Source organism: Juglans regia, chromosome 14 (assembly GCF_001411555.2).
Source record: "Juglans regia cultivar Chandler chromosome 14, Walnut 2.0, whole genome shotgun sequence".
NCBI classification, from domain to species: domain Eukaryota; kingdom Viridiplantae; phylum Streptophyta; class Magnoliopsida; order Fagales; family Juglandaceae; genus Juglans; species Juglans regia.
This window is the reverse complement of record NC_049914.1, coordinates 11,275,200-11,340,054: the sequence shown is the minus strand read 5'-3', so window position 1 is coordinate 11,340,054 and position 64,855 is coordinate 11,275,200. Positions and strand designations below refer to the sequence as shown.

Here is a 64,855-nt window from a genome sequence, read left to right as displayed (position 1 = left end):
TATTGATGAAAAATTTTACTCAATCATCCCTACTCAATACACCAGATATGATTTTTTATTTTTTTCATTAACAAGTATGTGGTATAGAAATAAGGAGTAAAAGAATTCAATTGATTTTTTTTTTAAGATGTTTAGTACGGCTGTAACCAGTCCAGTCCAGTTCGATTTTATACATTTTTTATAATCGAATCGGTATATACCGATTTTGAAAATTTAAGAATTAATACCAGATTGATTTACTATCGAATCAATTTTTCTAGTTTCAATTTGGTCAGGTCTGGCTTTTTTGGTTTTACGGATTATCTATGTTAGTAATAATATTATGATGTTTATATATACTAAACTATTAGTCTATTTATATTATAGTATAAATAAATTATTTTAGAATAATTAACACATAATAATATAGTATTGAATTTAACTATAGTTTATATAAGTTCAAGACTTTTAATAGGAGTATATATGATCTTTTTTTAAGAAAAATTGTCATCATTTATTCATCAAAGAAACTTACATCTATGACCGAATATATGCAAGAATATCCTCATATCATTCGGAACTCCACAAATACACTATTTCCTTTTGTGGCTGGTCTGGTCTTCACTACTGCTTATACTCTCTATAGACAAATGTTTAAGAGATAGCACTCTGCCTAAACAGAGACTCAACCTCACTCTTCATAAAAAAAGATGGCTCAACTTCTATAGATAAACGTACAAGAGATGTACTCTTTTTATTTTTATTTTTATTAAACGATAAGAAAACCAATAAGAAAAACAGTAAGATAGATGTGAAAATGGATGGAGACCCAATCCGGTAAACTTCAGAATTTGTAACGGCGCGTGAAGGCAACAAACTTGTCTCTTTTCAGCCACAAAAGTCAAATCTGAAAGATCTACTAGTGGCGATTTCGGTAATCCAATGCGTGTGACGAGAAAAGCTGTCTGAATGGATGGCATGTGAGGACCACACATAATTGTGAGCGGCGTGTGAGGACCATGCATGATGATTTTTGCAAAACTGCCACTATCTTACGAACGATTTGCAGTTTGGAAGTCTTCTTGTACTTGTGAGGACCATGCGCATTTTTCGAGAGTTGTCAAAAAATTATAGATCTATTTTTTTTAGTCTTGAATTAAACAAAATAAACTAAAAAGATATAACTATATTGATAAACAAAATGGGTAGATGGAGAAGGGAGGGAATGAGAGGGAGGAGGAATAAGTCTAGGTCTCCTCCTCCGCAAAAATCATATCTAGTGGTTTTTTACGAGAGAGCTTTGCTTTTTATTTGAGTATATATGATCAAATATATAAAAATGTATTTATCCTTGATATATATATGTTATATGTTTATGTTTAAAATTAAAATTTTATGTTATATTAATTAGCAAAGCTCTTTAACATATAATATATATGATATAATATAAAAAGAATTATATATATATATACCAGTCCAGTTTAATTTAAATCAGTTTTCAATATATGAAAACTAGTACCGCATCGGTTTAGGATCGATTTCGATTCATAAGAACCGGTACAACATCGGACTGCTTACTAATGGTTTAATCGGTTTTCCAATTTTTTTTTACACCCCTAATATTTAGATTGAAATTAAGATTTTTTAAAGAAAAATCTTATGTATAAACCAGTGTGGATAACACACTCAATAAAATGTTTACATAACATAATTTGATTTGAGAGATAAATTTTAAAATTTGAATCTTACAAATAAAATTTTAACATTTAAGTGATGTGGATAATGTGCTCTAATCACCAAGTTGATAATAAAATAACTATTTTTTAAAAGAGTAATGCTAGATACAGTTTTAGGACATGTAAGTTCCGTGCATTCCCTTTAGAAAAAGATGAGATTTATTATTAAAAAAATAATTTTTTTCATATATATCTCAGATTTATTATTATTTTTTTAAAATTATGCAAAGAGTATTGCTAGAGAAAAGTCACTATAGCAGTACACACTTTGCACTCACTGCGTGGTTGCTTCTAGTTAATTGTTCCCAGCACTCACTTGGAGAGATGAGATGTGTGATTTACATGATGCCACATCATGTGTACAAAATAAATACTCCCAATAATAACTTCTATCTATATTTATTCTTATTCAAAACTTGCACATTCACGGCTAATATCATTTCTACTTTTAAAAACAAAATCGGAAACCATAACCTAGTTTTGTCCCGAACCTTACCGAGATCAGAGGTAAATACGTTTTGTTAGATTCCAACATTCTTATTTTTGGGACGGGTCGAAGATTACTACTGGTTGCATGAGGAAGGGTCGATTTAGCAAACAGGGTTTCGAATCTAAAGGCGAAAGGAACAAGGGCCACCACAAGCACAACTAAAGAGAACACTCGGACTCGGTGTGAAAAGAGCGAAGCTTTTCGGCATTCAGGTAATCAATCACTTCCAGATGTTCCAAAATGTCTTCTTAAACTCCACTCTCCAGTAATAAGTGAATGTGGGTCGCACACGCACAAGGTTGCACTCCAAGAGTTCGACAAAATGCTTACGCAAACGTACTTAAAAATATACATTGTTTTACGTATTTGACGAAACTCTCTCTGTGTCATATTTGTTGGCATTCGGGTAACGATATGGTTAACGTGGTTTTGGTTTTCGATGTCTGTGGTGATGTCTAGGACGTAGGTAGAATGATTGGTTGATTAGAAATGTCCTTTTCGTAGACATGTAAAACTTTTTAAACGCTATTGCATTGTATTTTTTCTTGAGCTGTTTGCTCTTATAATATTCTATAACCAATTAAAGAAAAGTCGAGAAGGTATTTCCTTATTTTGTATAAGTCCTCTTTCTTTGTTGGCTGAAGGTATGATTTATTCCTTATTCATGGTCATAGAGGGCGTTGTTCTCTTGGCATGCAACTAGTTATATGGTGCAACTTCTGGCTAGAAAATTGTGCTACTGCTGCTGCTAAACTAAATGTTCTATGCAATTTCATTTGGCTCACTAATGTAATCTGATTCATATTTGTAGAGGTTTTAAATAACCTCGTCACATGAATGTGGATTGAGGTGGTCAGGACTGACTAAATAGTATACGACTCTGGAAATATGTGGTTTTAGATAGAGCTGAATAATTAAGAAGCATTCGTCTTATAGGGTTGAGCATGTCTAGAAAATATATGATGCAATTCTTGGGGAATATTTTTTTAAAAAAATGAAGGGTGATTGGAGACGGATTCTTTTCAAACTAGGTGCCCAAAGCTTTTTGGATGTAGATATGGCTATGTCAGATAATGGGGTGCGTGCAGTTTAACTTGGAACCAAAACAGAAACAAATTATATATATCGGTTTGGACGTTTTACATGAACTAATATAACATCAATCAATTTTGTTGTTACAAGTCAGTAATTTTTCATAATTTTATTTGTAGGTTTCTTCTCAACTTTTATGTCATTCAAGTAGCATATTCATGCCAAAACTGTGTAATTGATCATCATACTTCTTACTCTGTCATAGGTTCAGACACTCATAAAGACGTTCGCTTTTCATACTGTTATGGAGGGGCAATCTCCTACTAGTCAAGGAATTTAATGTTTACAATTTCTGTTTGGCCTCGCTTTGTGAAAATACTAAGCTGCGGTGTGCTTATCTGAATCTGAGCTACAATTTTAGAACACCTCTTTGAGACTATTACAACTATGTTAATCAGGAGTTTACTTTTTGGGAACGTCCCTCCTTTGAGATGCTTTTCATCATCAGCACTTAATATTCTGAAAACTGGAGATATCTTAAGGGAGACAAGAGTTTTTACAGATGAAGATGTCCTTGAATATTCAAAGGTGAGTCACGACTCAAATCCTTTGCATTTTAATTCAGAGCTTGCTCGTAATGCTGGATTTGAAGATAGACTTGTTCATGGGATGCTTGTTGCTGCCCTCTTTCCACGGATCATTTCTTCTCATTTTGTAAGTTACAATTTCTGGGTTTTTTTACCCTCTCTTCTTAATTTTTCTAATTCATATTATTGCAACAAAATTTAGTTGATGGAAGAAGAGCAACTACATAAGTAACTAGGAGTTTGTTATATATACAACAAGGAAAAAAAGGGAACATACCACCTACAATATCTTTTCCCTGTGAGCATGTAATGCTAGGACCTATCCAAGCCATATTAGTGCTTGTGAATTCACTTGATCTCACGTGCAATATTTTGTTGCGGCAAATGTATTTAGGTATTAACATTGTAGGGTATATGATTTTGAGCTGCAGTCAATGGCTGTGTTGCAAACAACCAGGACGAGTGGATAAATATTGGGTTAAATGATTTTGGTGTTTTATGGTATGTATTGAAACTTTTCCTCCAGGGGGAATCTTATTTTGGATTTTCAATAAATAAAAATTCACCCAGAATTGAGTTGTAGGAGAACTATGTTTCATCCCGTTTGTTCTGAAAAGCACAGTTGCAAGACCTGTCCTTTCCAAGATGGTCTAATTTTTTGAAATGTTATGCTTGATTTGTAGCCTGGAGCTGTATATGTTTCCCAAAGCTTGAATTTCAGGTTGCCGATCTATATTGGAGACAAGGTCAGTGGCGAGGTACAAGTGATTAATCTAAAAGAAAACAAGAAAAAATACCTGTAAGCTACGTCATCAATGTAGTTCTCCCACTCCATTGAACTAGAAAAAGATTTTCACCTTTGAATTACTTGGATGCTTGATTATACAGAGTAAAACTCAAGACAAAGTGCTTCAGGAATGATGAACTTCTGGTTCTGGATGGAGAGGCTATGGCTATCTTGCCATCTCTGGCTGTGGAACGAGTCCGTTCCCTGGACTGATGGAAGCAGTTAAAAAGGTGTCAGATTCTTCTGTAGTCTAATTAACTGCTTAGCATCATAAGCTTCAATGATTTGATCAATTTTTCACTTTCTGAGAATTCTTGAGAAGCTTAACAGAGTTGTCTAGATGGACATAATACTTTCAAGGAGTTTTTGTTGAAATCTGAACCAGTGTGTAATGTTTACTTCTTTGTCTATTTGTGTGTGTGTTTTTTTTTTTTTTTAATGCAAATTTAGAATCAGTACGAAAGTTCAGAGGATTGATAAACTAGTGCAACATTCTTGTCTAAGAACTGAGAGAAAAACGTCTCACACTCAAACTGGAAGAAAAATCCATTATCTATATAATATTTTAAACTTCTTTTGCTTCTACCGAACCATACCGCAGGATCCAAACCAGTTTTATTCTTATAAAATCATAATCTATAAATTTGGTAATTTAAGTTTAAAATAATTTGAAAAGTCATGTCAATAAATTTATGGAATTTGAAAGTTTAAAGGGTTTAAACACTTCTACTTCCTCAGTATACAACTCAAGAATCCAGGCAATGGACCCAAATTAAATAATTAAGTTATCATAATTAGCAGCATGGTGTGTCCTTATTAGTTTCCAAATGTTTGATGTTCTCATGCATGATTGATATGAATATCAAGCTTACCCGCTCAGCTATGCTGTGTGGCTCTGTGGCCTGACCTCGTCTAGCCCGCACCCTTGGGATCATTGCTGGTGGATGTGGCGCTGCAGCAACCACAGTAGTAGGCATTCGTTGGCCGTGGACAACCTGCAAACGTATCTCAAATGCATCACAACAGACAACGCTTGGAAGAGAAACAGGATCTTAAAAAACCAAGGTCAAACCAATTTTGGGCTGTCCCATGGCTGAACTGGAAAACACTCATTCTGATCATTTTCTCTGCCTCTGGATGCTAGATCTTTCTCTTTTTAAAATCAAATTGTGATTTCTTCAAAAAAAAAGTATCCAACTTTCTGTTCTTTCATCTATATGTAGTTTATTGAGATGAATAATTAAAAAAGAGCACGTTCAGATAATTCCATAATGGCCCACTGACCCTCGTTGATAGGGAGAAGCTTATGGGGCTCGTTGGATCTTCTAAAGGAGGGACTTGTGTGGAGAATTGTGAATGGACAAAGTATAAGAATATGGTGAGATAAGTGGATTCTTAGATCTTTATCTTTCTCCAGTTAAAAATTTAAGTACAACAGCCAAAGTAGAGGAATGGATTGATGCTGAGTGGTGTTTGGAAAGAAGAGCTAGTTAAAGGTATTCTGAAAGAAGAAGAAGCTGAGCTGTTTTGTAGTCTTCCTATCAGCCAAACTGGCCTACAAGATAAGCAAATCTGGGCTCCAACAAAGAATGAGATCTTTAATGTAAAAAAGTGCTTACCACCTAAATATGAGCAGGAAACGAAGAATTCAAGCAGACTCTTCATAGGGGATATCTGACGGGTAGAAGGTGTTATGGAATCTTAAGGTTCTTGGTGTGGTGAAGATGTTTCTTTGGAAAATTCTTAATGACAGTTTACCCACAAGAAAGAACCTAGCTCGCAGGAAGATTGTAGAAAATTCTTGCTGTCCCATCTGTGAGAGGGCAGAGGAATCTATTTGTCTTGCTATTTGGAGTTGTGTTGGTGCTACAGATGTTGGGGCTGAGGAGTCGAGCCCTTTGCCGAAATGGCCTAGCAGTGAGTGGAAATTAACGAGGAATGGGATAATCTTGTATTGAAATTATCTAAGGAGGAATTGGAGCTGGTGGTTACAGTCATGAGAAGAATATGGCTGAGGAGAAATGCCCTAGTGTGCTTTTCAAACAGGCAAAAGATAGTCTAATTGAATTCCAACAAGCACAAGAAACTTCTGAAAGGGATCAAGGAAGCAGTTTAGTAGAAAGAAGGGGGCTCAGATGGAAGAAACCTGCAGATAACTTTGTGAAAGCAAATTGGGATGCTGCCCTCAATGTGAAAGAAGGAAAGATGGGGGTATTGGAGTGGTCATTACAGATGATTTGGGTGAAGCGTAGGTCTCTTTATGTAGCTCAAAAGGAAGGGTTACTAACCCTGCTATTGCAGAGCTACATGCGTTATGGAGAGCATTGAAGTTATGTGTTGAGCTAAATTTTACTAAGGTTTTGTTTGAAGGAGATGCATTGACAGTCATTAAAGCTGTAAATAGTATTGAAACAAACAGTGAGTGACATGGACAAATGATAGAAGATATAAAACTGGTCCTTCATAATAGACGTGATTGGGCAATACACTTACAGGGAATGCAACAAAGTAGCTTATAAACTTGCTAGATTTTCACTCAATGTAAAGATTTTCATTCAATGTAAATGAGGAACAGGTTTGGATAGAAAGTGGCCTTACGGGGATACTTAGTTTTGTAATATAGGATAAACTTTGCGTATTTTGATGAAGTGGATTACAAAAGTATGGTTTATTTTTTTTTTAAAAAAAAAACAAAGATAATTCCATAATGAAAAATTTTACTCATCATTCTCACATCATATACCACATATAGTCTTTTAATTTTAATTTTTTTTTCTTAACAAATGTGTTATGTAATACTGATTAGTAGAAGAACTTAATTAATTTAAAAAGAACAAAACTTAAAAAGATAAATTTAAAATTTAAAAATAGATAAAAAAGTACAAAAAAAATATTATATATAATATGTGTGAATGATGAGTACTCCCCCCTCCCCCCTTAAAAAGAAAAAGAAAGTTAAAAAAAAGGCTCATTGTCAAACGTTACAATCACTTCCAAACTTGATTCCTAAGTACATATTTACCCGCCATCAGTTGTTACAGGATGGCGGGTAAATGGAGAATCTCCTTTTACCTAAAAGAGAACGCATTGCAAATTTGCTAAAATGGGACGGCTATGCACTAAAGTGCTTTACTTGGTTTGCTGGTGTCTCCTTAAAGGAAATAATTAAATTACGTGCTAGGTTTGGATATTCAACCCATCTCATCTTATCTCATTATTATAATTTTTATATAAAATACAATAAACAATTCAACTTTTTCAAATTCTAAAACAATAATAATATTAAAAAAATATTCTAACAATATTTTATTCAACTTTCAACTTTCATCTAAAACTATCTCATCTCATCTCACTATCCAAGCCCAACCTTAAATCAGCCATTTTAATCGTGACACTTGTTAAAAAATAGTCCACTTTTACCTAACAATCTTTCACTTTAAATAGAGAGATAAAATACATGCGGGAGGTTTGGATTCATAATTTATCCTAACTTATTTTAATTATCTAATCTATATAATTTTTTCAAACTTTTATACAAAATACAATATATAATTTAACTTTTTCAGATCCTAAAATAAAAATAATATTTTAAAAATATTTTATTCAACTTTTAACTTTTATCTTATCTCATCTCAACTCACTATCAAAACTACCCCAGAATGAATTGTAAAATAGTTTTGAAAGAGTTGTAATATATTATCATGCACAGACAGCTGTGTTTAGCTCTAACAAAAATGATTTTATTGTTCATACTTCATACACCCCAAAGTCATTTTTAGTCTATCCCGTGTTTTGTGCATGGATTGCCTGTGCATTTATCATCACTCTATCCCTTTTTTTTTTTTTTTTTTTTTAATGATAAAAATCTTCACTCTTTCCTAATCGCATAGCACCGAAGATAATGCAAATTTGGGACTAACAGAGTAATACACCTTTTCGGCATCTGATTCCACCAGAAACCCACAGAATCTACAAATCAGTAAGAACACAATTGCACGATGTGGTTAATTAAGCCGAATACATCACCACTTTTCAACACCTAAAAATAAATAAATTTCTCAAAAAACATGGTCTATCCTCATTATGAGGAAGCCATGTAAATTACTGTCAATTAAATATTCAACCATATGTTTCTTCCATTTTTAAATGTCCATACACAAAATCTTTGTAGAAATGTCTCAACTCTACCAAAACTTTCTCCCCTTCGACTTAAGCACCCACTTCATCTACTACACTAAAAAACTCACGACTTTCAAAATTTATTTACATACCAAAATGTTAGTTGGACCTGTTGCACCAAGTAATCAAATTAAGAGGAAAAAAAAGGACAAAGACTCAGTAAAATTCCAGTGTGCCAAATATGGTGATAGGTGGGCTGATTTCAATTTGAGTTGCCTTCCCCTCCGAAATCAATTCGGGTAATGCGTTGGCTTCCTTGGCTGCTACTCCCTCTCCAGTCCATATGGTAACATGAGGCCACTGATTTCTGGAAGTAACCGTTTCACCATTTACAGAACCAAGGCAAGCTTCAAATGCAGCCATTTTCTCCGAGAACAGCAGAGCAGTCAACCTGACTGGGACCTTTTGATGAAGGAAAATGCCATAACTAGCTACAGCTGTAACACCATGACTTCTCTTGTGTGCAAGAGTCACATGAGCCTTACTAAGGTTTTTCAGCATCTCCTTGTTCTTTAGGAAAGCCTCAACCCTGGGATCTTTCTGAGCCAACTGCTTGGACAAACACGAGAGTCAAAAAGTATACCTTCATCCCTAGTTATGAACATGATGAATGCTATTCATAAATGGAAAAGTTCAAAAAAATATCAGTGATTCTTGTCAAGCAAGGGATAAAAACCCAACGTAGGGTCAGCATCAACATGAGGGTGGCATTGCCAAAATATAAAAAAGAAAAGAAAAAAGGAACTCAAAATAATTCAAGGATATTAAAAGCTGAATCATAATCAGTTATTCAAGGGTTGGATAAGGTCCAATCAGGAACAATCAGTTACTCAAAAATGGTGGGTCCCATTTTTTTCAAAGGGCATGCACGGGACTTGCACACCCTAGGCATGTACAATTCATTTTCCTATTCTGAATCACCAAAAAGAATAGATGTGAGAGTGCATTAGATTCATTGCAGCAGCCAATTGGGACTACATCTACGGTTATAAGGATGCCTTGGGATATTTGAACTCATGGAAATCAAATACAAATCCTTTCCCAAGCCTAGCCCAGGCTCTACAAGGTAGATCTCCAACCTGACTCTTATAAGCTTTGCATTTGGAAGTCTTATCAATTGCTTTAGTTAGTGGATGCTAGAAAACCATGATCTCAGTCCCAGGCCTTAGGGCCAAACTCCGTACTTTTGCAAGTAATCATACAATATCAACAAATTGATACCCAAGTTGATACCCAAGCCAAGAGCGTAGTTGTAGGAGGCAGACAGGAAAGCCCCATCCTGAAACCTGTTAAGCCAGCTAGCAAGGCCATGAAAGTCTGTTTGAGGCCCTTAAGCAGGGTTTATGGAAGAAATTTAGTATTCAATAAACACATTAAAGAACAAGTGAGCTTATTTGGTTGTCTATTAACTCAAAATAACAGATGCGAAGGAAAACACATTAAAGAACAAGTGAGCTTATTTGGTTGTATGTTAACTCAAAATAACAGATGCGAAGGAAATTTTTGCATACATCATCAAGAACGCTTTGGAATTCTGTAAGAGGCAGATCAACGGCAGCATAAACAATGTTTCCAAACTTCCTCTTTTCAGTATCTGGCGTTGAATAATCACCCTTTGCAATCTTTTTCAGTTCCTCCAAAACTTGCTTGACAGCAAACTCAAATGGAACCTGTGGTCATAGAAATTGTAAAGAAAATCAATTAAGTACTTTAAGAAAATAATTGCTAAGAGCCTTCCAGCCTGATGAAATTTGCCTCCTCTCTAATTAAGAATATTTGGGTATCGAGCCCCCCAACAACCATGTCAATAGAAAAAGAATGAAAATAAGTTTTTGCTGAATTTGATCTCATAGAACACCTTTCACATTAAAAAAACTGAATATATTAATTACATTACAGGACAAAACAAAAAGAAACAAATTTGACCTGTACAGAGTTAAGATACTCAGCATTGCCAAATAAAACCCCTCGCAATTCTTTCTCCCATTTGGCCCACTCTTTTGCATAGGATCCCTTGGTAGAGTCCAATCTAACAGCAGTTGCAGTAAGGAAACAATAATAGTAAAAATAAGAAAATATCCCTTGGAAGTAAATGGAATTTAAAAAAAAAGAAAAAAAAAGGATCTGAAACAGGAGAAGAAACATAAAAGACCTAAACTTTCTATTTCATATGCATAGTGAAGTAGAAAGTAAACAAAAACAAATAAGAATGCAACCTTAGTGTTAAATCATGAGGCGAGTTCAATCACAACTATTGCTATAGTTTTGTGTTTATGCAAGGATATTACTAGAGAACAAGGCAATCTCATTTCTCTACAAGTCACGTCACCTATTTCTTCTCATTCTCTTTTCCCTTTTAGTTCTTGTGTGGGTTAAGAAAATCTTAATGGGAAGCACACATGGATGTACACAGGAAGCATGCATATGGAAGCCATGGGCCCTAAAGTGCCAGCCAGCATTAACACACTATCAGGAAAAAAGAAAATAACACAAAGGGAAAAGTGCTTCACATGAGTGAAGCAAAGACTGTTCTAAAGAAAACAGACTTCTAAAGAAAGGTTGGCAGCTCAACCTTTGGGCTCAGCCGTTTCTTTCCTGCCAATATTGTCAACATTAAACAGTTCATACTTCTCCATGCCAGTCATTTTTTAACTCTAAAATCCACTATCAGATAATTAATAGCTTTACAACAGATTTATACATAATGCACTCCAAACAAAGTAGAAGCCAAAGAGAAAAGCTTTCATGTAACCAAACAATGGAACAGATTTGATCCAACGATCCCTATCTTTCACCAGAATCCTGTTAATTGGTATCAGTTCTGGGCAGCCAAATAAATTGATGTGTGAATGAACCTACTTTACCCCTCCCAAGGTTAGAAAAGTTTATGTTCTTGGGCATCATCCAATTTAATCTAATTTGCACGAATCAAATACATTACTAGATTACTAGATAAAGATTCTGGACACTAGATAGAAGTACATAATTTGGTAACTACAGATAATTGGCTTTAAAATGCTGTCAGGATCTGGCTCAATTACTCTGCACAAGTTATTTTACATATTATATGTCAATGGACAGCTTTGCTGTCCATATTTGTTTCCTTGATTTACTCTTTAGAATAATTAGCTTAATATTTGACAGATTGTATAGGGATAGAATTAGCATATACGTAGTTCTTTCCATGTATAGAATTCTTTGTACAGTTTATATAATAGAGAGAAATCACAAGGCCAACAATTCAGCCATTCAAACAGCATTCTAACCTATTTTGACATGGTATCAAGAGCTGCTTGATTTTAAGAATGTTCTTCTTTATCTCTTGAGTGTGATTCTTGTAAACTTGGTAAAAGCAAAACTCTTCCATTTCCTTTGCATGCTAGTAGAGCTTCTCACTACTTTGATCTTATCCATAGTGATGTTTGGGGACCTTCCCCGGTTAGTTCACATGAAAAATTTAAATACTATGTGACTTTCATTGATGATCATAGCAGATTCACTTGGGTTTATTTTCTTTGCTCTAAATCTGAGATTTTTCGTACTTTCACTGAGTTTTTAGCGTATGTTGACAATCAATTTTCTGCGACTATTAAGACATTACGCATAGATTTTGGTGGTGAATATTTGTCTACTAAGTTTCAGGCATTCTTGGCTTCTAAAAGTATTATCCATCAACGTTGATGTCCCGCTACTCCCCAACAAAATGGAGTAGCCGAACGCAAAAATCGTCATCTTCTTGATGTGGTGCATACTCTCTTGTTTGAATACTCTGTTCCATCCATGTTCTAGGTCGAGGCTTTGAAAACTGCTACTCACTTGATTAATCATTTACCTTCCCAAGTCTTACACATGGAGTCTCCCTATTTTCACTTGTTTGCTAAGCAACCTAGTTACGATAATCTCCGTATCTTTGGTTGTGTATGTTTTGTTTATTTACCTCCTCATGAGCGACATAAATTATCTACTCAATCTGTTAGATGTGCATTCTTGGGATATAATGTGTGTCAATTATGAGACCTTTGCTCCTGTGGCTAAGATGACCACTGTTCGTATGATCCTAGCTCTTGCTGCTTCCAATGATTGGCCACTACATCAGATGGATGTCAAGAATGCTTTTCTTCATGAGGACCTTAAAGAGTGTATTTACATGAAGCCACACCCGGCATTGTTTCTCTCTCCAACCTCCAATGTGTGTAAACTTCGTCGCTCTCTTTATGGTCTAAAACAAGCTCCAAGGATTTGGTTTGATAAATTTCGAACCACTTTATTACAATTTTCCTTCAAATAAAGTAAATATGACACTTCATTTTTTCTTCGGAAATCAGACATGAGTATTGTTGTCCTTTTGGTTTATGTTGATGATATTGTGATCACTGATTCCGATTCTGCTTTACTTGTTCAGCTCAAGACTCATCTCTTAGAATCCTTTCATATGAAAGATCTTGGGTCTCTCACCTATTTTCTTGGTCTTGAGGTCCATCGTAGTCCCTCTGGTACTTCACTCAATCAACATAAGTATGCTAGTGATTTGGTAGCTATAGCTGGACTACAAGAAGCTACCTTTGTCGATACTCCCATGGAATTAAATGTCAATCTTCGCAAAGAGGAGGGTGACTTACTTACTGATCCCAGTTTATATTGGAAGTTAGTGGGTAGCCTTGTCTATCTCACCATTACTAGACCAGATATTTCTTTTGCTGTACAGCAAGTCAGCCAGTTTCTTTAGACTCCTCGTTATCTTCATTTGGCTGCTGTCCGTAGGATCATACGATATGTTCAGGGCACTTCTGCCCATGGCTTATTCTTTCCTACAGGCAATTCTCCTCGTCTTGTTGCTTATAGCGATGCTGATTGGGTTGGTTGTGCTAATACACGTTGCTCCATCATTGGTTGGTGCGTGCTCTTAGGTGATGCGTTGATCTCCTGGAAGAGTAAGAAGCAAGATAGAGTTTCTAAGTCATCTACAGAATCTGAGTACCGAGCGATGGCTCTTGCTTGTTCCGAAATTATTTGGCTTCAAGGTTTGCTTGCTGAGTTAGACTTCTCTGAGACCGATCATATACCTTTACACGCTGATAATACAAGTGATATTCAGATCATGGCCAATCTTGTCTATCACGAGCGCACAAAGCATATTGAAGTCGACTACACTCTATCTGTGAAGCCTTTGAAACTCATTTCCACTAAACTACAAATTGCTGATATCTTCACCAAGACTCTCACTCGTCATCGACATTGCTTCCTAAGTAACAAATTGATGCTTGTTGATCAACTCACATCAATTTGAGGGGGGCTGTCAATGGACAGCTTTGCTGTCCATTATTTGTTTCCATACTTGTTTCCACATTTGTTTCCTTGATTTACTCTTTAGAATAATCAGCTTAATATTTGACAGCTTGTATAGGGATAGAATTAGCATATACGTAGTTCTTTCCATGTATAGAATTCTTTGTACAGTTTATATAATAGAGAGAAATCACAAGGCCAACGATTCGGCCATTCAAACAGAATTCTAACCTATTTTGACATTATATATATTAGTAATCCATAAATAAAATATGCTGCTAATGTTAATCATGAACCTTCCATGTCGGGTAGTGTGCAGCTTGTACAGATCTACTCCCTCCTCCACAATAGACTTCACACTATCCGGTAGGGGAGTCCTGCATATGCAAACAGCAATGAAATAACAGCATCCATTTAAATTTATAAAAGACACAAGAGGACCATAATTTTATTGGCAAGTGGTCAGAAAATGAAGTTTGATTAAAATCAGCACTGAACTGTACGCTACTGCAACAAACTATTAATATAGTAAAAACTGTTCAATTTGAAAATCTTGGCTTTTTTTTTTTGGGGTAGGTCAAATGTTTAACCAAGTATCTTAGGATTAAACTTGCTAAGTACCTATCGGATTTCAGCAATGGCATCTTCACAAGTGAGCCAAATCGCTCAACTAGTTCTCCTTCAAACTCTTTGCGACTCTGTAAGATGTGAATAGGGACTTCAGAAAACGTTCCATGACACATTTTCCGAGAAAATAAAAAAGAGATAAGTGCGGGTTTTTTTTTTTTTGGGAATATAAGCATGCCTTGCCATCGTATAGGTTATAAAACATTAGCAGCACGTAGCCGGCATTTGGAGATGCCTTGTCAAGATTCCCCTACAGATTGAAAGAAATAAGAACAAAAAAATATTAGGAAGATTGTAAATTCAGGGGTCTGAGTACACAGCTTGAAGAATGAGAACTGAACATATACCGGATGATTTACTCGTTGAAGCACACGAGACATGAACACAGCTAACGCATCAAGAGAAAATGGATTTGAATCCGTTCCTGCATTACTTAAGAGAAAACATATTGGATATTCATATAAGAAAGACATTTATGACCATTCAGAAATCAATTATGCAAGTACGCAGGCCAAATCACTCTTTCTCAAAGACATAGGAAGCACAAAATAATATTTTTATGCATTCAGAACAAATCTGAGGATGCATGAAAAAAAAAAAATTAATGAGAAAACGAAGCAAGGCCTTTATTGTGTCTTAAAGAAAAGAGTTAAGATAGAGGTTCACATTCCGTGAATTTAATCAACCCTGTTGATGAACAGATAATATAGGTTTTAGAAGAATATATATGAACAGTGAACACGTTTATTGTCAAGAAGATTAAAATATTGTCTATTGTCAAGTCTATAAGCAAATAATATATACAAGTCTAATGCCAAGAAGCCAAAATAATATGTTGTAGAAGAATGGCAAGTAATATACAGCCAAAGGATGCACAATCAATGACTAGCAAATGAGAACACCAGGAATATTAACAGATTCGTGAGTAATAATAGATATAACCTTCCGAATCAGCTACAACTGGAACAGCAGAGGCATTGGTTCTGCGGCACATGTCTTCAATCTGCACAAGTAACCAGGATGTTAAAACTCTCAGAAGAGAACAGCAGAGTCTGTTCTTTCCAACTTTTCTTGGAGGAAAGAACACAGGGTAAATAGGGGAAAACAGGAAGTCGATTTGCAATTGCATGTAACTATGGCATACTTATTACAGATTAAATGAACTACAATAATAAGAAAACAAAAGGTAAGATAAAAGGAACAACAACCAAAATTAGGTTGAATCCTGTCTATATTATCTAAACTATTGCTTGAACAAAACTAATTTTGTTCCATGTCTGACCAAATATTTGCTAAGTTAGCGGGCTGCAAAATAACAGGACAGGCCTGCATATCCAAATGGTAGAAACATTTTTGCTTTCCCTATATGTTTAAAACAAGAGTGGTGGCTTGTGCACGCAGGAGGGTATGAATAGGGCTCAACAGATATACCACCGCTAGAACCTAGGGTTGGGGAAAGAGCCCAATACATAGTCTGCAAACATGGGCCAAAGGCCCATAAATTTACCATGGTCCCACCCTCTCCTTCCCAAGGGACCACTCCTTAACAGTGCGTCTGGCTCTTGAGCACAGATCTTCAGAGAGGCTACAAAGAAAAACTGCATGAATGCCAGGTGCACCGATGGCGGCGGGGAGGCCTCAGGCAGCGGCAAGATGGCATGCCAGCTACATAGAAGGAGATCTGGCACCAAAAGAGCAAGGAAAAAATGAAAGACAAGGGAAGGAGAGGAAATGGAATGGAGAAAGGGTACAGGATGGGGCTGACAACACGTGCACACAGTGCAGACAGTCTCACTTGGGGCAAGGAAGAGAGACCTAAAGCTCATGGGTTATTCATACCCTCTGTAAAACAATGAGTATGGTGTACCAATGAATTTAGTAGACTTTGTAAAACATAGATCTCTTTGGCAATCAAGATCTCACACAAGTCCAGTATGCAAATTCAATAACAACATTTGTCGGTCTTAAAGAATAATGAACCCATGATCTATTCACAGTTCACACCATTAATTGGTTTGGCAATGATATCACTGCTTTGAGGAAAAAAAAGTAATTGATCATTCAATGAATCTGTGCAATTTATTGAGTAGGTGCCTTCAGGAAGATCAAGCTAGAAAAAACAACAACAATATGTTCAATCAAGTAGAAGATTCTCCAAACAACTTAACAGAGTTTATTCCATTAGATTTGTCTTATAATTTATATGCCTTGAAACATAAGAATGAACTGGTAACCAACACACTTTAATCAACGCCTCTCTTATAGGTTAATCAACACTCTTTTGACCATCCAAACGGATCCATTTCATCGTTTAAATAATAATCAAAGCCTATGGAACCACCCTTTTTTGTCTCATGTACATTACTTGAGAGATTCCATTCAAAATACAAAGTAAGCTCAAACGAACTCTGTCCATAGATATTAAAAAAAAAAAACTCTGTCCATAGATGTAACTCAAAGCCTGGCTGGAACATTCCCAAAATTTTGCAACATCATGATATTCCTTTCTCATTAGAATGGATTGGGATTTCTCCACTGGCCAAAAAGCGTAATATTATACCATTTCAAGAACTAGTAAAACTATTGCCAAGAGAAGGATCAATATTTAACATTGGAGAAGATCAAGATCCGATGCATATGTTTTGTTTATTCATCAAAGCAACACAAAAAGGTTTCTTGGTGGATCATGATATAAAGGTCGGCAAACAGCGAATTTACCTGTCTCCATACTTCTTCATTTGGTGCATTCTTGTCTGCAAGCATTATAGAGTATGGTTTTCTCTTGCATTCATCAGCAACCTTCTGCCAATATCTTCCTGTTTTACATAATTATGTTAATGTATTATTTATGTTACAACCCAGCCCATCAAACTATGCAAGCATCTCGACAATAGTGAAACCCAAGACATGGACCACAGTTCCAGCGTGTGACCAAGAATAACATATAGCTATTGCCACTGATTCTCTGTTTAACTTCATACAGTTAATATGACCATTGTCAGATTGTCATGCCGAATGGTTCCAGAGAAAGTTTCTAGGTGCTGAATAAGGTCATCTTCCAGTCACAGTGATGTTTACCAACTGCAGGTACTCGGAAGTGTCAAATACTTTGAAGGAGTAGCTAAGCCCCTATTCCCTTTTAGTCAGACAATTAGCTATATGCCTAAACCCAGATCAGTTTTTATTATTATGTCATGCCTTATATTTCAGTGTCTTTAGTATGCATTAAAAAGGTCATATGACAAGCACGAGACTTTTAACGAAGTTGGATGGTCAATATTTGTTCATTCAATGAAAGACCTCTTTCTGTCTCTTTTTCAAATAAAGAACTACTGTCTTCTCGGGCAGTGGATTTGCCAACTCTACTGATCTTCTATGAAAGATGAAGAGTTATGATCTATGAATGATAGAGGCTAGTATAGATAGACTCTTTCGAGTTTTTTGACAAGTAATGTATTTATACTTGAGGCATGAAGGAATGCAAATCTAAAAATAAAGAGAATTAAACATAATAATTCTTAACTCTAACACCGTCCTCTCAAAATCTTTGAGAGCCAGAGCATTACATTCCCGCCAAATACACATCAAGCACAATGGGACCATCCTCCAAATATCTAAATTGCTATGACCACAAGGGGACTTTGCTAAGCAGCCACCAAGTCTATCAGCAACTGGGGCATGACCCACTCAATCCTAAAGAAACAAAATATCGGTATGCAAGATCTCTATCCACCTTTCAGTGAAGTTAGAGTGATCAATACTTTCTTCGCCCTGCCTACTCGTACACCAGTTCACTACTACAAGATGTTTTTCTTCCACAAATTATTCCATGTTAATACCTTTCCTAAAGCTGCTAATTAAACAAAGAATGCTACCCTTAATGGTGCCTTATTTCTGCAAACATTCTTCCAAGGGAAAGGAGGGACCTGCTGGGGAAAGAGCATGGTAAAAAGGCTTGACCTTGAAGGTTTGTCATTGGAAGGAATCCAACAGATCTTATCAGCTCCAGCTCCTCTCAATTTGAAAGAGTATAAAAAATTAAAGAACAATGAGATCACTTACCTCCCAATCATTTGATGCTCTAATAAATGTAATATTCCATTTGGGTCTTATTCTCATATATCTGATAAAAGTTTTATTATTGATGCCTCCTTACAAAAGGAGAAGCTAAACAGTTAAACAGTGCCAGTAAAGTTTTCTTCAGGGGCTGATTACTGTGTCACATCGTGCCAGAATCTGATCATAGAACCATTGCTTGCCTCAAATCTAACATGAGAAGATAAGTTCCCACATCCTCTCCTAATCTTTTCCAGCAAACTCACCCCAAAAGGCCAACTAACCCCATTTGAACACCTACCACCCCACATACTACCATATTTGACTTATAACACCAATTTCCACAAAGTCTCTCTCTCTCTCTCTCTCTCTCTCTATATATATATATATGTATATATAAATAGTGAACACAAAACCACTTACCCCACAAAAATTTGTTCAAGCATAGCAGGTTTATAGCCCCCAAACCACCTGACGAAATCGGACTGCAATTCCTAGACCATTTAACTTAGATAACTTAGAAGTTTCTCAAGACGATAGGGCACAGTGATAGGCAGGGGGAAAAAGACAGTAGTAAGTGGACAAGTTGGAAATAGTACTCCAAGTACTTCATAAGCAGAGAACACACCTTACATCTACAAATATGGGCCAATGCTTCGATATATTCTATTTTTTTATCGTTAAATAAGATTTTATTGATCGTATGAATAGGCAAAAGCCCAAGTATACGGGTCATATACAAGAGCAACGCCTAGGAGTGATGTTCTAGTGATACAAGAAATTCATGGATGTTCATGCCATTAAAATCTATTACAATCGACCATTGGAACAAGGTGTTAAAAAAGAAGGTTCTAAGTTCATCTAATGACCGTTCTCGATCTTCAAACCTTCGCTTGTTCCTCTCCCTCCAAAGACACCACCATAGGCAAATCGGAACCATATTCCAAATTGCAGCAATTTGATAAGTGCCTTGGAGACCTCTTCATGAAGCTAGAAGGTCGATCACCCTTTTGGCATCACCCAGATCGATCGATGGTTAAGTGGGTTGACCCCTTATTGACCAATTTATTAATTGTGTTAATGGGTCGACCCGTTTTAACCCAAACTCATTTATATCAAACCCAACCCCGCTAATTTTGTGTCGTGTTCGTGTTGGGCTCACGAGTCATGTCACATATTGCCACCCCTAATGAACACCACTTCACCCCGAAACACATCTCTTGAGCATATAGAGTAAGAAGCTCCAATTGACTCGATTTGAGTCTACTATCATAGGCCAATTGACCCGATAAAGTAATATCAAGCTCCGTCTAGTTTGCAAAGAAGCCCCGGCTCTTCCGACTTGAGTCTACTATCTAGTCATTTGTTGGTAATAAGCACCGCATGAGTATTTGCCCTCCCTTCACAAATACATTTTGAGGCCTTGATATTACTTTCTCCACCACCATACTTAACCTGTTCACCAGGACTTATGAGATGATTTTATACATCTCACTCACCAAGCTAATTGGGTTATAATCCTTAACCTCAACCACCTCTTGTTTTTTTGGAATAAGAGCAATGAAAGTTGCATTGAGACTTTTTTCGAACCTTCCATTTTCATGGAATTCTTGAAAGACTTTTCAACAGCTTCAACCAAGACTAACTCCAGTTTAGCCAAATTAATTTCAGATCCAACCGGGAATTGGATTAAAAGTAGAAAGGAAATTTATATGACATAATGTGGTTTATGTTCTAAATATATAACTTTTGAGATGAAGGCACTAGTTCTTCTGTATCCATTTATCCCTCTTAGCTTTCTCTTTCTCTTGAGCGGGCAGATTGCAAACCCTAGGCCTAATAGCTCTCACAGTTCACTCCTCACAGTCTCTCAGATCGTTGTTTCCAACTCTCATGCTACTACTCTACTTGGAAAACCAGTAAGTTGTCAGTTGTATCTTGTGTTGGCATTATCAAGTGTTTCATTGAAACTTGTAAAAGGCAGTTCTCAAGGAACACCATTGCTCCTTCCTTCTACAACATCTTATCAAAGACTCCAAGTAAAAAATAAGAAGAATCTTGACCGATAGAAGCAATAACATGTCGTTTGAAGCTTGGGACATCATATCCTGCTAAAACCAAGATCAGTGAGTCATTCACCAAAAAGTTTGTACACCTTGATTTCAAATCACGTCACAAACCTTGTGAATTCCGACAGTTCTTTCAATTACTCGAAGTAATGAATCATTCTCCAGAAATATATGCCTATGATAATGATAAACCAACTTGATTTTCCTTGAACAGTCAACAGAAAACAGCTGACTTTAAAGGATAATATTTGTAAAACTTGCTTTGGGTCAAAAAAGAAATATCCTAGTTTCAACTTATACTGGGTCAGAAGTCTAAAAAGGAAATTTTTGAACAGTCAGGCAGCATTATCGCACCAAATTATCGCAGAGATCTGATAAAGGGGTGGTGAGTTATCACAAATTATGGTTCAGAGGTATGTTTGAGAATATGGTGGCAATATGGCGCTCTTTTTTTGTAAATTACCTTAAGGAAAGCTACAAAATACTTCTAACTTGATCAACTGGTCAACAAACTTGATATTGATGAAGTGATAGGATGAAAACACAATTTACAAGTGGGAAAAATATAACCAGATTGCTGAACACGATTAGAGGCATTGCCAATTTGAAGACCCAATGAGATGGAGATTTTTTAAAATCTCCCACAGATACTTAACCCAAACTCAAAAGACATCAATTTGAAACATCTTCTGGAAAGTGTCATACCTTTGATAAGGTCACCCATGAGACTACTGATAGGCCGATCGTCTCCAAATCCTCCTGGTGCATTTAGTAACTCCTTGCAAAGTGCAGACTTGGCACAACCAGGTATTCCTGCAAATGGTAATGAAGATGTGGATCTCTGACAAATGCATAGAATCAATGTCCAAAGTTCCAAAAGCAAAAAATGAAAACCTAGGCGTGCAACACCATCAACAGTTCCAAGTCAGAAGCAATCATATATGGTAGAATGAAGATCCACCATAAAATATTCAGATGTATTGAAAGGAAGAACACACAAGAAATTGCTTCAAATAGGAGACACAAGTAAATACAATACAAACCTGTTTTTTTCAGCATAAAGGTGGACAAAATTGTTCTATGACTCAAATATATGTGCAATGACATTCAAATTTTGAGGAATGAAAACCCAAAGCAGAGTTATTAAAAGTACATATAAATACATTTTTTTTATCGGTAAAGAAATTTTTTTGATCATAAGAATAGCCAAAAGCCCAAGTATATGGGACATATACAAGAGCATCACCTTAGCATACTAGTTAAGTGATACAAGAAGATCATGGAAACTCATTTCATTGAAACCAATTACAATCGACCAATGAAGTATTGAAAAACAGTTTCCTAAGCTCTTCCATTGATCGTTCTCAATCTTCGACGCTTCTATCATTCCATTCCCTTCAAATGCACCAACATAAGCATATTGGGACTATCTTCCATATTGCTGCAATATGAGAGTTACCATGAAGGCCTCTCCAAGAGGCTAAGAGATCGATCACCCTTCCCGGCATCACCCAAATTAGTCCCACCCGAGTGCAGAAGTTGCTCCATAATGTCATGACAATCTCACAATGAAGTAATAAATTATCAACTGACTCTCCACTCTTTTTGCAGATACAACACCACTCCATAAAAATGAATCAACGTTTCCTTAAGTTTTCGAGTGTGAGTATCTTTCCCAATGAAGCTGTCCATACAAAGAAGAGTCCCTTTAATGGTGCCCTTGTCTTCCAAATGCTCTTCAATGGGAATGAGTTGGCTGTATGTGTGTTCATGGCTTGATAGAAAGAGTGGACAGTGACCTTCCCTTTCTTGGAGTGACACCAGAAAATCTTGTCACCGACTTCTCTCTTCATGTGAGTGGAATATATGAGATCCTAAAACTCCGATATTGCGTCGACCTCCCAATCATGTGCATTTCTGAAAAAAGTGACATTCCATTGAGGAGCACCATTTGATGTAACCAACAGGTCCACAATCGAGAATTCTTTCATTCTTGCTATGCCATAGACTTCTAGATAAGCTTCCTTGAGTGGCCTATCGCTGCACCATATGTCATGCCAAAATTTGATTTTGAGTCCATCACCCACCTCAAACCAGGTGTTTCTAAAGTAGGCATCCCATCCTCTTCTTATGTGCTTCCAAAGCTCCACCCCATATGACCTGCTTACCTCATTTGAGCACCAACCTCCCCATGATTCACCGTACTTCGAGTCTATGATGCTTCTCCACAAGGTCCCCTCATTCTTGATGGTATCTCCACAACCATGTGCCCAATAAAGCCTTGTTAAAAACCTATAAATTCCTGATACCTAGTCCTCCTTTTGATATGGGGGAGCTTACTCTGGCCCATTTTACCAAGTGAACCCCCCCCCCCCCCACCAAAAAAAATAAAATAAAATAAAACATCTCACTGAACTTTCTCCATGCATTAACCCACCTTGGTAGGAAGCAGGATAGTGATAAGAAGTAAGTCGGCAGATTGGATAGAGTACTTTTAATTAAGTAACCCTACCACCTTTGGATAGGTACATCCTCTTCCAGCTAGCCAATTTCCACTCCATTTTCTCTAAGAGAAAAGCTTCAAACCGGTTAAGGTGTGAATTAGGAATTTACACCATTCAATGGAAAGAGAACACGTAAGCTTTTTATTTTGTTTACCGTGAGTGCGATTGTAGACTAGTACCCTCTGTTCTGTCTCATTCTCCACAATTCTCTCTGCATTTCGGTTGTTTTATTCCTTTCTCTAGGGTTTCTCTCTCTCTCCAGCCCATCTTTCGTTCTCTCTCTAGTCGATGTAATCAGTTCATGAATCTGCATATATATCTCATCAAACCAAGGCTATCTAGTCCCTAAAAAAGCTTCTCAAGTGAGACAAAATTATTAATTCTGGACACGTTAAATCATCTCTGTAAAATCTTAAATTGATGGTGCTTTTCAATGAAGGCAAGCTCCATTGTTCAGAAATAATTAGTTGTTAGGCGACATGGGTCCCCGTGAATTTCAGTCTAAATGAACACTTAAAACTTATTTTTCTTAACCCTTTTTCAGTTCACATTTTTTTTATATATATGCACAAAGATGTCCTCCATGAGCATAGGTTGCAGCGTCTGGCAGCCATGGCTAGGCTCAATGCATGTACCTATGATTCAGTGAAGGCCACGAGGGAGATTGATTGAAGGTTGAGGTTCCTCACTTCGGCCTAAGGAGGGAGAGAGAGAGAGAGGGGGGAAGAAGAAGATACAGAGGGGAGGGGCGACACGGGAATAGGGGAGAAACCTACAACTCATTCCATTTTTTTCCTACAACCAATTATATTTTACATTGCTTAAAACTCATACGTGTCAAACTATGATTGGATGGTGTAAAACTCTATTTTTCACCTAATCCTGCTCCCAGGCACTCCCTTTCTCTAATACATCATCCCAAATTGATTTTGATTTGAAACCCAAGGGGGAGGCCAAGATATTTCATCAGCAAATGAGATATATTACATCCCAAGATGGAAGCCAAGCTCTCCATATTAGCAACATCTCCCACTAGAACTACTTTTGATTTGGTCAAGTTCACACCTTCAATCCCGAAGTAGCTTCAAAGCAAAGAAGAAGAGACCTCCAAGCTTGGATATGATCATTTTTGGCCCCACAAAATATTAGGGTGTTGTTGGCAAATAATAGGCGAGATATACTTGCCTCCCCAACAGAAAATCCACTAAGGAAACCGCTCTCCACAACTCCTAAGATCTTCTAGCTAATGGCTTCCATTACAAAAACAAATAGTAGCAGGGAAAGAGGATCACCTTGTCTTAAACCCCGTGAGCTTTTGAAGAATCTCATGGGGGTGTCATTCACCAAGATAGAGAAACAAGCTATTGAGATGCAATGAGTAATCAATGATCACCATTTCAAACCAAAGCCACAACGCCAGAGCATGTAGAGCAAAAAGCTCCAATTGACCTGGTCATAAACCTTTTCCATGTCTAGTTTTCACAAAAGTCCTGACTTAAGTCTACTATCCAAACATTTGTTTGCGATAAGTACCGAGTCAAGAATTTTCCTTCCTATAACAAAGGCATGTTGGGGCTTGGATATTAGCTTATCCATCACCAAGCTCAATTTGTTTGCCAACACGTTCGACATGATCTTTTTCATCTCACTCACCAAGCTAATAGGTTGATAATCTTTTACCTCTATTGCACTGGGTTTTTTGGGAATGAGAGCAATAAAAGTTGCATTGAGACTTTTTTCAAACCTTCCATTTTCATGGAATTCATGAAAGACGCCGATGATGTCATCTTTGATCACTTCCCAACAAGTTTGAAAAAAAGTCATAGAGAAGCCATCTGGACTTGGAGCCTTATCACCCACCATACTTTTAGTTTTTATTGCCTTCCAGATCTCCACCTCTTTGAAGGGCCGCTCAAGCCATGCAACTCGAGTGCATCAAAGGTAAGCCCTTCTAACGTCAATCTCCAAGAAAAATCTTCTGAAAGCAATTGCTCATAGTACTTTACGAAATGGTCCGTGATCGTTGGTTGATTTGAAGTAGCCACCCCATCCACCAACAGTGTCTCAATGGTATCGTTCCTCTATGAGAATTTGCCACCCAGTGGAAAATTTTGGTAGATTTCTCCCCCTCCTTCAACCATAAGGCTCTTGATTTTTGTCTCCAAAATATTTCCTCCAATAATGTAACCCTATCAAGTTCTAACATGAGAGGAAGGCCTTGTGGAAAGCTGTAGTGGACTCTAAAATCTAAATATAGTTGTGCTTGAGAAGAGTGATGTTCGGATAAGGTACTTTGACTACCTGGGGTGCAGTTATAGAAAACTATCATGAGGTTGGGGGTCTATTCTAGTCATATTAGACTTAAGGTGGGTGATAGCTCTAAGATTAGATTTTGGCATGACTCAATAGTGTGGAGATAGTATGGTTTTTAATTCTGTTCCATTCCAGCCGGAACTACCGGAATTTTCCATGGTGGAACAGTAACTGGTAGGGGTTGATAGTTTATTCCGTTTTGACCAAAAACTTTGCCATTTTAAATTGTTCCGGGTCGGTTTGGTCGGTTTTTAGTATTCTAGCCGAAATGCACATTTTGTTCTGAAATAAGAGATGGTAGCAGTTTTGAAATTTTTATAAAAAAAAATAGACAAACCAGTGTTTTTACCACCACCATCTTCTCCAGCCTGATACCCCTCTTCAGCTCTTCCTTTTCCAGTTCATATCAAATCCTAAAACTGCAAGCCAACTGCCTACACCTTCCAGCCACTCATAGCCCAGCAAGTAGCCACTCCTCCATAGCTTTCCACCCACCAAGCAGTCCAGCTCTCACATCTGCGTGTATAGACTTTACACCTAACAATTTCTACTATTTCTCAGCCATCCATGGCCACATGTTGCCAATCTACCCATCTGCCGCCCTCTACTGCATCTCAGCATCACCTCTCAGTATCTCATCAAATTTTAGAGCCAAGGTGAGGTCAGCCTGTCCCACTCAATTTATTTGGAGTTTGTAACTTTGTATGATTAATGTAATTTTTGTTATTAGATTCGATCACCTTTTTTTTTATCGGTAAATCATAAAAATAGATAAAGGGCCAAGTATACAGGGGGATTGATCATTGATTTCAGTTGTGATGGAATTTAGTCTTTAGGATGAATTTTTATTTTGGATTACATTTGGTGTTGATGGTTTCAGTTGTGATAAATTTTTGTTATTGGTATTGATAATTGATTTCAGTTGTGATGGATCTTAGACTGTAGGATGGATTTTGATGGTTTCAGTGCAGCCTTATATACTGGCTTTTTTACATCTTCAATTAGATTGAAACGTACTTGTGAGTTGACCTAATCACCAACATAAAGTCATTAAGGACTAGACCAATAGCATTGACATTGTAGGGGCTCTTGGATCTTTTGTATTATGTTTGATTTTCCATGATTTAAAAAAATTTCAAATAAATGGTAATTTTTTGTTTTTGTACTATATGCATATATAATTATATGTAAGGGTTATGTTGAAAAGGTACACTAGTATGTACTACTACTGAAATATTCTGTTCGAATACTTAAATCCGAACGGAATTCAAAACTTTGGTAGACAGGGCCCTCAAGGAGGCTTTCTCATAGATGCATAATATTGCTTGTGTGCAAGAGACTTCAATGCCTGATCTATTATATTTATCCAATGGCTCCTCTTAGTGAAATGTCATTTTTTTTCTAGAGTGGCACATCACTAGAAAAAATGGTGCCTTCACAAAGTATCTTCTTTTTTTTTATAGGTAATCAAAGATATTATATTCACAGAAATAGGCAATGCCCAAGTACACGGTAAGTATACATGAAGAAACGCCTAGCTAGGGGTTACAATAGAAAGAAGGAGATCATAGACGCTAAGTCTGTTACAAACTATGGCCCCCGCCCATGAGAACAATGATTTAAAAAGAAAACTTTTAGCTCATCCAATGTTCTCTCTTGATCTTCGAAACTTCTTGTGTTTCTCTCCCTCCAAATGCACTAACACAAACATATTGGTACCAACCTCCAAATAGCCGCTACCTGAGAATCGCCGTATAGTCATCTCCAGCTTGCGAGGAAATCCACCAATCTACAAGGCATAACCCAAGACAATCCAACTCTTGAGAAAAAACCATCCCACATGCCCTTGGCCACCTCACAGTGTAAAAGTAGATGATCAACTGACTACCCATACTTCTTACACATGCAACACCAATCTAGGACAATAACTCGTTGTTTCCTCAAATTATCTATAGTGAGTATCTTGTCCAACGATGCTGTCCAAACAAATAAAGTTGTTTTTGAAGGAGCTTTCGTCTACCATATGCTCTTCCACGGAAACATAGTCTTTCTGGAGTTCGTAAACTTTTGATAAAAAGAACTGACAGAGAAAATACCTTTCTTAGAATGATTCCAAAGAATCTTGTCTCCGGTGCTCCCTGAAATACTTGCAGAATATAATGAGGCAAAGAACTCCGTAAAAGACTCCAACTCCCAATCTTGGGCTGCCCTAATGAAGTCAATATTCCATTGCGGGGTGCCATTTGAAAAGACCAAAAGATCGGCGATCGATACCTCCTTTTCTCTAGCGAGCGCAAAGATAGCAGAGAAAGTATATCGTAGACAACAATTACCACACCATTTATCAAACCAAAAGCGGACACGCGAACCATCGCCCACAACATGTTCATGTCCTCGAAAGGACCCCCAAAGACTCCTAATATTTTTCTACAACCCCATCCTCCCAAAGCTTCCCCGAATTGTGAATCTATAACGGATTTCCATAAGGCCTCTCTTTCGGTTTGGTACCTCCACAACTACTTACCCAAAAGAGCTTGATTGAATTTCATCAAGTGGCGAATCCCCAACCCTCCCCCAGAAATTGGGGTACGAACTGTTGACCAATTAACCAGGTGGAATTTGAATTCTTCCCCCAATCCCCTCCATAAGAAGTCCCTTTGTAGCTTCTCAATGCGGTTAGCCACCTTCGTGGGAAGCAGAAACAGAGACAAAAAGTAGGTAGGTAAGTTTGAAAGAGTGTTTTTTATCAAAGTTAACCTACCACCTTTCGACAAGTATAGCCTCTTCCAAGCAGCCAATCTAAGCCCCACCCTTTCGACCACATCATTCCAAATCCTTTCCGATTTAAAGGAGGCACCCAATGGTAAGCCAAGATACTTCATAGGAAGTGAAGATATCTTGCATCCCAAGGTAGTAGCTAAAATCTCCACATCCAGGACAGCCCCCACTGGCACTAATTCTGACTTTGCTAGGTTGATACTCAAACCGGACACCCATTCCAATATCTTTGGTAACCTTCCTGCCCCTCTCTGTGATACGACAAAGGTTTCCTCCCTCCATAGACAAAACAAAGACCTTTGTCTCTATTAAAAGATGCTTAAGGAAACCCATTCCAAAATCTAAAACCAGAATAATAAGAGTAAGAACAAATGGGAACTGATTCCGGCGAGGAGTTACCGGAACAAACTACTCAACACAAAAGTGTACGGAGAAAAAACATCCTCTCACCAGCCCCACCTATCGAAAGCTTAGATGATGCCTTCACAAAGTATCAATGTCTTGTACTCTACCGATTATGTCATGAAGGCATAAACAAGACCCTTTGGACCCCTTCCAAGAAAAGGAAATTCACTAACTTTTTAAATCAAGTCCTCGTACCTCGGGACAATAACCCTTTTCCTTGGAGGAGTATTTGACGAGCTAAGGCATCCCTAAGTGCAGTTTTCTTCGCTTGGACAGCCTGCTTATGGTAGATCCTCACCATGTATATCCTAAGAAAATGCCACATCATTGTAATTGATTGTTACTGTATGTGCAAAAGGAGCGAAAAATCTGTAGACCACATTTTATCCAATTTGAGTTTACTAAAGCCTTGTGGAACGATTTCTTTGGTAGAACTGGGTTGGCATTGGTTATGCCCAGTAGAAAATTACATCTCTTTGCAAATTGGAGAGGGTTATATGACAACACGAAAATGCTAGTGTGGAAGATGATCCCAATCTGCCAAGTGTAGTGTATTTGGAGCGGAAGGAATAACAAAAAATTTTAGGACCACAAGCAAACAATGGAAGGATTCAAAATTTATTTCTTCAATACCCTATTTCTTTGGGCAGCCACTACAGATTTTATTGGGCTGAGTTTTTATAACTTTCTTGTACCTGTTTCTATTTCTAATTAGGTGTTTCTCTTCTATACGTCCCATGTACTTGGCTTATTCCTTCTGTGTTGCTCAATAAAATATTGGATTACTTATACGAAAATTAAGTAAGCCATTTAGCTTTTATTGTAATATTCCCAAAGCTCATTTTTTCTCATGACTCCCAACTTTGTTATCACAATATAAGACTCTCCTGGGAACAAAAAACACAGTCCAATGAATTGAAAAGATATAAATAACTCCTTCTAAATCAGGAAAAATAACTTTTAGATCATATCTCTCTTCTTGAATAAGTTAACAAAGCTATTTAATACTTCCTCAAAGACAGAAAGTAGAGAGAGAGAGAGAGACAGGCTTAGGCCAGTTGCAGATATTGTTACCTGGAAAGAATATGATCAACCCCTCTTTCTTGGGAACAGTATCCTTTACTGAAGGACTGGGGCTTGATGGTGTTACCTCCCGCTCCATCTGAAGATCACCCTCTTCATCCACACCTCCGTCAACAACAGCCAAGAAGTCTTCCGTCCTTACCAAGTTACCAGCAGAACCTATCAGAGCCTGATTCTGTGGATTGCGTTTAGCATACTGTTCAAGAAAAGGCTCAGCTTCACTAAGGTATATGGATTGTGACAGCTGTTTGTGTCCATACTTCCTTCGTATAAACACAGCCCTGAATGTGAAAGGAAAGAGAAATATTCAATTTGCAGAACTGCACAAACCCAATTCTGAAAGGAATCTAAGTGCAAAAAATAGTAAGGGCACACAAAGAATGAAACAAGCCTTACCATTCATCAAGCATCTTACTGAGCTCCCTCTGCTTTCCTGCTGAAGTGCCCCATATCTTCATTTGCCTATAATGTTTTTTTAAGGGATAAATTGTTAACTAAGAATGCCTACTTAGAGAATAGCCAAATATTACAGCTTTTAAGACTAACGCAACAATTACAATAGATTATAACGTCAACAAACACATATATCTCACGATGTTATCAAGAACTGTCCAAACACCATTGATGAATTACAATAAAAGAGTAACAGCAAACCATCAGGTAAACAATACCGATCATTTTATACATCAGATTGTGAACAGAGATCTATGAGTATTTAAACATGGAGCACTTCCACGAAATAAATGCAGAGTTATTCAATGAGGATCACAGCAGGATCTTTTAGCCCTATCATCAAGCTTCTGAGAATTTAATGAAACCCAAAAAGAACACTTAATGTTAGTCATATAGTTCCTTTAGATCATTCAATCTCCAGATTATGATAAAATGTAGGCAGTCTAACAAGGAATCTATAGGTCTTGTCCTTTAGATGTCTCATTTCAGATTTCAAATATATCTGGCACTCAAAACTTGCACAGAACCTTACCTCAAGTAGTAGGCCTTGTAAGCAGCTGGACCTTCTTTAAAAAGAATTGACAAGCCATTACGTATCAAAAAAGTTCTCAACTGCCAGAAAAAAATTAGAGCAAGATGAGTATGCATGCTTTTTGTACATCACATAAGAATTCCAAATGGGGAGAAGCATCAAAACTTAAAAAAACAAGGAGTAACTTTTTATACAGGAACACTTGAACTCCCCAGATCTGGCATCAATTGGAGTTAGATTCTGCCAGGAGTATCTAAAGGGGCCTTCTTTCTAATCATCTCTCACCTATAATGAATTCACACCTAGATTTTTTAAGTTAGAACTTATTAATGACCAAAAAGGTTTTTTTTTTTTTGTTCAAGTTAGAATGTATTAATGAAAAAAAGGCACTACCCAAGTACACAAAGAATATACGAGAGATTCAACTAAGCAAAATATGTAAAAAGAGGTTCTTGAAATGGACTAACCCCACTTGTAGAAAACTTAAACTCAGTTTCAATGGTGGTAGTTTCAGAAACCGATACTAAGTGGGCAAAGGGGTGAGGTGATTAGAAATGCAGAAGGAAGTTTTTAGCAGGTATCCCAAATCGTTAAGGAAAAAAAAAATCATTAAGAAGAGGGCACAAACACCATGGTGGAGGTAAAAGCAATTCTAGGTAAGAAGAGGGCACAAACACCAAGGTAAGAATTTTTCCTAAAGCCCTTGTTCAAGAAAAAAATCAACTCCAGGGGAGGCTTTCGTTTTTCCAAATGATCTACCATGGGAAATGGGTCCTTCCTTGAACATACAGCACATTTAAAATTATATTACTTTGAAAACTCCTTTCTTTGGCCCTAAACCAATGTCTTCGCCATAAGTCCACAAATACAACCAATCAAAGAATGTTCAGAAGAGGCCCACCTCCCAATCATTAGCCTCCTTGACAAAACATACACTCCATTGAGTAGAGCCAAGCACCATGACAATGATCTACCACATAAGTATCCTTTTTACGAGCGCTTTGAATAACTCCGGGAAGATGTTTCTCAAGGACTGATCCCACACCACACATCATGCCAAAAGCAGATCTTGGACCCTTCACCCATCAGAAATCTAGCGAGGAAAAAAAAACCCAACTACTTCTAAAATTCTTCTAGAAAAAACACCAACCACCCTGAAGCTACCATACTTTGTATCTGTCAGCACCGTCAAAGGCTCTCTCTTTCTTAGGCATGATGCCATAACCATTATTTCCCCAAGAGAGCTCAGTTAAAGAGAATTAAGTTTTTCACTCCTACCTTCCTTCTACAACTAGCGAACACACCTTGGGCCACTTCAAAATATGGAACTTATATTCCTCTCATATAAAAAATCTCTTCGTAGTTTCTCAAGTCTGTATGGTGAAGGCTATATGGAATGGAGTGACTGAGAAGATTGAGACAAGGTTGGCAAGTTGGAAGAGGATTTGCTTGTCAGAGGGAGGAAGAATCACATAAATCAAGATATTCCTTCTAATCTTCCTACAAAACTTTCTATCCTTATTTCCAATATCTGCAGGTGTAGCTAACTGGATTATTGGTGTGGTGATACAGCCCTCGAGAGGATTTGCTTGTCAGAGGGAGGAAGTCAGATTCTGGCATGATTCTTGGTGCGGTGATTCAGCCCTCAAGACCATGTGCCCTACCTTTTTCTGGATTGCTTGTGATCAGGAGGCATCGGGGGCAATCTCTTGGACAGCTCTAGCAATTCTACAAGGAATATTAGCTTTCTGAGAGCTGCTCAGGATTGGGAAATTAGAGCTATTTCTGATCTTTTCTGCTTGGTGTAAGCTTCAAGCATTGGTAGTGTCAAGGTGGATAGGATGGTTTGGACACATTATGGGAATAAGAAGTTCAATGTTCCGATCCCTTTACAAGGTAATGTCATGTTATAACCATAATCCTTTTCCTTGGAAGTGCATATGGAGGAGTAAGGTGCCTTATAAGGTTTCTTTCTTTGGTTGGACTGCCTCCCTCGAAAAAATCTTGACCATGGACAACCTGAGGAAGCATGGGCTCTTTGTTTTGGATTGGTTCTCTATGTGTAAAAGAAGTGGTGAATCTATGGATCATTTATTACTTCATTGTTAGATGGCAAGGGTGCTATGGGATGATATTCTTAGTAGGACTGGATTTGCATAGGTGATGTCTAGGAGGGTGGTGGACCTTCTTGCTTGTTGGAGAGGACTTCTAGGCAATCCACATATTGCTTTTGTGTGGAGTATGATTGCTTTACGTCTCATATAGTGCATTTGGCTTGAAAGGAATGGACGGAGCATTAAAGACAGAGAACACTGATCTCATATGTGTCTTTTTCCAAACCTAATTTCTTTGGGCTTTATCTATTGTATTTAATGGGGCTAGTTTTCATTTGTTGCTTGCACCCTTCTTTAGCTACTAATAACTTGTAATGAGGTGTTCTTTTTTGTATACTTCTTGTGTGATTGGGCCATGCCTATTTACTTGTTTCAATAAAAATTTCATTTTACTCATAAACCAATAAAAACGTTTCTCAAGTCTATTGGCAACTAACTACCACAGAAAGTGGAAACAAAGACATTTAGTGGGTCGGATAATTTGAGAATGTACTTTTGATCAACACGTTTCTACCACCCTTTGATAAATACAACCATTTCAAGCCAACAACTTTCCATCTTCTCAATAATACCACATCCCCAATGACTTTGGCTTTGAAGGTAGCTCCCAAGGGAAGTCCAAATTAAATCATGGGCAGGGTAGAGATCCTACATCCAAGGATCTCAGCCAAACTGGTTACATTCTCAACTCTACGAACCGGAATCAATTACAACTTGGCCAGGTTCACCTTCAACCTAGATATTGCTTCAATGCACAGGATTAAGCAACACAAATGATAAAAATGGTTATGGTTGGCCTCACAAAACTTATGTGTCATCTCTAAACAATGAATGAGAGATGTTGATCCTTGTTCCACTCTTGGTGCCCACTGTAAAGCCCGATAAGAGACCACTATGCACCATAGAAGAAATAATCATTCGCAAAGCGTTCATAACAATAACAAAGAGCATAAGGAATAAAGTGTTAGGAATGATAAGAGAAAAGATAAAACAAAAGTGAAATCAATCACACATGACATAATGTTTACGTGGTTCGACAGCATGCCTACGTCCACGAAGCTGCAAAGGATTTTATTTTAGTTGATAATCAAAGATATAGTGTGGCGACCGTACAAGGGTTTAATACAATACTATAAACCCTCATCAGAGCCAAAACAGATCAATGAAATTACACCAAAAAACCACAACGGATCCTTGTAAGATCGGGTCATCATCCAGGCTGCCACAAACAGTACCAGGCTCCACACAAAGAAGCCCAGTGTAAAGGGTCTCCTTTGCATAAACCTCGAGTACTTCTAAAGAAACCCACATGGCATTGTGACAATGCTAGGATGCACTAGGTGGTCCAAGCACACTATTTCTATCCAAATCTGCATCTTTCCAACCAATCAATCAAGAATCCCAAGTACACGTGATTGTAGGCCTTCTCAATATCCAATGTATTTGCCAGAACTTGGCAATTTTGTAAACACTACCCATCAGGCTAATAGCCTTGAAATCCTTGATACCCACTGACCCTAGCTATTTTGGAATGAAATGGATGTAGCTTCTTAAATTGTCTTTCAAATAAAACTCATAAGAGGCAGGCAACCAATTAAAGCAATTTGGAAGATGATCCCTCTATGCATGTGGTGTTTGTGGCAATTGCGCAATGAGCGGACTTTCGAAGACCAAGAAAGATCGTTGGAGGAGCTTAAAGTTTTATCTTTTAGAACTCTTTGTAGTTGGGCTATTGCTGTGGATTTTAATGGCATGACCCTTCATGATTTTCTTGCCTCTAATGTGCCTACCTAGTTAGGGCATCAGAGTTGTGTACTGGCTTTGCCATTCTTTGATCAATATAATTTATTTATATCAAAAAAGTTTGAAAAAAAACCATGGAATATCCAGTCTAGGTGTCATATCTCCATTAAGCCCTTTCACTACCTCCCATACCTCTCTCTCCTCTAAAATTATTTCCAACCATAGAGCATCAGCCTTCTCAAACTCTCTTCCTCCCACAATGGTCTATCTTTCTCAATCATTTCAAGGCCTAGTAACTCAACAGAGAGAACATTATTCAATTTTCCAATGTCTTCAAATGCCTCTTTATTCCACACTCATAATTCACCTTTCAAAGCTTTGAGTTTTTGTGCCAAAACAAAATTTCAAGATCCTTGAATACAGTTAAGAGTCCCACCATCACTTGACTTTTCCCACAAAGCCTTATGTTTTTAGGACTTGGAAATTGGAATATCTTTTACCACCCTAAATATTCCCACAATCCAAAAGAATAGGGATATAATAAAAGCAAAGTCTAACCAACCTCTTCTGACACACACTAGGAAAGTGTACTTCCCACAGAATTTGAAAAAAATGATCCAATCTAGACAAAGTAGGAAGTTCCCAATTACTAGACCTTGTGAAAGCTCATCCCACCATCGACATATCAATAAGGTTTTGTTCAAATGTAAGATATGAAGATTCTGACATAGGTGGACAAATGCAAGCTGCACCTGATTTTACACAAGGAAAATGGCTGACATTAAAATCTCCCTGATACACCAAGGCATAGTCCACCAGCTCATAAGACCGCCAATTCATGCCAAAGAAGCATCCTAGCATTGTCACAATAGGCCTAGAGACCCCTGCAAAAGTCCACTCAGACATGTCTTCTACATTCCAAAAAGAACATGAAATAGTCATATTCACACTCATTACTATCATTCTTCTATCACCCCTTGACAAAATACTACTCTAAGCCCTTTCTAATCCAAGCAACACCAATCTAGATGTTGACCACTATATAAAATGTACACAGTACTTCAGAACGTGTTTGAACTTCATTTCTTGGAGCCAAATGGTATCAAATCCCCAAGCTCTTAGCAAGTTCCCAACAAGAAAGCACTTACCCTTTTCATTTAACCTCCTAACAATATCCATGAAAATAGCTGGACCCTCATTAAAATACTTTCGAGCCCTTCCCCTTATCACTGCCAGTCTACCACGACTTGAGCTACCATTTCTAAATTCATAGTTAATGGAGCATGTCAATCTTTCAACTCCCTTAACCTTCTAGAATCTGGTTTGAGGCCAACAGGACATGTCTGTCATGTTTCCACTGGTTCAATGGCTACAAACAAGGGAGCAAGTTCCTCTTCAAACTCATCGCTTGGAACTCCCACTAATTGATAAAACATTCAGACTTTTTGCAAACTCCAATCAAAAGTTCCTGAGAGCCCATTAGCCAAAGGCAGACACATAGCCAAAGGCTCACAACACATTTGGTCCTCTTGAATGCCTGTAGTCATCGACAAAGAGCTTGATTCCCCAAGTATGTACCTTTGCTTTACATAGATCCCAACACACATCCTTCCATTGGAGACAAATCAGTAATCTTCCCCCTGCTTGGGCTACCCCACACCCCCTAATTCATAGAAGATAAAAGTGGAAGAGAGGTATCAAATTCCCCAACCCTGAGTTGTAATAAAAACCAAATTAAAAAATTTGGCCCCTACTTGGTTCATAACCCCTGACCAAAACCCAATTGATTCTGAGCTCAACCCTAGAGCTATCACCCATACTGCCCTTTTCTATGGGCTGCCCGAAGATAGCTTCCTACGGGAACCAATACCCAAAGAAACCCCTTATTTATTCTTTTCGGCACTCTCTATGCACAAAAGAGATGAAAAAAACTCTACTATACAAATGACTCAAACCCACCAACGGTTTTACTCCAACTGGAAATTTTGAACTTTTGTATTTGTCGTTACGGCTCCACCACCAACACCTACCAACCCATTAAATTTGTTACCCAGATTACCACCTATGATGAATTGGATGTGTCAAGCTCAAACTCTACCCTGAGAGAAAGTCTACATATGATGGCACTCCCACCTTCCTTGAACCAGTTGTATTCTGATCCACCTTGTTGTTTCTTCCCTTACCGCCATTGAAACACCACCCAAAGACTTGGGATGCGGCTGCGAACGATACCCATCCCCAAGAAAAGATTGGAAAACAAGCAACGAGTTCAGCACAGAAACCAGTCTACCCTTTGCCATCTCTACCTTACAATATAACCAAACCCCCCCCTTCAATTTCCTCCACATACTCTAAAAGGGCCAAAAATCGATCATGTCTATTAACACAACGTTGGAGAAGAAATGCTTTGTTCCCCACCTGTAACGTCTTCAGAGACTCCCTACAGTCTACTCACGGTAACCCTACCACGAATGCAACCTGCCACTGTACAATGATTACAAGAGACATCGAGCGACAAGCACCCCTGCTATTTTCTATAAGGTGAACCACAGATAATACGATCTCTGCCTCCATCTTGAATAGCTTCATGTCAATGAAAAACAAATCTAGGAAACCCATTGCAGAAGGGAAGATTTTAGAAAACGAATTCACACCAATCACTAAAAATATAATTGTGTTGATGATTAATTAAACCATTCAAAAAGAAAGGATGCTGAGTTTTCATTGCTATGGTAAAGGAACTAGAGCTGAAATCATGAGAATATCCAAAGGTCATCAAATAAGAAAATCCAAAAACTGTACATGCTATAGAAAGAGCTTAACAAATACTTTTTTTTTTTATATAAGTAAGAAGATATTCTATTGATATACAGATAGGCATAGCCCAAGTACACAGGAGGTATACATGGGATTACACCTATTTAGGAACGAGAAACGGTTACAAGGAAATCATGAAAACTGAGACCATTAAATCTAAAGCAATGACCCACATAAATAAAGTCTTCCAGAAAAAGCTCTTAAACTTTTCCAAGTTGCGCTCACGATCCTTTTAAATTTCTATCATTTCTTTCACACCAAAATATACAAATGGGAGCCATCTTCTACACAGCTACAATCCGTGGTGTCCCATGATCCCTCTCCAACTAGCTAGTAGTTCAACCACCCCGCCCCCCCCGCGGGGATAACCCATGCAAATCCCACTTTGCTAAAAAACTAATTCCACATGGCCCTTACAAACTCACAATGTAGAAGTAAATGATCCATTGTTTCACCACTATTTCTGCACATACAACACCAGTCGATGATGATAAGCCCACGTTTTCTTAAACTATCAATAGTCAGAATCTTCCCTAAAGCTATTGTCCAAGCAAAAAAAGCAGCCTTTGAAGGTGCTTTACTCCACCAAATGTTCTTCCAAGGAAAATGATTCCTACCTTGGACAGTAAGAGTCTCATAAAAAGATAAAAGAGAAAATTTGTCTTTCTTGGAAGGCCGCCACTCCAATTTATCCGCCGTTGTAACAACTGGACTAATGGTGTAGAACAAGTTAAGGAACTCCACCAAGACACCTACTTCCCAATCATGGGCTCCCTAATGAAGCTAACATTCCATTGCTGCGAACCATTAGTAATTTCTCGCAAGTCAGCCACGAAAGCATCTTGTTCCCTAGCAATTCCGAAAATAGAGGGATAGACATCCTTAAGAGCCATATCTCCAACCCAAACATCATGCCAAAAACTGATTCTATTGCCATCCCCCATACACAGCCTAGTGTTGCTAGATAAAGACCACCGACCTCTCTGAATATGCTTCCATAACCCTACTCCATATGCCCCCCTAACTTCATTAGAGCACCAACCCCCCCTTATAGTCCCATACTTAGTATCAATCACCATCGTATGGCGTTTACGGGATTTTGACGGTGCATTTGAAAGCAATTCTCATTAGTAAAGTATGATGCCCATGAAACGCATCAATATTGAATCAAAAGTATTTGAGGTGTCAAGGGAAGGGAGGTATGTGAATATTATCGAGAAGGGATGGAAAGTTGAAACAAACTTGAACCTGGGGTTGGAGACAATACGTTGGTTCTCTAATGCCTTGGAAGAGTGCTTGTTGGTGGAAGGAAAGGGATTCTATATTGCCCATCGAGACGGGGACAGGGGGTATATTGCTCAACGATGTATAAACTTCAGGGGAGAATATATGGCGTTCGTGGAGTATGGTGGGGGGGGACGTCGGAGTTTCATCTTCATTCCAAGAGATAGGGATAGAATGGGTTGGAGAAAACTTGTGGTGGTGCTGAAGGAAGCTGGAAGTGTTGGTGATTCAAGGCGGCTGTTACCACCAGCGACGACGTTGTAGAATTTAAATTTTTGTTTGTACAGAGATGTTCTTCAAGGGAGCAAAGAGATGGTGAGGCCTCGAGACATGAACGGTGCAAAGAAATGTCTGTTGAACTCAGGTCCCATCACTTCTTTGGAAGGTGCACAGTTGCGGGATGGTGGTGGCAGAGATTTTGTTGGCCTGGAAGAGGAAAATGTGCTGCAGGCGCTGGGTGAAATGGAGACGCAGCTGGGAGAATTAACATATAGGGTGTGTTGGTTAAAACGCTGCGTTGAAGTAGAAAGGATGGTGGGGTTGGGCCTGGGCCTGGGCCTGGGCCTGGGGTGGGAATTTGAAGAAAGGGCTACAACCCAGCCCAGGGAGCCCTTTGTTACCGTAAGTAAGGGGAAAGCAAAGGCAACCGACCGTGTAGATGGGTTTCAGCCCATTAAGGCCCAACAAAGAGATGGCTCTTTCTGGAGGAAGACGAGCCATCGCTCCCATTGGGAGGAAGCTGGCCCATCGGGGGGTGGGGCCAAGCCACCGCTCCCCGCGAGGCTTCAGACATCATCGCCGAAGGAGGCCGACCCTACGGTGGAGGCGATGACGCCGGCAACAACTGTTACAGTGACTGGAGCCCTCGGATCGTGTGATAACATTGTCGTCACTGCTGCGAATTCTTCGGACCTTGCACAGAAAGGTGCGACGGAGGAGCCAGCTATGGTGGCTGCACAGAGCCTTGCGATGACAGAGGCGACGACGCTGGCAACAACCGATACAGTGACAGGATCCCTTAGAACGTGTGATAACCTTGCCATCACTGCTGCAAATGCTTCGGACCTTACACAGAGAGGTGTGACGAAGGTCTGCGGCACTTTCAAGTCGTCTAGTTCCTTGGGACTTGAAGGTTCTGCATTTGAGGATAATATACCCACTGGGATCATTCCTATGTGTGGGTTGTTACAGGAGCCAGCTATGGTGGCTACACAGAACCCTTCGAGGATCGACGATGACCACTCATACACGACTCAAGTGGTGGCTGGAGAAGTCATGGGCTTGAACAATGGTGCTCTAGCACCGATAACTTTACGGGAGTATGGAAAAGCAAACCTTGACAAGAACACAGTGCATCCAATTTTGTTGGAGTCAGAAGGAGTGGATATGCAGCTGGTCATATGTGAAGGGGAGTGCATAGACGGAAGAAATGCTGAACCATTACGAACACTACCTCCTAGCCCTAATTCAGAGCGGTTTATTTCGGATTGGGTGTTAAAAAAACTAGAGGATTTGCAAGTCTGCACTAGGGTGTCTTGTACAGGCTTTGAAGAGCAGTTTAGGGCTCTTCTTATAGCCATTGAAGAGAGAAGATTGAAGTCCGCTACAAAGAGAGATAGAGAACTTAGAAAACTTCAATGCTCTATAAACTATGAAGTGAAGGAGGGGAGTGGCGGTAGGGTTAGAACGAAAGGGAGGGGCGTTACTATTGTCCATGAAACCTAAGATTCTCTCATGGAATATGCGGGGGCTTAACGATCGCAACAAGCGCCTTCGTATAAAATCCTTGTTGAGATTGTGGAAAGCGGATGTGGTGTGTCTTCAAGAAACAAAATTAAGGATCGTTGATCGAAGACTTATTCGAAGTTTGTGGGGATATTCTTATGTGGGCTGGTCATACTTGGCTTTGGAAGGAGCGTCTGGTGGTATCATTTTGATGTGGGATAAAAGAGTGGTGGTTGAGGTGGAGGAGTGTGTTGGGACTTTTTCGGTTGCTTGTTTATTTAAAAATGAAACAGATGGTTGGGAGTGGGCATATGCAGGCATTTATGGGCCAAACCTAGACAGAGAGAGTAGAAGGTTGTGGGAGGAGTTGGCGGGCGTTTATTGCCTATGGGATGTGCCGTGGTGTATGGGTGGGGATTTCAATATCACTCGTTTCCCAAGCGAGCGATCAGGGAATATTCGCCACTCAATAGCTATAGAGGAGTTCTCTGAGTTCATGTTTGATTTGGATCTAATGGATCTTCCCCTGGCTGGGGGCGAGTTCACATGGTCCAATGGTAGGGGGTGGTCAAGACTGGATAGGTTTCTTGTTTCTCCTTCTTGGGAAGAGCACTATTCGAAGTTGTATAAGAAGAGGCCGGCTCGATGTTACTCGGATCATTTTCCTATTTTGTTAGATTGTGGTGGCATGAATAGGGGTCGCCAGTACTTCAAGTTTGAGAATATATGGTTAGCAGTGGATGGTTTTGCTGAGAAAGTTCGTGTCTGGTGGTCTTTTTATCAATTCTCTGGTACCCCACGTTTCATCCTTGCACATAAGCTTAAGGCTTTAAAGCAAGATCTAAGGAGGTGGATTTTGGAAGTTTTTGGTAGTATTGACAACCAGAAGATAACCTTACTGGAGGAGCTTCAGGACTTGGAGGAACAAATGTTGAGGGGAAATGCCTCAGAAGAGGCGTTGTTGAGGAAAAGTGTGGTGGTGACTGAATTGGAGAGGGTTTTGTTGATGGAGGAAACATCGTGGGCCAAAAATTCAGGGCTTTTTGGCTAAAAGAAGGAGATAAATGTACGAAATTTTTCCATAGAGTGGCCAATTCTCATAGGCGCAACAACACTATTGAGACTCTTAAGACAGGTAATCAAGTTCTCTCTTCCCCCCTGATTTAGAGAACCATATTGTGAGCTACTATGAGAACCTGCTCACGGAGATGACCAATTGGAGACCGAAGCTCGATGGTATGCCTTTTGAGTCCATTGATAGGTAGAGTGCGAGCGGATTGGAAAGACCTTTTGAAGAAGAGGAGGTGCATAAGGTCATTAGCAGCATGGCCAAAGACAAAGCACCTGGGCCGGATGGTTTTACAATGGAGTTTTTCCAACATTGTTGGGAGACTGCGAAAAGTGATGTAATGCGAGTCTTTATTGAATTCCATGCTTTCTGAAAGTTTGAGAAGTGCTTTAATGCGACCTTCATAGCTCTAGTACCAAAGAAATAGGGAGTGTTGGAAGTTGATGATTTCAGACCTATTAGCTTTGTGAGTGGGGTTTACAAAATTATTTCGAAGGTTCTGACTAATCGGTTAAGTGTGGTAATGGAGCAAATCATTTCAAAGCATCAAATGCCTTCGTTCAGGGGAAGCAAATACTTGATTCAGTTCTCATTGCCAATGAGTGCTTAGATCAGAGGTTGAAGGAGGGAAAATCAGGCATACTATGCAAGCTTGATATGGAGAAAGCCTATGATCATGTGAATTGGGATTTTCTCCTTTACTTACTTGGAATGTGTGGTTTCGGAGACAGGTGGATTTCATGGATTCGATATTGCATAACTACTGTGCGTTTCTCAATGCTAGTTAATGGTACTCCCGCGGGTTTCTTAATAGTTCTCGCAGCTTGCAACAAGGGGATATGCTATCTCCGTTTCTTTTCGTTATTGTTATGGAGGCACTTGGCAGGATGGTGAAGGCAGTTGTAGATGGTGGCTTTATAGCTAGTTTTTCGGTGGGCAATGGTACTTATGGTTCTATCATGATCTCACATCTTTTATTTGCAGATGATACACTTCTCTTTTGTGAAGCAGAGGTGGGTCAAATTCAAACTATACGAGCACTTTTGTTGTGCTTTGAGGCCGTGACGGGACTTAAGGTAAACTTGGGCAAATCTGAGATGGTGGCAGTGGGTGTGGTGCCTCATATTAGTCTACTAATAGATATGTTAGGGTGTGAAGTGTCATCTTTGCCTATGACATATTTGGGCCTTCCTTTGGGGGCCACTTTCAAAGCTAGAGGTATCTGGGAAGGAGTTATTGAGAGAGTGGAGAAACGGTTGGCTGGGTCGAAATGATTGTATCTATCGAAGGAAGGGCGACTTACACTGATCACTAGCACTTTATCTAACCTCCCAACCTATTTCCTACTTCCCGTTGCCTGTAGGGGTGGCGCATCAGCTCGAGAAGTTATTCCGGACTTTCTTGTGGGGTGGTCTGGGGGAGAAAACCAAATTCCATCTTGTTAATTGGAATAAAGTTTGCGCTCCAATTTCAAGTGGAGGATTGGGTGTGCGCAATATGAGGACTTTCATTAAAGCGCTATTGGGGAAATGGTTATGGAGGTACCATGTGGAAGGGGAGTCTTTGTGGAAGGAAGTAGTATATTCTAGACATGGTGGTGCTTGGGGGGGTTGGTGCACTAATGAAGTGAGGAAGGGGGGTATGGTGTGGGTTTGTGGAGATATATAAGGGGGGGATGGCAATGCTTTGAAAATAATATTCGATTCGTGGTTGGACAGGGTGCTCGCATCAGGTTTTGGCATGATGTCTGGTGTGGAGAGCATTCTCTGGAGAGGGCTTTCCCAGCTCTCTATAACATTGCAGCTAATAGGGAGGCTTCGGTGGCGGATCTGCTTGTGTTTGCCCAAGGCTCCTATCAGTGGGATATTTTATTCACTCGGGATAACCATGATTGGGAATTGTCAACCGTTTCAGAATTTTTTAGTTTGATATACTCATCAGAAAGACTACCGACTCAGGGTGATAGGTTACAATGGAGGTGCAGGGGCAGCAAGAAGTTCTCAGTCAAAACATATTATAAAATTCTGGCATCACAAGGTAATGTACATTTCCCATGGAAAAGCATATGGAGGTCTCGCGTACCTTCCAAAATAACTTTTTTTGTGTGGACGGCGACACTTGGAAAAATTCTAACCATGGATAATTTAAAAAAGAGGGGCCTCATCGTGATGGATTGGTGTTGTTTGTGCAAAAAACATGCAGAATCAGTGGACCATCTATTATTGCATTGTGAGGTGACGAGAGAGCTGTGGAACGGGATATTTAGTAGAGTGGATGTCGCGTGGGTTATGCCGGCAAAGGTGGCTGACCTGCTTGCTTGTTGGAAGGGTCTACAAGGTTGTTCTCAGGTAGCAGCAGCTTGGAAGATGATCCCGTTGTGCATTATGTGGTGTATTTGGATGAAAAGGAATGCACGGTGTTTTGAAGATAGGGAACGCACAATAGAGGAGCTTCAGAATTTTTTCATACACACTTTACTCCTATGGTTTTCAGCCATTGTTCTTAATGGAAATAGTGTACATGAGTTCTTGTCTCTAATTTAGCATTTTGAGAATGTATTTAGGTGTCTTCTATTGTATACTCCCTGTGTACATGGGCTATGCCTATTCTCATTCATATTAATGAAACTTACTTTTACTGATCAAAAAAAAAAAAATCAATCACCATCTTCCATAGTGCTTCCCTCTCATATCTCCATAGCCACTTCCCAAGAAGAGCCTTATTGAAGGCCCTCACATTGCGAACCCCCAATCCACCACCCCTCAAGGGAGACCACACCTTGTCCCACCCAACTAAATGGAACTTAAACTCATCGCCAAGTCCACTCCACAGAAAATCTCTTTGAAACTTCTCAATCAGAGAGACAACACTAGCTGGAAGAGGAAATAATGACAAGAAATATATGGGAAAGTTTGAAATGGTACTCTTTATTAGTGTAATCCAACCCCCTTTAGACAAATACAACCGTTTCCACCCAGCCAACCTACACTCTATTTTCTCTAACACCTCATCCCAAATAGTCTTGGCTTTGAATGATACTCCCAACGGAAGGCCAAGGTACTTCATAGGCAGCAAAAAGGCCACACATCCCAATATATTAGCTAGCCCCCTGACATAACGCACATTACCCACAACCACCATCTCCGTTTTAGAGAGATTTATTTTTAACCTAGAGACCGCTTCAAAACACAACAAAATAGCCTTTAAAGATTGAAGATGGCCTGGATTTGTCTCATAAAATAATAGCGTATCATCTACAAACAAAAGATGCAATATAATGGTAGCACCATGGTTAGTATCCCCCACTGAACAACCAGAGAAAAAGCCACCCTCCACTAAAGCCGACAACATTCTGCTTAGGGTCTCCATGACAACAACAAATAAGATGGGTGATAGTGGATCTCCTTGTCGCAAACCCTTGAGCTATTAAAGAAACCCACGGGATCACCGTTTACCAAGACCAAGAAGCGAATCGGTGACACACAATGCCTCATCCACACCCTCCATCTCTCCCCAAAACCACATATCTCCATCAAATAAAAAAGGAATTCCCAATTAACGTGATTATAGGCCTTCTCCATGTCTAATTTGCATAAAATACACGGGACTCCTGACTTGATCCTATTGTCCAAACATTCGTTAGCAATGAGGATCAAGTCCAATATTTGTCTACCCCTAACAAATGCATTTTGAGACTTAGAGATGATTTTATCCATAACCGTACTCATTTTATTAGCAAGAACTTTTGATATTATCTTGTACATACTGCCCACAAGACTAATAGGCCGGAAATCATGCACCTCTATTGCACCTGCCTTTCTAGGGATAAGTGCAATAAATGTAGCCTTTAAACTCTTCTCAAATTTCCCAAAAGAGAAAAATTCATGAAAAACCTACATGACATCCCTTTTCACCACCTCCCAACACGTCTGAAAAAGTGTCATAGTAAAACCATCAGGGCCCAGAGCTTTGTCTTTGTTCATTTTTCTAACTACTTGTTGGACCTCTTTCCCTTCAAATGATCTCTCCGGCCAAGCCATACTAGTTTGATCAATGGCCTCAAAAGCTAGGCCATCTAATCTAGGCCTCCATTCAAAGAGTTCTGATCAAATCTTCAAAATGTCCAGCAATGTAACCCTTTATCGCTGGCTGGTCTGAAGAAACAAAGCCATCAATGGTCATGGTCTAAATGGCAATATTCCTCCTATGTGAGTTTGCAACCCAATGAAAAAACTTTGTGCATTTGTCCCCCTCCCTAAGCCACAATGCCCTTGATTTTTGCCTCAAAGAAATCTCTTCCATTAGAGTCACCTTTTCTAATTCAGAAATGACTTGGTCTTTGCGAGTGTTCTCTACTTCTACACCCTTCAATCTTAGTAACTCTTGTAATAAGGACTTCTTTTGAAATTCTACATTACCAAAAACCTGTTCATTCTATGTCTTCAAATCCTTCTTCAAAGCTTTCAACTTGCCAATCAATATGACGCACGGAGTGCCCTGTAACTAATATGAGCTCCACCATTGTCTAATCAATTCGACAAACCCATCAATTTTTAGCCACATAACTCAAATTTAAAGGGCCTTCTTCCTCCTTGGATGCCTCCACAATCCAACATTATAGGAAAGTGATCCGAACATATCCGTGGTAGTCTTTTGTAGCATACATCTGGATAGTGCATCTCCCATGCTAGGAATATAAGAAATTTATCCAGTCTAGACGAGGCATGATAATTAGACCATGTATATGTACCCCATAAGAGGGATGTCCATGAGTTCCAACTCAAATATGAAATCAGAAAATTCAACCATTGCATGGTTTTTTCATCCCTCCCCCGATCTCTCACTCGAAAACCTTGTTACATTGAAATCCTCTCCAATACACCACAGGACATCCCACCAAGTACACAATCCTGCTAGCTCTTCCCAGAGAAACCGCCTCTCACTATCCAAATTAGGACCATAAACCCCAGCAAAGGCCCACAAAAAACCATCTTCAAAATTTTTAAAAGAACACATCACCGAGTATTCCCCTACAAACTCGTTGAGATTCTCCACCACCCTTTTATCCCCACATTACCATCACTCCACCTGATGCCCCATTCGAGGGTAAATATGACCACCCTATGTGCTGGCAGCCCCAAATACGCCTGATAATACATTTTGTGATAAGCTTCAGCTTAGTCTCCATCAAGTACAAGATGTCCACCTTCTATTGTCTTAACAAATTTCTTATTCGGAGGCCTTTTTCTATCTCATTCAACCCCCTAACGTTCCAAATTAGAATTTTGGGCTTCATTTATCAACTACTACAGCCCTCCCTTTGCTCCTTCCTCAGCTTGCACTCCCCTCCTTTCCTTCATAATTAATAGACCAAGATAGCCTCCTCAATTCTCTGTTTCGTTTTGACCTCATTCCATGATGATAATGTCCTGCCTCAATTGCTATGAGAAGTGCCATGAATTGATCTTCAAAGCCTTCACAAGAGATCCCTACACATCTCTAAATTTCCTCCACTTTTTGCATGACCCAATCTGAAGAATGACAAGGAGGAATAGTACAAATAGGTATAGGATCATCCCCAATTTCCTCTAGCCCAATCTGATGAATCTCCCTTATGTTGAGTGTTGAATCGTATTGGAATATGCCTTCCTCATTCTGTTGTAACTCCTCACCCACTATTGGAATCATGTTGGACCCAAATAAGATCAATGTTCCTTCCCCTTATGCCTTCTCATACATTCGTAGCCCTTTCTCCTGCTCAACCCTCTCCATCAACCCTTTCTGTGATGCTTCCCCTTGCTTCTAAACCCTCGTCGAGTGTGTCCCTCGATTAGTATGGTCTATCTCGGAGGCTACATCTTTTTCCAGTGCCAAAATATTCCTCTACACTGCACTGAGATCTAGCTCTTGCCCAAAGGACGCCTGCGAAATTTTCTGAGTGATTTTCCCCCTCTCCTAAACCCTTGACGCCACACCCTAATGCATAGGCTATGTTGCCGGCGACATCTCCCTTACATCCCCAGTACCGGAAAGTTGCCCAGACAACACCGGCACACAAGTCTATGTCAAACCATAGAGCTTTGGCCCACCAAAAGATGGCATCCGCGATTTCCCAACATTTTCGTATGGTGGCAACGCTAGGGTTCCGACACATGGGTTGCCGGAAACTACCACAGACGATGCTGGTGGAGGGGACGGTGGCACCCCTGGCAGCTGTGACGATGTGGCCTCAGGCCCAGAGGAGGACGTTGAACCCATTTCAAAATGGGTAGTTCTTTGGGCCAGAATGGGCGTAAGCCCATTTCTTTTCAGATGCTATCCAATTTTGGAACGGGGTGTGTCCGGCCCAAGCCCATCTTAACATTGCCTTTTTCAAGCCTCGTATATTGACTTGACCCCAACCTAGCATTTCCTTGGCCCAGGCCCAAGCCCTGGCTAGGATTTAAATCCTAATCCACTCTGCCTAGCAACTTTTCGACAGACTTCTTTAGACAATGCAACTCCTTCTTCACGCAAGGCAGCTCTTCCTTCATCCCAAATAGGACATTCTGCCCCTCACTTTCCACTGTGCAAATATTGGACAGACCACCTCTATCTTTTCCAGGTACAAAGTTGCGACCATCCCTCTCTACGAAGGAACACTCCCCTGCTACCCTTTGCTTTTTATCCTTTTCTCCATTTGTGACGCCAAAGGATTGCCTATACCACCATGCACCGCCACCCTAATTTTTGCTCTACGTCCCATCGCAACCTCAGCGTACATCCTAGCATGCCTTCCCAACTCCTTCCCTTTCCCATCACCGTGACCCACCATTGGAGCCTTGGAAGGGCTATACAAAGCACACTTCATCTCCATGGAGAGGCTTTTCCCCCCTCTACCTTCCATCCCTTGAGGGAACACAAGCATACCTCGACGCCCATTGCCACCATACTCGGTGACTTCTAAGTAGCGTCTGTAAGTATTGGAATGCCAAATGGCAACAAGTGACAAAGACCCACTATGAAAAGTCTTAAAAACTCCTTCCTACCCCCTGAATGATAGCACTCCACCGTGATTGCCAACCAACAAACACTGGCATGGCTGAAAACCATCTACTTCTTTCAGTAATACGAAAGTAGCTTCCCCCCTCCAACGATAACACAAAAACCTTGGTTTCAATTAGTAAGTGTTTTCTGAAACCTATCCTATACCGAAAATATTACAGACGCTTAACAAATACATACTCAGATGAAGAAATGCAAAACTTAAAGGTCTTCCAAGAGGTTAACACCTGGAGATTTCACATACTTATTTGTTCCATTTTTTTAGTGAATTTATAAATTATCCCAAAAGAAGTGTTCCTAGATATGGTGGGAAACAAAGCATTAGACTTCGGCTGCTAGAAGGATATTTTTCCCTGCCCAACACAGCACTAAGGCATTAGACCATGCAATAACAAATTTAAATATTGTGTGCATGTTAGCAAACACAAGTGCATAATTATTTAATAAAATAATAAGCATATACTTTGAAGAAGTATTTATTAAAGAAAAGTAAGCGTTATAGAGAAGGATGCAGAACTATCCTACCACAATTCTACATGCTAATTAAACATCTAAAGCATGATTGTATATCCATTGAGACTTTTATATACAGACACCTTAAGTAAGAACTTTTAGTACCTTATAAGTAAGAAATTTCAGTTTGATCATTAAATTTGCATCTTCATCAGCCAATTCATCTTTTCCAAATGTGCTACTGCTACCATTTTCTACCATATTATTGCTTTTAGCAATTTCAGCAGCTCTCTCCTTGTTTGCCTTGAATAAATTAATGTCAATAAAGAAGCCTGAGCAGATACAAAACGTTAGTAAAAGATTTACACCTCCAGCAGACTAGATGTATTGAATATCATTCTGTTAAAGTGAGCACCATTTATGCAGAATGATACTTGCACAGCAGCCCACCACGCATTGTCTTAGCATCTATAAATATATACCACTTGATACCTCATTGGGGGACAGCATACACTCTTTCAATAAATTAAATGGGTTTATCAATGCATAAAAGCCACATAAGGCTATTGTACTTACACTTTTCAGTCAGAAATAACGGAAGTCCCAAAATCAAAACAAGGAATTAAAAAGGAAATACTACTAAATGCATTTGACTTCCTCATCCATTGTTTTTTTGCCAGTACTTATCTGAAGCTTTATGGGCACAACTATAATGGCGTCATAAGGCTCCTCCCAAAGCCTCTTTCTTTGTGTGGGCAGCATCGCTGGGTAAGATTCTCACCACGGATAATCTAAGAAAGAGGAGGATAATTATTGCAGACTGGTGTTGTATGTGTAAAAGCGGGAGTGAGTCGGTAAATCATTTACTTTTACACTGTGAGATAGCCAGGACTCTTTGGAACGAGGTGTTTAAAAAAATGGAGTTAATGTGGGTTATGCCGAAAACAGTTTTGGAGGTATTGGCTTGCTGGGCTTCGATTCGTGGGGTGAGACGGATCAAAGCAGTTTGGAAGATGATCCCTATCTGTATTATGTGGTGTCTATGGCAAGAGCGCAATGAGAGGACATTTGAGGACAAAGAGAGATCTTTAGAGGAGCTTAAACTGTTTTTCTTTAGGACTCTTTGTACTTGGGCCATTGCTATAGACTTTAATGGCATGGACCTTCATGTTTTCCTAGTTTCTAATGTGCCTACATAATTAGGGCATTTTCTCTGTATTTGACATTTGGTATATTAATAAATTCTTGTTTTACTTATCAAAAAAAATAATGTTGTGTCTATTAATATGGATTTGAGCAATTCCAATGTATGATGCTATGGGAAAAACATACATCTACTGATGAAAAAATTTGAAAAACACCAGGAGGTGCAGACTGCTTTTTAGACAAATAATGTGAAGCATTGATAAGCTTTAATACTTGAGATTTGTTTATATCCCTTGCAAGTCTTCTACAATTGACAAGTCCATCACATTCTTTCTAGGTTCACAACACAAGTTATCAAGCCATGATGAGTTCCAAAGAGTTTTATTGGCATATAATTAGGTCATCATTTTCACAGGATCCATATTTACTTCTATTCTTTTGTGGGCACAAAAGCATTGCTGCAGAAAAATGCATTACAGCCAACTAGAGAACACTGCTGATAAGCGATTAAGGCCTCATTTGGGAATCCATCTCAATCCATCTCATCTCATCTCCTTCCCAAACATCACTCAAATACAAACACTTTTCAATTTCAAATCTTCAACTTTTTCATCTGATCATTACCTAATCATTACAACTTTCCCAAACTTCCAAACAAAACACACAAAAAAATCAACGTTTTCAACTTCCAAAACAAAAATAATATTAAAAAACTATAATATTTTTTAACTTTATAATATTTTTATTCAACTTTTTCTCTCTCCTTTCCCAAAACCCAATAAAACATCTTAACTAAAACCCTTTCACTACTATTCACAAATTTCTCTTTCTTATCTCATCTCATTCCCCAAACGAGGCCTAAATATCTAAGTTCCACGTGTATCATGAACATTGTTAACATAATAGCCACACCAAAAAGTCCAGGAAAAGAACATGAGGTGTCAGGTATAAGATTATAAACCAAAAATAAAGTATGATTGTCATATGCAGAGAGGAAGATGTTTACCTCTATATAACGGCCATAATGCTGGTTTAAGCCTGGAACATACCAAATATTTATTACTTGGGGAATACAGGACATAAAATGTTGAGGAATAACATGAACCAAGTTTGATAGTTAGAAGAGCGTGAGAAAGGAAATTAAGGAAAGTTTATAGTTGAATAATATTCAAGTGTAAGTTCAAACAAGACCTCATCTCTTTTTGGTATCGCCGAAAGACAGAGTCGCTATGGACATGAATGACCATTTTGTAAAAAAGGTTGTCAGTTGATATGAAATCAACTTTGTGATAGTTATGGTAACATTTAAAGGAGGTAGGGTAATGTTTTTCTCTCATCAAGCGTATCATTTCCTGGTCAAGTAAAAAAAAAGTAATCAATACAGGATAAATAAAACGTCTGAGTCAGGCAAACAGCACTTATAGCATTCAGCAATTCGAACAAAGGACGCTATATAGTTTGGAAACCATTATATAATGTAAGAAACCATCAGTACTCCACAAGCAATTAATGATTTTGTCAGATGACAGAAAATTCATTGAGAACTAACACTATAAGGTAAGTAGCTACATTTACTTCAGCGATTAAATAGAACAGAAAAGAAAATAAGCAAGCGTTAATGTCAAAAGAAAAGATGAACAAACAGAAGCACTGATAGAGGACAAGTATACCCCTCTAAATTAAAGTGGAAAGTAGCTTACAAGTAGAGTAAGAGTAACTTGCAACTAAAGCAGTAGAAGTAGTTTCCTTTTCTATGGTTTTCTAATTATTTTGGCATTATTAAGATCTGGGTAGTTCCCAAAATAAAATTTTTACTTCATGTTTTTCCTTTTGTGTTCAAGGATTTAAGATGGAAACATCTCTTTTTCTATTGTTTCCACTACGTCAGATGGTATTAGAGCCTTGTTAATCCCTGCCATGATGACTAATCCATGCAATGGTAAAAACTTTATAGTAATGATGTTCGTAAGCGAAGGTTTCCCAGGGCCAACCTCGTGAATTTCCAACATGAAACTTGAAAATTGTTCCATATTACTTAGGCAACTCTTGCTTTAGTAACAATGGATCTAAATTAGGGGTGGCAATATGTGACACGATCCTTTAACCCAATACGAACACGACACGATAAAAGCGGGTAGGGTTTAGTCTTAACGGGTTTGGGTCAAAACGGGTTGATCCGTTGAGACACGATTGCTTAACGGGTCACTAACGGGTCAACCCGTTATAACCAGTTATGAACCGTTAAGAAAATTAAATTTACCTTTATACCCTTAGACCTAAAGGGCAAGGAGGACGCTTCACTTCCTTCTTCAAGTTCTAAATTTGTTTAGATCTGTTTTTTAATTTTTTATTATATTTGGGATTGTAACATTAAAATATTTACATTATATGTTTTGTTTATTATATTTGGGATGTAATTTTAATAATGAATATTATTACAAATTGTGTGGATCATATTTGTTTGGATTGTAATTTTAGACTTGTAGTTAGTTTTTTATTTTTTATAGATATTATTTATATTTAAATATTTATATAAAATCAATCAAGTCAAATGGGTCATGTCGTGTCTTATCGTGTTTGTTTAACCCATTAACGTAAACGGGTTGAAACGGAACGGAACAGATCGTGTCGTGTCGTGTCAATTTATTTCTTATTCATTAATAGGTCATAACGGGTCATGTCGTGTCAACCTGTTATCTTACCGTGTCGTGTTCGGGTTTGAAATTTTGACACGAAATCCTTAACGGACCGTGTTCGTGTTGACCCATTAAGTGTAATGTACATACCTTGACACGACACGAACACGACCCGTTAACACGATTTGACACCCCTAATCTAAATGTTAATTACATGAACAAGAAGATATGTATTATGTAACAACGATGGAGCTCCCGTTGACCTGTTTGTGATTGCATTCATATTGTTTCAAAGTGGTAACTAGGCTATACTGAGACTTCCCTTGATGGTGAACATGATGTTGGAGGTGTATCTCAAGATTTGAAGGCCTAAATATTAATCAAGTTCGTGATGATTGAGAATCTAGGAGTTCTGTGATACCCCATATGATAAGGATAAAGGTAGGTGGTGTATGGGATCCCACATTGCTTGGGAAGGAGAAGTTCTTGCTCTTTATAAGGTTCTAATGGGGCTCCAATTGTATCATTGACTAGTTTTTTTAGAATATAGGCCATGTGGTTTGGGCCTTCTATTGGGGCGTTACAAGTTCTCACACAAAAAATTATTGATATACAGAGCTATAATGGTTAACTTGATATTGCTAATTCTTACATTGGATGAAAGTTAAAAGATTTCTCAAAATATTGAAGATAATGGGCATGTTTGATTACATTAAAAAAAATAATAATAAGAGCTTCAGATTGTTGAGCGCAAAATATTTACACATGGATTATGCTTGATTATAAACAAAATTATTTTAAGATAAACCAAAAGCATGTGGAGGTATAAGATTTTGAAGCTAAGTTAGACAGTCTTTCCTTCTCACTCGTGGATTTTGTGCACAGAAAGGAATTGAATAAAAGAAAGTAGAAGTATCAGAACAATTGATGATGGATGAAAGGAGAATGAACTTTTGGATAGGCATAATGTTGAAAAGAATGAACATATTGACTCCATAGAAGAGGATGCACCAATGGTTTATGGAAATTGTTTCAATGATGAAGCTAGTGTGATATATGTCAGCTAAAAAACAAGTGATCGTTTTCCAAGATAAGATGCTGACACACACCATGGGTTTGATGGTTGTCATGAGACTAAAAGTTATGAAATTTAAGTTCAATTGTAGGAAAGAGTTTTTAATTTCCTTGAAAGGTCAGTAATCACATATTTCTTTCACCGACATGATAAAGATTGATGGCACACTCCAATCTTAGGATACAAGAGAGGTATTATTTGATCACATTTGGGAAGATTTACCAGAAAAAGTTCGATAAATAAATCTTATTAATTCAATTTTTAGAAGATCATATTGCAGAAGATTATGTTAGTTTGCACCTTGTTAGTTGTGACCGATCATTCTTGTGGCAAATTCAAGAATAAGAATATTTCATAAGTGCATGGCTATTGTGCAGAGTTTCTCGTTAGCATACTAACTAAAGATATATTTCTTCACTTTCACAAGGCAGGCAAAAAAAAGAATGGGAAAAGGTATCTGCGATTTCAAAAGATCATAGAAATTGATTCTTAAACTTGTGGACAAGTTCCTTTCTGTCCAGGGGGTCTGACACAGGAAAACTGCCTCTCCAAATTAGATAGAGGCAGCTAGCTTTTCTTTTTTACTTAGTTTTCTAAGTATCTTTAGGACTCCCAAATTTTATGGTTATTTTTTTCTAATAAAGTGGGAAGTAGGTTGAAAGTAGAGTAAGAATAACTTGAAAGTAAAGCCACAGGAGTAGTCTCCAAGTAATTTATATTTTTTTGGTTTTCTAGATAGTTTGAGATTAGGGTTCAGGACCTAGATAAAGGCTTGGAGTGAACATTATCTGTTCACTGAATAAATCAGACTTTGACTAGTTCTCAAAACTCTTCTTCACCGATAATAAAAAATAAAATAAAAAAGTTTCTTCGTCTTCTTTTCTTTCTTTTTTGTTCAAGGATTTAAGAGAGACATGTTCTCCTCTTTTTTATTGCTTCCGCTACATCACGCACACATTTTTAGATTTCATCGCATTCTTATAAATTTGATCAAATTTAACATTTTTAGAAGATATTTTGAAATGGATTGTAGCAGGACCTGCAATTTGGTGGTTGAATAATCAGCAGGATGAGATTGTAGAAATTTTGAAAGAACTGATCTATCTGCATTCCTTGAATGGGAATCACCAGCTTCATTCACGAACCAATCTGAATGGTGTGGACAAAAGGAGGTGCCAACACTCTGAAGAAGTGCTTTTATTTGCTGCAGTAGTGTTTCCAAAAAAAAAAACCATTACATCAATTCTTAGTCATCCACTTTATTAATCGAATGCAAGTATAAATGCCACATTAGAATACTAAAGTTTGTACAATAGAAACTCCACGTACCTGCTTTTCATCGGACCTATTTGCCGAACAAATTTCTCTAAGGTTTGGTCCATAATCAAGGCTAGCTGAAGTGGCAAAACTAGTTATTATCAAATGATCAGTACGATTAACAGTTTTAACTAGCATTTCCATGGGCCAAGAAAGTGACCTTCATTGGGGCAAAAAGCGTTCAGCAATACAAACACTTTAAGTAAGAGGCCAACAGCAGATCCACATATAATGCAGTGTATACTAAAACTCTCTGTTACTATGGAAAAACAATACTTATTAATTGATCTTGCAGAATCAGTGGGCCATTAACAAGATTTAGTCACCAGAGACAACATACAATTTAGAACAGGAATTGTTTTTTGAGGGGGAAAGGGAAGGGAGTAATACCCTGATTCCATGATAGGTTGGTGAATGGAGATCCCACGTTGTTAGGAAAGAGAAGTTCTTACAGTTTATAATGATTCCAAGGTTGAATTGTAACATTGACAACTCTTTTTGGAATACAAGCCTTGATGTGGCTTGGGTCTTCCTTGGATCATTATAGATGGTATCAAAGCCAATCCTAGCAAAAAGTAATGGGCTATCGAAGATGCCAGGAATCTAAAGAGTATTGTAATACCCTAGATCATTGTATTTGGACTAACCTATTGGCTCCATGAAGTTAAATTACAATATTACACGGAATGTATCACAATCTTAATATGACATGCCACTCTACTTTGAGGACAGGTGCCAAGTCAATTAGGAAAAGTTCCAAATAAATAAAATGAAAACAAAAATAACTTAGTAGCTGGATGATTGTCACAATCACTGTAACCAAAACTTAGCTAGCTAAAAAACAAGAAATTCCAAAAGTGGACAATGTAGCAGAATGAGAAAAAAAAAACATAATTTCCAAGCCAGGGTAGCCAACACCCAAAACACAACTCTGAACACAACAAACTGCATACCTCCCTCAGACGGCGGAGGAGGAAATTCTTCTAAAACTTTCTCCAAATGTTCTGAGCTCTCCCGGCTTACAATACGAGCTACAAGACCCTCTAAGATTTCACCCTGCACCTTTATATGGTCTTTCGAACCTGCATATTGATTTAAAGCTGAGTTAAATCCTAGTGCTCTCACAAAATGCTCACATTAAGGAACCAAATTTTAACTATAGCTAACATCCCTGCAAACCCCCAATAGTTTTATTGTATAGAAAATATCGCATAAATTTTATTGGTAAAGAAAAGATCCCATAAAAAGCAATTCCAATTAAAGATTGAAACTGAAAGAGATATTAATGATAAATCCAATAAATATGACAACCCAAAATGGGAAGAAAAACATCAAGTATAAAAGTGAAGCCTCCTTGGCAGAAATTTGGTGGTGGAGGTGGCGAGTGTAGATGTTGTAACCGCAATTTTTTATAAAAACACTAAACATGCTGGTAGCACTGGTGATATTGAGATTGATACTGTCGACAGAGCATTCAATACAATGATGGTGTGATGTTTGAGGCTTGGCGGTGGCAGCAATCCATGGCAGAACCAGCATTAATGGTGAAGATGTTATTGCAAGAGGAATGTGGCAATGATTTACAAAATGAACTGTCTATGTTTTCATTTATGTTTCATTTTTTTCCCCTCCCTTCAGTTGCAGAAGCAACCTCCTGCTTTTGGTTCAGTGATTGAGGCAAGCAAGAGGGGGAGGGTGGTCATTCCTACCAGGCATGATTTTGGAATTAGTTTTCAAGAAAATTTGTATGTAAAATAACATTCTTAACTAAAGGCAATCGGATGAGGCACCACAAAATTTCAAGCTACATAACTATAGACGCGTAGCTCTAAAACACTACCTGGAACAGATACATCTGCAACTTCATCAAGAGTCTTGCATACTGACATTGCAGTTCCTTCTTCACACAGCGCATCATACGCAGCAAAAAATGAAGTCACTGACTTCCTTCAGTTATAAAAAATAAAAAGATCAATCAGAAGTAACAAAACTATGGTTTTACTGTCTTTGTCTAAAACAGAATATCACTTCTAAAAAATTAGGGAACTGTATTATGTAAATAAAGTTAGGGCAATAATATCAAACAGATACTGCTCTTCTATTTGCTTGATGGTTCTTCTTCTTTTTTATAGGTATTTTCTGCTTGATGATTCTCATGCAGATTTCTCATATAAATACATATTCCACATCCTTAAAAGATCCTATTATGAAATACCTAATGGTATTACATCACATTACTAATTAACACTCAGCAATCAAGGGTGCACGAACATCTTATAAACCAAAACGAGTGCACCAGCTTGTTATAGTTGCCTGATTCCAAGTCGTTCCTACATTTGATTATACGTAGGTTTTCTGTTACATTAGACAATCAATCAAGCAACTAGTGCAATTTGAGTTATTTGGCTAGAAATTGTCCAACTAACTAAATTAGAGAATTCGTCAATATTTGAAACAATTAGCAATTATCTCATAAATCATAAACAAATTATCACACATAAAGAGAGAAAGTCATGTGCTGAAGTTGAAAGAAAACCTTAATGCCAGCAGAATTAGTTGATTCACAATGTCAGCTTGATTAAAGAACCACAACAGCGATTTTGTGTGAGTGGTTGGGTGTGTGAATGGAGAGAGAGAGAAGGGGAGGGAGATGCACAATAATCCAAACCATTCTTTAAGCTAATCTAGTAATAGGGGCCCTAGATCATCACCGTGTCGTGAACAACCACACATGATTTGTTGGTAGGCGCCATTTTCTACAAAATGCAATGATTTCAGGAGTAGAGAAGAACTTTGGCTTTCCATTTCCCAATTCTGTTACTGCTGTCACTACCACTGGTCAAAACAACAGAGCACGCAAGTTATAATTATTATAGAATGTTTTTGATAATTTGGATGGACTATGACACTGTTTCATCACGACAATAATGAACATAACCAAGCAAATGCATATCAAAGAACATGCCTTCATGTTGAGAAGAAGAATAAATGATACTTTTCACCCATAAACTTCCATACCTACATCATTTACCTCCACGACCTTTAACTTAACAAAAATCAAACTCTATTTCGAAATTTCAAAGTTAGTTTGCTCCTTCTGTATGGAACAACCATTAGCTCAAACAAAAAACATAAACAAATGGCACATGCCCCTGATAGAAAACAACTAGTGTCAAGGGCCCTACAGCATTTTCCATACCTTTTTGTTTAAGTTAACAACTGCTTTGGATAGAGGAGGCAAACTGACACTGATACTTCAAAATACGCTCCTAGTTATACTAAATTAGAGATTGTTGGGGTAAATGATACAAGGATGGTATTTTACGGGGACAATGTGCTATTACCCTAAAACAAAAAGATCTTAGTTGAACCAAGGAAAAACACACTTACCATAATCTTCTTGGGGTCGCTGTCCATGGTCTCCAAGAACAGCAGTTACCAATTCCATTGATACACACATATGGTTCCTCTGAAAGAATGAACAACAACAAAATTAGTTTTCTGAGCAAACCACAAGAAAAAAAATTTAACAACTAACAAATAAATAAACAAGTATAAATTATTCACAAAAAAATAAACAAGTATAAATTAAAATTCTGAAACAGAGAAAATCTTAGAATGGTACCCATCACATCCAGCTAGTTACCAATTCAATGTATCATATATATTATGTAAAAAGGTTGAAAATTAAATTCAGTGAGAGACAACATTGTGATCTGAATGGTTAACATCAAGTTTAGTCACTTGACTACAATGGAGAAACTTTCTATAGCAATTATTATCTTTGTGAATAATCCATGTCACAAGTATACTGATGAGCTTGGACTCAAATGACATACTGTTCCCACCAAGAATGACACAGAGGGCAATGTCATGGGTTCAAGACCTTCCAGGTGAGTGTTGACTCATTGATCAAAAAATGTGTTTACTGTGTGTATGTGTAATTGTTACAAATAATACTGGCAAAGATGCACAACTATCAGCAATCCAAATGAATATAAGTGTGCCCACAATGTGAGAATGTTCAAAACCTAAACTTAGTCAGAGAAATCAGGATCTGATCTCAGGTCAGATGCGATTTACATTATGTTCAGGATGTTGGAGGGTGAGGAGACTAAAAAATACGGAAAGGATTGGAGAAAAGAGGGGAGAGGAGTTAAATAAGTAACTTCTTATATGTAGAAAGTCCAAATTAAGTTTAAAAAAATGAAGAAGTATTTTTCAATAAAACCACCAAGCTTCATTAACAACCTTCCCCACTTTAACAGTTTCTGCCCTCCTCCCCTCCTATTTATCAACTCCTATTTTTTCATTAAAAGGGAGGTATTTCTATTTCTTACATTTTTGTGAACTTTCAAATCATGGATGTGAGTATAAGCAGGCATGCACATTACAAAAGACAGACAGACAGATGAACAAATAGACAGACAGAGACAACACAAAGATTCATCATCAAGCATTCCTGGATTTATAATGCAAACAGTGAGAATGAAGGTTTTGGAGATTCTTTTGTATTTCCTTCTCATTAAAAATATCTAACGTAGATTACCTCAAGAAAATCATTGAACTCTGCTTGCTTTTTTGCTGCTTGAGTTCCCCATGCCTCACGAAGCATCCGTCCAAGAACAAAAACACCTACAGCGGTGTATCTGCACAAGAAACATCCTGTTCAGAAAACTATAGAGAGAAAATATCTATCCTGAATATAAAGGGTGGAACCCAGTGATATATAAAGCAAAAGACTGAGCATGGTGACATTTTTAACAAATATTTTTCTCAACTAGGGTTCAATTCCAAAGAGTGGTTCAGCATCATGCAGCATTATTCTTTTTTTTATTGGCACCGGGTGTCCAGGAACAGGGTCCCGACTAATCCAGAGGTGCACAGGCCCTCAACAAAGAGTTTCCCACAAGGGCACCTCAAGTAATTCAAGGGAAAAATCCCTCAGTCCGATGACCCCAAAACATTGTTTGCACCCAGGGGAATTTGAACCTTAAACCTAGGGGGAGCATACCCCCAAGCCCAAGGCATTTACCACTTGAGCCAAGCCTCAAGGGTTAGCATGCAGCATTATTGTTATAAATCTATATATTTAATTTCAAACTGAGGAAGATTTAAATATTATGTCTTAATGCAACACAGCAACAGAGATGCCATGCCCTTTAGATCGAGGCATTCAACTACTATAGATGGGTTGCGGTTGATTAGAGGCTAATTTTTCTTCTAAATGAAAACAAAAAGGCAAAAGAAGAACATTAAAAAAATTGTCATGACCATACATATTTCCAAAGCTGTTTTTCGCATATGCACCGCCCTCGTGACCGGAGTACATAAAAAGAGATCCGGAGTGTTTAAGAGAAACCTGCAAAAAAACATCATCCTTTGCTCAATCAACCTAATGTATGTTATATATAAACCTTCATATGATGATTAGGTTATCAATAGCAGAATAAACCATATAGTCAAGAAGAAATAAACAAGAGAAATAAGTCATATTTTTTCTTAGCCAAGGGAAGAGATATATATTTGAAGCCAGCAGAGGTGGAAACTCCAAAATGGAAAGCAATACAATTTTTTGAAAAAAAAAAAAGTTACCAAACACCTTACCTCTAAGGTAGCCAAGCCTTTAGATACCATCTCTGTCATCCTTGTCCTTATCTGGACATACGAAAAGCGATAACCAATAAATAACACAATCTAATGAGACAATTTTTTAAAAGAAGCAATAATATGGAAACTTCATTCTGAATACTAGATAGAGTCATAGTTCAAAAGATGTAGACAACTCTTTGCAGTAAGGCTTGTCAATGTATATATATCTAGAGAGACACAACTTAGACGAACAAAATTGGAAGAAATTATACCTCTTGATCTGACTTCTCATTTTCAAATTTGGGATAGAATGTAGCTCTTATTTGCGCAATTGAGTACGTGGAATTATCCACACTGAAATTTTCCAGCAGATTAGCACCGAACAACTTACTCAAACCGGCAGTTGTTATCTGAGCTGCTGCTGTTTCAGCTCCAGCCCCCTTCATCATTTTACCAAGAGGTGCTTTTTCAACTTCAACTGCCGGGGACCCACTCACTGTTCCATATGACTTGGGCTTCCAGACTGCCTTTTGACCACCTTGACCTGGAATCTGGTTTGCCGTTTGGACACTCCCCAATTTCATGGGTGGAACTGTAACATGGGGTTGCCCACTGTTTTCAGTGATACTAAGCGCACTAATTCTATTACTGACGGTTTCATCTACATCTGCTGATGCACTGCCTGTAGCTGAGGATGACATGTCAGTTTTTGGCTTCTCTTTCCATCTTTGATCCATATGTCCACCCCTTCGCTGCAAATGAAAAAGAAAAATCTCTCTTAAGTAGAATGTTGAACCTAGAAATTCGATTCTAAATAAATAATTATTTCTTTAGTGCCTCGTGATAAGCCAGTAAAGCTCAAGTTAATTAAGGCTTTACTATTACAAATTCTGAACATTTTTTGGAACTAAGACTACTCAACCATAATGATCAGTTCTGCCTTTAGCATAACAATAAAATATGGCATCCGTTTGGGCAAAATACAGCCGATCAAATATTCACCAAAATACAGTCGATCCAAATACAGAGTGGAGCAATCATCCATATATTCAGAATCAGAAAAATAGCAAACTCTATCAAGCATCCAATTTTATTTATATCAAGTAACAGCCAATCAATCACTAATGATCAAAAAGCGCGGAAAGAGTAATACATACAACCACTAAAATCAAGAAAATCATCAGCTAAGTGTTTAAAAAGCCCGATACGTCATTTGACAAAATATAACAGAAAATCGAACAGCCAAACACAGAGAATTCATGACAAACAAGCAACGAGAAAATCAACCGTAATCAAATTTTCGGAGAACAGAAAAATAGTTCCACGAACTCAAAAGCACCACTCAAGACTTTTATCAAAATGTCAACCAGAAATTAAATAGCCTTCCAATCCAACCTCAACAAGAAAAACTACTGAAAATAAATATAAGAATATTGTATACATAAATATTCATATCTATAGATGTTAGTGTGTGTGTGTACAAACACAGACGAAAGCAGTGATGATAACGTGCAGTTGGTACCTGGTTGTAAGGCATGATTAGAGGGGAGAGAGAGAAAGAGGAGGTGAAAGTAAGAGAGCGGGCTAGGGTTATGCAGGGTGGAGGACAACGAAGGATGAGGAAGGTTTTGGAGTTGAAGGTCGAGGAGAAAGCCCGAGTATAAGAAGGAAGAGTAAAGAGAGCGCAGAGAATCCTCTGCGGTGCCGACATTCAAATGCTAGTGTAGGCCTGAGATAATGTGTATGTATACAGTGCCCCAGGGTGGGGAGAGCGAGAGAGAGAAAGAGAGCGTGAAATTAGCAGAGAACGCACGGCGGTCTTTACTGCTTGTTGTGTGTCCCCATGGCGATGATTACAATCCACGGCGAAAGGAAGGTTAGAAATGAACCGGGTTCGGTAGTGGTGTCAAATTTCAGTACGGGACTCCGGTAGTCATGCAACGCACCGTTTTCACTCCGCTGAATTCTGGAGTTTTTTTCTTTTTAAGTGGGACTGCCCTGTCATCATATAAAACAACTTTTTTAAGCGATGTCCCAGACCCGCCCCCACCCCAGTGACCCCATGCCCAAGCCAGCCCCCATCTGTGCACGCCGTCAGGTCCCGTCGACGTATCTTCCCCTGCGGATTATATAAGTAGAATTTTTGGACGTTCCTACGTCGACAGCGAAATTCTCTATCCAACACTTAAATTCTTTTTTTTTTTTTTTTTTTACCATTTTTTTAAATTATTTAGATATTTTTTAAAAATAAAAAAAATCATATACTCATTTAAAAATATTTACTTAATTATTAAGTAAAAGAAAATTAAAAAAAGATTCGGTAAAAGAATTCGGTAAAATCTTATACGGGCATAGTGTTTTCCTTTCTATAATGCATAAGAAAAATAAATTCAGGGATTTGAAATAGGGATTGAGAAAAATGGAGGCGCCTTTGCGTTCTGGAGAAAAAAATAATTGAAAATATAAAAGTTTGTCGGGTAGGTCATCGTTGTTTCCCTGGTTCGTTGGTTGGCCTGAATTGTTTTTTATTAGATGAATTGAGATTAAAGTTAAAAATTAAATAAATTATTATTAAAATATTTTTTTTAATATTATTTTTATTTTAAAATTAAAAAAAATTGAGTTGTTTATTTTATTTTGTATAAAAATTTAAAACAATTGTAACGATAATATAATATGAGATAAGTTGAAAAATGTTGTAAAAATAAATAAAGAGAAATTATATATACGGCTAGTCTTTATCTTCGTTGGTTGTCCAAGGCTGTCAAATGAAAAAAATCCCATGTTTAGGGCACAACAATGGCAATCGATTTTTAAAGAGAAATACCCGGTCGTATGAAAAAGTTCCAGCATATAGGGCTAAACTCGTATGAAAAAGTTGACGCTAACAAGAAAGGTAAACATTTTTCTTCATATAGCTGAAGACTAACCCGCATTCCGTCACGGGAAAGATAAGACAACATTTAAGACCTACTGCAGATGTAAAAGTTTGGCAACTAGGTGACTAAGTTGATAAGTTTGTATAGGATTAGATGACTAAAATGATAGAGTTTATCCTATCATTAAGTTGATAATTTTGGATGAATATAAATTATTTATTGACTTTACCTATAATAATATTAAGTTTATCTATAAGGTATTAAAGGTTATTTAGATAAGTCATAAGTAGGAAAATAGAATCCCAAGGAATCTGCACTTATCCAGAGAAGAGGTTAATCTGAAATATGTTACTGCAGTGAAGAGTTATCGCAAGAGTCAGTATTCCGTCAAGAGACGTATTCGCGATAGATTGGTTTTAAGAATTACACACCGAATTATAAGTAAGAAAATCGAGTTTCAATGAGTCTGAAATTATCCAGTTAAATGAAATATATATCTGATAAGAAGACTTAGCCACTGTTTTAAATATCGTACCGTACCGGCCGTACTGGCCACTGGTCCGGTACAGGTATTATATATATTTCGTACCGACCCAAATATCAATCGATATTTCGGCCTTTAATTTTTTTTTTCATTTTTTCAAACTATAAGCTCATTTTTTTACCCTCAATTCAAACTAGATTATTTATAATTTATATATATATTTATATATAATTTATTCATATATAGACTATTATTTTAGAATATAATATATATATATAATTTATTCATATATCGACTATCCCGTAACGGTACACGAAACGGTACCGGTATCGAAATATCTCGTTCCAGTGCCTTGACCGGTAAAGTGTCCGGTACGGTATTCAAAACATTGGACTTAGCGCCAGGTGTCAGCAAAATCGTTTTCCAGTAGAGTTCTCCTATCAGCAGATTCCTACAACACCTAAAAGTCCTAACAGGCTGAGCCCATCGGCCGTTAGCAGAATCTTACTGTAGATCAAACTCTTATCAGATTTGTTCCATCAGTATAATCCTACTGCAATTGGAATTGATTTTCAGATTGT

At 38.1% G+C, this 64,855-nt stretch overlaps 2 protein-coding genes across 2 annotated transcripts; one reads left to right on the top strand and one right to left on the bottom strand.

Annotated features, from left to right (window-relative positions):
* Positions 1-2,141: 2,141 nt before the first annotated feature.
* Positions 2,142-5,021, top strand: LOC108989606 ((R)-specific enoyl-CoA hydratase). The gene is made up of 4 exons (XM_018963280.2): positions 2,142-2,417; positions 3,503-3,951; positions 4,508-4,623; positions 4,713-5,021. The coding sequence occupies exons 2-4, from the start codon at positions 3,685-3,687 to the stop codon at positions 4,822-4,824; spliced, it is 495 nt and encodes a 164-aa protein (XP_018818825.1). The 5' UTR covers positions 2,142-2,417; positions 3,503-3,684; the 3' UTR covers positions 4,825-5,021.
* Positions 5,022-8,648: 3,627 nt separating this feature from the next.
* LOC108989641 (tRNA ligase 1) lies at positions 8,649-62,853 on the bottom strand. Its single transcript, XM_018963320.2, has 27 exons — positions 62,434-62,853; positions 61,184-61,663; positions 60,927-60,977; positions 60,599-60,681; positions 59,869-59,968; positions 58,710-58,788; positions 58,031-58,154; positions 57,160-57,266; positions 56,273-56,401; positions 55,332-55,396; positions 55,042-55,206; positions 51,483-51,643; positions 51,298-51,329; positions 49,311-49,477; positions 30,897-30,976; positions 30,308-30,373; positions 29,903-30,192; positions 21,534-21,641; positions 17,422-17,519; positions 15,646-15,706; positions 15,051-15,127; positions 14,882-14,953; positions 14,698-14,774; positions 14,373-14,453; positions 10,717-10,819; positions 10,302-10,460; positions 8,649-9,339 (listed from the first exon to the last, which is right to left on the bottom strand). Exons 1-27 carry the CDS (start codon positions 62,620-62,622, stop codon positions 8,947-8,949), a joined length of 3,597 nt encoding a protein of 1,198 aa, XP_018818865.1. The 5' UTR covers positions 62,623-62,853; the 3' UTR covers positions 8,649-8,946.
* Positions 62,854-64,855: the final 2,002 nt, after the last annotated feature.

Coding starts and splice junctions, on each gene's coding strand:
- LOC108989641 (XM_018963320.2), bottom strand. CDS start 62,622: ATGTCGGCACCGCAGAGGATTCTCTGCGCTCTCTTTACTCTTCCTTCT. Junction 55,397..56,272: donor TCCTCCGCCGTCTGAGGGAG/GTATGCAGTTTG, acceptor TTGCCACTTCAG/CTAGCCTTGATTATGGACCA. Junction 15,707..17,421: donor ATGAAGAAGTATGGAGACAG/GTAAATTCGCTG, acceptor TTACTTGTGCAG/ATTGAAGACATGTGCCGCAG.
- LOC108989606 (XM_018963280.2), top strand. CDS start 3,685: ATGTTAATCAGGAGTTTACTTTTTGGGAACGTCCCTCCTTTGAGATGC. Junction 3,952..4,507: donor GGATCATTTCTTCTCATTTT/GTAAGTTACAAT, acceptor CTTGATTTGTAG/CCTGGAGCTGTATATGTTTC. Junction 4,624..4,712: donor GAAAACAAGAAAAAATACCT/GTAAGCTACGTC, acceptor TTGATTATACAG/AGTAAAACTCAAGACAAAGT.